The sequence below is a fragment of the Aulonocara sp. 'chitande type north' Nkhata Bay genome, linkage group LG2 (genome assembly GCF_057382095.1).
Source record: "Aulonocara sp. 'chitande type north' Nkhata Bay isolate Kocher_YH1m ecotype deep benthic linkage group LG2, A_spYH_male_GT1.1, whole genome shotgun sequence".
NCBI classification, from domain to species: domain Eukaryota; kingdom Metazoa; phylum Chordata; class Actinopteri; order Cichliformes; family Cichlidae; genus Aulonocara; species Aulonocara sp. 'chitande type north' Nkhata Bay.
This window is the reverse complement of record NC_141345.1, coordinates 21,389,990-21,451,417: the sequence shown is the minus strand read 5'-3', so window position 1 is coordinate 21,451,417 and position 61,428 is coordinate 21,389,990. Positions and strand designations below refer to the sequence as shown.

The following is a 61,428-nucleotide window of genomic DNA, read 5'->3' as shown; positions in this document are numbered from 1 at the left end:
ATTAAAGTGTAATTGGGGCATTGTGCATCGTACTAAATGACACATATAAATTAAACAGTAGAAAACCTTTTGCTATAGCTCACGAGAGAACTCCTGAAGATGTTTTTTTTATTTTTAATCCAGTTTTAAATGGCATGTTGATTCTTTTATTTTTAAAACATTTTTAAATAAATAAATAAATATATATATATATATATATATATATATATATATATATATATTTTTTTTTTTTTTTTTTTTTTTTTTTTCCTTTTTGGCGGGGGGGTTCTAAAAGTTGCACTTTAATTCTCCCAGTCACAAAATCAGATTCTGGCCGGTTACTGTCTGACTTCTTGTAACTTAGTAGCACATTTGGTCATTTTAATTGCAATTTAGGGAACATTTACCAGACAAGCATGACACTGGCACTAATAGAAACTATGGTAATTAACCTAAACCATGGTCATTCTATTCTGCTGAAGGATTGTAGGGCTTTTACCACATGTTTTATCACTGCTCTGTGACATTCATTAACACGGTCATGACTCATTTTTCCTCTTGCTTTGAGGGAAACGGAGTTTGCTCCTCACTGGGGAGCTACACTGCAGCAGCAGAAGCTAAAATAAAAATAACATCTTCCTTCACAGCCTGTGAATGGGGAAAAAAAAAGCTTCTATCTTCACATCTACTGTAAAATTACACTAAAGCTTGTTGACCTGGCAGGTCACTGAATATAGTGTAACATGGGTGATACTTGACTAAAACCTTTATTTCTTCTTTTCCCTGTGTTGTCTAACACAGGCCAACATGAATTAAAGCCTAAAAACGAATTGGACTGGAAATGAAACTTTAACTACCCTTGCTCAGTCTTAGGATATTTTTTTATGTTAAGTTATCTTAAAAATATTTAATCAACTGTGAGTTTTGAGAAATGAACTTTCCTACTTTTCCTACTTCTGCCTTATTACGACATTTTAATTGTAAGCCCATTACAATGAATGTGAAAGTTCATTTGTGTTGCCAAAAGTATTGAAAAACATACCATACTTGTGCAAATCTCCAAAGTGTTTTCTGAATATTTAATACTTTTGGATACAGCTTCTTTAGAAAATAGCTTTCATTTTTTTCCGTTTGTTCACCAAGTTGTCTGTCCTTTCTTTAAAATCTGTTATTTCTCTTTTGTTTGACTACTTAAGAGAAGAAATATAATCAAAAATGACATTCATCTCTAATAGATTAAGGCATCTGTGTGTGCGTGTGTTTGTGTGTTATCTACATGGATACCACACAAACACACCCCTGCAATGGTCCACAGTAAGTACCATATTGAGTTTGAGGTCATGCAAATGGTCACATTTTGAGTTTCTCTTTACGAGACAGTTGAAGATGAATGGAATCTATATTAAATTATATATTATACACCTGTGTGACTGATTATTAACACAAATATCTGATTAGCTAATCATTTCAGTGCATTTAGGCATATAAACATGGTCAAGTAAACCTGCTGAAGTTCAAATTGAGCATCAGAATGGGGAAGATGATTTAAGAATGTGGCATGGTTGTTGGTGCCAGATCTGGTATGGAAGTATTTCTGCTGGCATTTTCCCTCAAAAAACTCTCTACAGAGAGTGGCCTAAAAAATGAAAAACATCCAATGAGCGGCATTTCTCTGAAAACACCCTGCTGATGTCACAGGACAATGGGTCAACTGCTTCTAGCTGATAGGAAGGCAACAGTGACTCAAATACCTACTTGTTACAACCAAAGTGTGCAGAAGAGCATCTCTGAAAGCGTGGAGCCATCTTGCTTAATATCAGCTGTACAGGCTGCTGCTGGTGGAGTAATGGGGGATATTTTGGATCTTTTTTTGGCACACTTTGAGCCCTTTACTACTACTTGAGCATCATTTAGACACCGTAGCCTACCTGAGTATTGTTGTTGAACACTTCCATCCCTTTAAGACCACAGTGTACCCATCTTCTGATGGCTGCTTCCAGCAGGATAGCTCACCATGTCGAATCAAAGTAGTTTCTTGAACATGACAATGACAACTCAAATGTCATCCACAGTCACCAAATCTCAATCCAATAGCACACCTCTGGGATGTGGGGGAACACGAAATTCACAACATGGATGTGCAACAGACAAATTTGCAGCAAGTGCGTGACGCTATCATGTCAGTATGGACCAAAATCTCTGAGAAAAGTTTGCAGCACCTTGTTGAATCTGTGGCAAGAAGAATTAAGGCAGTAGTGTGTACCTAACAAAGCGAACGGTGGATGTATATCATCATCACAAGTAGTAGTTTTGTAGGCTCTTACCCTTGATGCGTTGCTTAACAGATGATGGCCCTGTAATGCTGTCACATAGTTTACTAATTAACTCACCCTGGCTGTGTTAGCCACCTTCGCGGATGCTAACGTAGCTGTGACAGCTAGCTAGCTAGCTGTTATCAGATATTAAAAATCTGTATTGGTCTCAAACATCTAATATTTATGAAAAGCTGGAGAAACAGTGCAGTTTGATTGCTTTAACGTTTCCAAATGTTTACACTCAGATTTTGCTTTATTACACTTATGATCATTTTCACGATGAAGGGGAGCTGCTGTGTTTGCAGCAGGATTGGGAGTGCTTCCAGCCACAACATAGAAGTTACAGGAAAATGTAAGTTTTGCTCTGATACAAATGGACCTGACAGACAAATGGTATGACTCTCACAACCAGCATTTTTAATATACAAGATTAAAATACAGGAATTCTGCCAGTGCACAAAAAAATATCAAAGAGAGAAAAGAAAGACAGAGGAGAGGATGTATTAGCCGCAGGACAAATTGTGCTTAATAGTGTAAAAACCTTTAAAATTAATTGAGCAGCCAAATGTTACTTCATCCCTCTCATGCATGCTCGCAGCCATGGAGAATCCTACCGCAAAGGGAAATGGCTTTGTTCTCTGTCTCACAGCCAAGCATGCGTGTGGACGCCATATTCATCCCATTATTCTTTTTTATTAAGGCCTGTGATATTAATGTTACAAAATGCACTTCCCTTGCATGTGTTCAGAGGTGCTTGTGGTGGAAAATAAATAGAATGCTTTAGTGTTTTACTGCCATCATGTTAAACACCAACAATCAGTAATAGCACAGCAATCAGAAGCTATTAACTGGATGAGGATTTGCATAAAGAGCATACTATTTACATGATCAGACTACGCCACAGTTCATCACTGAAGGCAGGAGGTCTTGCCCTTTCATATCATGAGATATTTAAGCAATGCAAAGACATGCACCACCGATCTTTTTTTATTTTTAGTTGAAGTGCAGCTTCCTGTTCAAAAACATGTTTGCAAAATGAAATGCGAACGAATGAGAAAACAGTGTGGGAGTCCGTTTTTAGGAGCAGTTCTGAGTCACAAAAGGCTTCAGTTCAGTGTTTTCAATTACAGCGTATCTCATCTCAGTTTGCCGGACAGTAGGCGTGTACCAATATGAAACTCAGGCCACTGTATCCCCGTGGTCTCAGATTGTTAGCTGACCTAGTATTCAGCCAGGGCTTCATGCTTCACAGAGCCGCTCCCGCAATCTATACTCCACTGTAGCACCCAAGAAATTAGGGATGGGAGGGAGATGGAGTACCATTGATACATTTCATCTTTGCTAGAGGGCTGTCTCTCTCATGCAATCAAAAGCTGGGCCCTAGGAGCCACAGTGCCCAGACAGAAGTAGGGGGGGAAGCTGTGAATCCCTGCAAAGCCACTGTGGGTTTTATAAGCTGTTCCCTGGAAACCAACAATTATTTCATTGTAATGAATGCATGCACAACTGCGTATCACATGACCATCATCCAGACTGTGAACACATCTGATGCCATTGGTGAGTATTTCAATGTCTCTAAAAAATTATGCACAGTGCTTTCATTACGGCTCTGCTGCAGTCATCACCTCATCTTGGAAAAAAAAAAAAGCAAAGTGTCGGACCCGAAAGCCACAATTTACCTGGAATTACTCTGATAAAAACATCAACATGGATAATGCATCTCACAGCCGCAGACTCATAAAGACGTGTATTTGTCAAAGACAAGACAGAAATTACAGTGCTTGTGCAGCAGCTACGACCACATCAAATCTGCATGCCTCCGTCCCCAGAGGCTCCCCGGTTTGTCCTCTTCCATCTTAACTCAATGAGAGGCTAACGTAAACCTAGTAATAAATCATATCCCTTTAAACTGAGCAATGATCTAATTTTTGAAGTGCTGAGGGATGAGCGAGAAGGGGAAAACACGGATCTCACAAAATGAAATTTTATGACTCCCCCTGTCACATCTAGTTGCTTTGTCAATTTGGGGCTAACACTGCTGCCTTAGGCCCCCCGGCACAAAGATGTGGAGTGTGGATGTACCAGCCGTGGTCGCCTCAATCACTGGAGCATGCACGAGTTCACTTTACATCTCTTTGGCAATATACAGTCAGTCAAAAAGTCACACCTGAGTAAACAATGAATTCAAACAATTGAGCAGCCGTTTAATTAATAAATGAAGATTCTCAGAGTGATGTTATCAAAAGTTCTGCATTCTAGGGAAGGTCTTCATTGCACTTGAAGATGAATACCACTGTTGCCAAAAAAAGTGTCTAATTGTGGTCACACAGTCTCGCACTGAGGGACAATTGCACAGTTGGCAGTGTGCAAGACTACTGAGAGGAGTGTGTGAACCATCTTCCACGCTGTGCTTGACTTTTACTTTCTTCTGTGTGTGGTCATTTTAACGCACCGTTGCCGATTGTTCACCTGTTCAGGCAGGTGAGGTGCAGGTGTAAAAGCCAGGCTAACTAACCAGTCGCATGCAGCCAGTACAGACTAATGATCACTCTGATCACGAAGCATGCTGTAGCAGACTCTTTGTACAACTGGTGTCAGCACTTGGACTGAATTTGCATTTCTCTTTGAATGTGTGCTGACAAGCGCTACTGTCTCACGCAGTTATTCGCAAAAGAAACGGAGATGATGATTGTAAGTAGAAAGAGAACAACACAAATATATATAAAATAGGTAGCTGACTGGGTTAGGCAGCTTTAAAAGCATCTCTGGAAAAGAATTTGCATTCATTGCAGCATTATGTTATACAAATATCTTGCTTCGTGGCCTCTCACAGGGAAAATCTATACGCTTATCTGTTTGCCCAGCAAACAAGCAAGAGGGTTTTGACTGAAAGATTGTATTCCCGTGTGCAAAAAGCTACGCCTTTCCTTTTTTTTTCTAACAAAAAGATAGGAGCCATCCCTGCAGGTCTTATGCTGTTCCTGCTTAATATGTGAAGTGAATAGAGGGTGCTGCTCTTCATGGGCATAGCCGATTAACGCGATAAAGAAGGTTACTGCGATAGCCCAAACGCGAGGCAGTGTGATAACGCCAGGGTCTCGGCAAGATCAGGCTTAATGTCCCAAAGTGCCTCCACAGGATTCAGCCGCGGTCGCAGAACAGGTTTCCATTTAATACAGACTGTGGCATTTTAACCTTTTGGATGAATTTAACATGACTTTCTATTTGCGCTCGTGTATAGGTGGGGGCTCGGCAAGCGAGCAGGAAGCGTTCAATAAAGAGGAGAAGTAATCTGCTTAGAAATGGCGGGAGAGAAGCATCAGCCTTCATCTTCTCTGTGCTCTGAGGAGGTGTCTGTGGCCTTGACAACAACATTACATGCTCACCAGGCAAGGTGCACCCCCCACCCCCACCACCGCTGCCGCCGCCCCCTCCTCCTCCTATCCCAAACAAACACACAGAACATATCCCACGATGCACTGGATTAGCGTCACAAGTGTTATCTTTGTCGAAGCCCTTAGAGAATCTAATCACGAGGGCTCGGCGTGGAACGCTGAGTGCAGTTTATTCTGCTGAGCTGTGCCGTTAGATAGCACTCCACAACCCTCCTCTGCTCGCAGGCCACATGGCGCACACGTCGACATTAAGTTCTCGCTTCAAAACAGGTGAACCACGTCTAGTGGAGAAACACGACAAGCTGCTACGGGAATGCACAGATAGCATCGGATTGTCAAACTTTTAGTGGGGTTTTTTTTATTGTAAAAGAATCATTGCTCGTGTGCGCTTTGACTGTAAATGGGCCATGGGCTGATTGCTGCAGAGCAGAGCAGAGATTCTCCAGTGGATGTGTATTTGTACAGCAGCAGGAGGGGCCCTTGTATACCCAGAGGAGAGGCTAAGCCTACACATGGCAGCCCTCTGGGATGCAGAGAGGCTGGGGAGCCTCTCAGGGGAGGGGATGTACAGGGGGTCACATCCCCCTCCAGAAACTGTTTTTGTCTGCGATTGTTTCTGTCTACATTGCTCAGGATGATACTCGAATATCATCTCTCCCTCTCGTTCCGCCTCTGTCCCAAGGCTGAGACATGATGTCGGCATGCTAAATTGGTTGCTCCTTGGTGACGGTGACATTTGAGCTACTAATTATTATGTTCTCTCATGCACTGTTTCTCTGCTGGCTCTAAATCTTTCTTAGAACATCTCAGGTCAGGAGTGAGCCTTTTCTCACAGCGAAGGGGGTGAAAAAGTGAGTCTATTATAAATCACAATGTAGTTTAGTAATCCTGAACATGTCATTAAATGGCTATTGTATCGGCAGACATGTAATTTGGAAACTTGAATCTTTCATTTTCACTTTAGACTTTCTTTTTCTATCCGAGTCGAAAAGTGTTACCTTTTAATTTAGATATGGCATTTTTATACCGGAAATTAGGTTTTCGTTATCTTTGAAGCTGACAGAGCTCAACTCTACAGCCGTGCAAAGCTCGTAAGGGGTAATTTGGCAGCACCCAAAAAAAACCAAACAACCCTTGTTCGCTTTCTTCTTGAGTTTCTCATCTCACAAGCAAAGCAAACACACGGAGAGAAGTACACATAAAATGACCCCTTTTCCTCCAGAGAGCTCTTTACCTTCTGAAGCATCTACACTCGTGGCTGAGGAGAAGGAAAAAAGGGTCTATGCCCAGCTGTAAAACTCTATCAGCGCTTTAATCTTGTTTTCATTTGGAGCATACTGCATCTGAAACTAGCTCCATTAGACAAGAGTGCAATCAGATCAAGAAGTCTTCAGCCTCCCAGTCACATGATAACGCCGGGATCTTCAATCTCCGGCATTCATCACTTCAATTGGCGCGCATCATAACATGCCCTTTCACAACACTGCAATTATTATCCACTTTTACAGCTTATTATAAGTGTACCTGTTTGACCCAGTGTTGCTGTCTGACCAGGAAATAGCTCTGCTGCACCACACAGTCCCCACTGGGACATATCTAGTTTTTCTTTCAAACATAAGAGGATTTTTTTCTCCCATCTTCAAAGGATGCTATTTTGAAATTCAAATTTTGCAGACATGTTTCCCTGCGTGCAATAAAGAGCTTGCTTCAAACTACTACTGAAACAATGTTTACTGAATATCATCAGACGTGTCATTTAGTGAGAGGAGAGAGGTGTGTAGGACGCGTTCGGTACATTTTTAGCATTTGTCGCCTATATAATTGGTGTCCATTATTGCAGAGCATTAGCAGGGATTCTTTCAGATCTTCAGGATCACGATAAACTAGCACAATAAGAAGAAAGAGAGACAGTGTGCTGCTTTTATATATGGGTTCACTGATTTTCCTCTGCTTTCAAAGGCCATATGGAAAAAAAGCTGATTTGTTTTTCAAATACTCCCTCATACTGATTAATTCGTAAAACCAGAATTAACAGGAGTACTTTTACTTGCACAGTAAGTTCATTTTACACATTAAAAAAAGAAAAAGGGAGACAGAAACTCACTTCACACCAGTATTCCATAATTTAAATAGCATTATTTTTGAATGAAATTGGTACGGATGGCTGTCTCCAGCCCTTTGATGGATACCTGGTGCCTACAGGATTTGTCCCAGAAGTGCTTCACCTCCTTGATGTATGTCAGCACTGCAGGTGTAAGCTTCTTGGCCACAGGTTCGAAGTGAGAGAAAATTTTTTCCCCCAAAGTCTCATTTCTACCCGCGCCAGCCACTTCCAGTGAATTCCCAGCTTATTTGCTGCCAGTTTTTCTCAGGAATTTATGTATCTGGGGTTGGATAGGGTCCTTGCACTGTGTGTGTGTGGGGGGGTGGGGGGTGGAGTTGGGGATCATTATGTCATCAAAGTCTCTTTGTTTCACGCCAAACAATCTTCTCAACGGGCATGGGGCTGTAGCGCTGTAGGCCTCTACCTTTATGTGTTTTCGAAATTAAATCAAGGTTGAATGAATTAATAACGATACAAATAGTGGCTCTTCTGTTTAAAGCACTTGGTCATGTGGCAGTGTTGGTATTGGCTTCGGGCATCATGAATGAGCTCTTTTGGAAGATAGAAAGTTTTATTGCCTATCAATCCCTTCACCAGAGGCAGAAAATCAACAGCTTTCTTGTCATCATTCCTCTCATTGTCTGACCTATATTTCTTTTTACCCACGGGCCAGTTTTAATTGCATAGTTTGCATGTTATCTACTCCCATGAATATAAAAAGATAGTGAGCCACAATAGCTAATATACTTCTTATACACTTAACTTTTATTTTATTTTGTTCTTAACTGTTAATTTCACACTGAGTACCCCATTGTTCCAATTTACAGAGTCTATGCAGACTATGCAGCTCTTACTATGCGCTTTAATTCAAATCCTGCAAGTCCAGGGATCCAGCTATTTCTTTGAAATAATAACTGAGATGGGACATCTGTTTAATCATGTATTTATTACTTTATACTCAATAGGATATTTGTTAGTCAGTGTTAAAGCTCACTGGGGTGCTGTAAAGTGTAATGTGGTTTTAAATTAAACATCTAATGACACACTCTTTACACTGAAAAGTGATTTAGATGGGTCACAAGTCACAGAGGGGTTAGGCGAGACAGGAAGAAGTAACTTGAGCAGCAGGTATTCCTAAACACAGTGAAATTAAAGCTATTGTGCGACAGAGTAAACAGCTAACAAGAGGCCCACCGAGGCATTTCAGTGGCCCTCGCTGCATTTGGATGATAGATTAGGATTATTACGTGTGCGTGTTTTATTTATGTGTTTTGCCTGGTCAGTTCACACTTAAAGAATAAAACATAACACAATGTAAAGGTATGATACGAAACCAGATCCATATCAGCTAGAAGACTAGACAAAATTACTTTTTAATCTTTAAAATTTATAGCTTTTTATATGCTTGGTTGGACACCTGATGCACGCAATGTTTTTCCTTTTCCACGGAGGCACAAATGCAAACAATTTAATTTATTTTCGAATGATTGAACTCCATTTAGCTCCTCCGGTTTCAGTTTACCACTATTGCCGATGCTGGCTCACTGTGATGCTGTCAAGGCCTTACTATGGGACACATAGCAATGTGTTATAGTAAACTATTAGTAAACTGCACTTTTCTTACTTTGGCAGAATGTCTCTGCTGAAAAAAAAAAAGCCTTCAAGGGTTCACTTTGTAAAAGATTACACAGCTGCCAATATTGATGCAAAACATTTTGCTCGTAATTCAAAGCTCCGATTGCACAGAAATTTGCACTTCCATCAATTCCACATGACATATGTTCCGCTGCCATCAAGCAACAGCTGGGTCATAAAATGAAAACAAAACAGAAGTGCAATTTTCTAGGACTGCTCTGCGTGCAGCCTCTTAAAGACTGTGGTTCGGGAACTGATCCGTGTTTTCTGAGGGAATTTTTTTTTCCCCTCCCACCACACTCTGTACTTTGTGAGGACAGTTAAGATATTTAGCGGCAAAGTAGCACCTTGTAACAGGTCCTACATTTATAATTTCAATTGGAATTTAATTAGAGCTGCTAGAGTATTGGCAGCAAAGAGTGCTACATTTGTTAAACATAGACATATCCACGGAGGTGACAAGGTCATGCTTTTATAAAGGTGCCCCTTTTTAAGAGTGTAATAATAGAGGATAATTATTTTTAGTCGTGCATTAATGTGCCAGCAGAATTTTAATGGTTTGGTTATTTGAGCTTGGTGTAATGATAGGTTGTTTTTTTATTTATTTAGATGTTTAATGATGGAATTTGTTGAGTTTAATGTATCTTCACGTTCTTAAATATCAGGAACTTTGCTGGAAAATAACTGTCGCTCTAGTAATCAATGTAATCAAAAGTAGCTGATGAGGCCAGCTGAGGCATGGATGACCTCTGATTCCCTGCTTCCAAATTTAAACAACACCTGTGGGTGTATCTAAAATGTTAGAAACATGGTGTCTGTCTTTCAGTGGCCTTTGAAGAATCTTGAAGTTATTTTTTTTATCAGGATATGTCCTTCTACATCGACGTTAAACAAATATTTAGGACTTACTTTGCACAATGTTGCTACATTAGAAACATCCTCTGTCAAAGTGACAAACTAGTTCATGCAATTCGTTATTATCAGGATGTCATAAAATCTCCCTGAAAAGCCTTCAGTTGATCCAAAATACTGCAGCAAGAGTGCTGACCGGGACTAGAAAAAGAAAGCATATTTTTCCCATATTGGCTTCCCTTTATTGGCTCCCTGTTAAATTAAATTTAAACTTTAAATCCTTATTCTCACATTCAAGGTATTGGATATAATATAACTTCTTTCTCTGAAGGTTTACTTGTGGCTCTTAGGAAATTTAAAAGTAGAATCGGAGGCCGAGACTTCAGCATTCAGGCTCACTTTGCTTCCCCTTCTTGTGTTTAGATGTTGCGCCGTCACGTGACGTGACTTAGACGTGACTTAGACGTGACTTAGACGTGACTTAGACGTGACTTAGACGTGACTTAGACGCTTTGGGGGTTGTTAAGTTGTTTACATATTATTTATATTTTCACCAGTTGTTCTTTCTGTTGATGAGAAATTTAATTGCAATTTTCGTATTATAGTTTCTCAACAGTACTTGTTTGTTTTCATTTGTTTACTGGTTTGAATGCACCTTTTATTTAAGAATTTTCTAAAAAAAAGAAGAAGATAATATTCATTTTCTATAAGCATTTTAATTAATAAAAATTTATTATTAATTAATTAATTATTTCCTGGGCTTTAACTATTTAATAATAAAAAAGGAAACATCATAAAAAACACTTAAGGTCATAAAAATTAATTGAGATTTAGCAATTCAATAATGCATCCATCTTATTTATTGAAAAGTATCGGTATCAGTGATACTGGCCCGTATTTACTTGATATCGGATCGATACCAAAATATGCAGTATCACACACCACTAGTCGTGGCAGATGGACACCCCTCCCTGAGCTTGGTTTTGCCAGAGGTTTCTTCCAGTTAAAAGAGAGTTTTTCCTTTCCACTGTCATAGAGTGCATTCTCATAGGATACCATCTGATTGTTGAAGTTTTCGCTTTAATATTGTAGGGTTTTTACCTTACAATATGTAACCTTGAGGCACCTTGAGGCAACTGTAGCTGTGCTTTGGTGCTATATAAATAGAATCGGATTAAATTGAAGAGTAATGAACTAAAACTGTTAATCAGCACTCAATAGAAAGCGATGTGCCTGAATAGTTTGAAGTAAATGTACATAGAATCATGTAAAGTGGAAGGCTGTTGCATAATTTTCTTTCAAGGTTATGTAAAGCTGAATTTATAGTCATGCATTTGTGTCCATTTGCATAACTCTTTGGCTACATAGAAAGGATTATGGGAATTCAACCAACCTGGAGGCTATAGACACACTTGCATATGGCACATCACACGAAGCAATGACCCTACGTGTACGTACTATGCTGACTAGTAGAAAAGTCGCTTACACAGTAAAGGGATTGACAGCGGATTTCATCATGAAGAGGTTATCTTTGATGCACAGAAAACGGGTAAAAAAAATACAAGCATGAGTAGAAAAGATGGCTGCAGTGGCATTCTGAGTTGTTAACACTTGGCTAGCTTCTCTACAATTTTTTTTTTCTATTATGACTTTTTTCTTTTCCGGTGGGGGCTAAAAACAACACAAACAGAAACAAAATTAGCCCACATTACCAGTTGCTGCTGTACAATGAAGCAATAATTTATTCTAAAGTCTTGACTTGAGAACAATTTCTCAAAAGGAGCACATATCCCAAGTTTCAAGATCTTTTCTTGATTTGCAGCCAAGCCCAACACCTGAAGTACTAAAGTTCCCAAGTGTAGATGGAAATACAGTAATGGATCAGTTATTTGAGAGTTTTCAATAATGATTTATGTGGATATTTTTCATTTCTACCTCAGTATGGGCTTTCTTTAGCTGCCTTGGTCACACAAAATATGGCTTTTATACTTTTTTACTTGTATACTTTTTGTGTGTGTGTGTGCCTGTGATGTAGCACTTCTCTTTCTGTGAAAAGACCCTGATGATGATGCTACAGCTGCACATTCACATGTAGTGAATACTCCTCCGCCTAACTCTTACACGACCTTGCAGGTTTCAACACTGAACTGGCGCATACAGCTGGCTCTGCATCAATCACTGAAGACAATATTGCTTCTGCCATCCTTACAGACATTTTCAGTAACCACTCAATTTTATTCACTCAGTGCCAAAACACAGTAGTCATCTAAAGGCACTTTACATTGTAAGGTAAAGAGCCCAACATTAAGGGTGGAAAGCCAATCATTCAAATATCCTCTACAAGCAAATGGGGAGGAAAAAACCCTTTAAACAGGCACAAACCTCTGACAGAGGGATGGTGGCCATCTGCTGCGACTGGCTGGAGTGAGGGGAAAGAGAAGAGAGCAAAGAGATGTTAAACCCTTTCTTCTACAACTGTGTCCTAAATCTCTCGCTTTAAAGTGAAACAATGAAAAATTCTTCTCTAAATGTAAAGAAACAGCTCAATTTTAAATGACAAAAAAGGTAATAATGGAAGCTAGAGACGCTAATGAGAATGAAGCAACTCCCTGAGATCTCTCTCTCCACGAACCTCCACCTAGACTGTCACCTGAAAATTTGATGACAGAATATGCAATCAGTGTTGCAATTATCAGAATGGAGTCATCCACTCGTGTTGTTGACCCTGTTCCAGCCAAGCTGTTTGACTCCAGTACCTCTTACAGGAAGCAACCATTATAATAAAGTGTTCTCTGAGTTCTCAGGCCTCATTCCCAGAGCTTTCATAAGAGCTGTGGTAATACTTATTCTTACTGTGACTCTTATACACCATCCCTCTAATCCCAATTTTTGGGGAAATTTAAATTAAAATATCTCCATATTCCTTTCATCTGGATGACACGTCAGAAAATTCTAATTATAAACTCCATACAGTCTAAAAAACATGCTTTTAACATTTCAGAAAACTGTAAACTGTCTGAAAAACATAACTGTCTTTTGTACTCTTTTTAGTCATCCTCATAGCTAAAAATAATAATAAGAGATACTAAAGAGCCACATTTCAAATGCAGTAATGCAAAGACACAATTTTAGCACTGACCTTTTTTTTTTTTTTTTTTTTACAAGGAAATCTGAGTCATTGCAGAAAAACAACAAATATGTGGATCCAAAGGATAATAGCAACCCTAAGTGCTCCTTCATTACATGCACCTAAGACTGTGTGATATGGATGTGCCAAACCTCATCTGTTGGCCACAGTCAGCTGACATATCTAAGAGTCTATCCTGGTGAATGACAGGAGACTGTCTTCTGTTTTCCTCAGACAAGAGTAATTGGTTCCTCACCCTACTCAGCTGAGCAGGTGTCTCCTGTCTCCGTGTCAGGGAAGGAAGAATCAAAACCACCAATCAAGCTGGCCAAATGTCTCTGAGCGACTGACTTCACTGGAGCTTCGGTGGAGAGGAAAGCAGGTGAATCTCCCTTTGCATGTGACCTTTTCCACCACACACCTTGTCAAATTCCCTGTGATGCCCCATCACTGATATAGATGCATGACAGAGCCTCTACTGTGATGTACAGATTTGTCTTTTTTTTTTTTTTTTTTTAAATGGGGTTGCTGAACAAGCTGTTATCATAACACAGACACGGTATCTTTGGATAAAATATATGGTAAAAATGCTAATAAATATAGTTAATTTGCGCTCCAGCAGACAAAGCAAAAATAACATATTGGCATTCAGTTCAATTTGTCTTTTTGCTGTGTCAGTTAAAGTCAGCTGACCTTTGTTGGTTGAAAAAGATTTTTGTGGTAAATATTTGATTATCATTTCTTGTACTTACTCTGAAGCTCACAAAAGTCTTGTGTCACCTTTCATTTCTTCATATTTTGCTAGAAAAGGGGGAATTGAGTTATTGAAACGTGCACAAACATACACAGAAATACAGTACAAAAGGCAAAAGCAGAGTTTGTACAATTCTAACAAGGCTGAGTTGTCAGCATTTGGTACAATCATCTTTATTCTTCAGTTTCAAACTGAAGCTTTCCTCTTTGGCAGCTTTTTTTGTCATTTCTTTTAGTAGTTTTAGGAATAGTTCTTAATGTCACAGTACGGCTGTGTGCAGGCAAAAGTAGGACCCAAACGCAAACTCACAGAGACAAAAGGTAAACTCAAAAAACACAGCTTTATTGCTGGCGTGGAGTGGGACACGAAAAACAATACAAAATAAACTAAACTGGGAAAACTAAAGCACAAGGAGCCACAGGGAAAAATCACACAGCTATGATGGAGACTATGACACTGACAAAGAGAAACACAGGGCTTAAATACACAGAGGGATAACGAGGGAATGAGACACAGAAGGAGGGCACAGCTGGGAGAAATCAGGACTGGACGAGACAGAGACGCAAAACTAGAAACACTCACATGAGGCATGGACCTTCAAAGTAAAACAGGAAGTATCACACAGAGACGCGAACTAGACACAGTGGAGACAGCAACTAAGAAACAGAGACAAACCATAAGGCAGAGGTCTAAGAACCAAAATACACAGAGGGAAATACTCAGCTTTGAACACAAGAGACTAGACTAGAGGGAGTAACAAAAGACCAACCATGAGAACATAATGCACAATGCAGGGTGACAGAAAACAAGAAACTCAAACATGCAAAGACACACCATAAACAGAACAGAGGGGGCACAGAGAGACATGAAGGGCAGGGGAGACTTAACATGGGTTGAAACACAAGGGGGAACTAATAAGCAAATCAACATAGGAGGCCTAATGAGCTGAACATACTATAAACATCAAAATGAACTAAAACTCAAAACACTGGGTCCTAAGACCCAGGATCGTGACACTTAAGGCTTCTTGAAGGACATTCAAAGCTCTTCTTTGGATCTTGGCTGCCTTTTGTTCAGTTCTCTGTCAAGATCATCCCACACTGCTTCAATAATGTTGAGGCTCTGAGTCTGGGGAAGCCAGTCCATCACTGATAGTGTTTCATTGTGTGCTTTTCTATCCAGGTAACCACATCTGATTGTACTTTGCTATGTTCATAATTCCATCATTTATGACAAAATCCTACACCACAGGCTGAAATGCAGCCCTAAACCATGTGAAAGCCTCCACTGTGATTGGCTGTAGACACTATAGGCTAAACAGTAGATGAACTTTAGGACCAGATGCGTCTCTCAGGTCCTGTGTCAAGTCTTCGCTGGATTTATTTCCCGCATTAAGCACATACCTTTCACATACGTGACACTTCTTCTTTTGTCCTCCATTTGTCCAGTTTTCCCACATTTTTTGACACACTCAACACCATGCTGACATATGGCAATTATTCAGCTAACAGCTCTCTGAGAATCACCTTGTTATTTTTCCTGTTAAATTGTGTTATTGTTAGCACTTTTCTGTTAAAGAAATATGAATAAATTATGTGTTTTTGTGACAGGCTCCTAGTAGCAAATTGCCTACCATTTAAAATTAGTTCCTTGCCAAGTTGTGAGTGATGTGCCTTTTTATGCTTGAATGAGTCATGGATCAGATTCATAGGTAAGTAACACATAAAATAACATTCCTCTAAAAATGGCCAGGCGCAAGGTTTGGACTGAAAATGAAAAAGCAGACAAACTTTGAAAGGCCTTTAGAAAGTCTGGAGAACAATTGATCAGAACCATTGTAAAACGTTACATAAACATCTGGCTACATGGAAAAAATATATAATGAGGTGAAGTATCTGGTCGTTAAGTGATGACGTGACGAATCCTACTTCCGGGCCTAAAGTAGTCTGCGTTTAATATGGCTTTTGTGTTGTTAACATGTTTTGTATTTTCTTCTATTTAATCTCAAAAAGCTCCTAAAACAGTCAGTAATCACTGTTGAATTCCCTCGTCTTTTATTACTGCTAATCATTTATTTAAGCTCAGTTTTTAAAACCTCATGATGTAACTACAGCCCATGCAGCAGTATATAAATGACTAACCTCGTATTGTGGATGGATTATCTCAGTTGTTCTCCTGGCTGAAGTTTGGTCCTTTTACAGCATCCTGCCATGCGATTACATTTGTTCCTGACCACCGAGAACACTCACGTTAACTTTTATCGAGTGGAAAAAAAGTTAGCTTGTTTATATTATGCTAACATAGCTGTGTCGCTAGCGGTCATGTAGCACATCATTATATACCAGGTAGCCAAACTTCAGTAACCCTACAAACGTCACTGCTGTTTAGTTTTCTGTCTTCATTTATGTTGGAAGTGATAACAGAGCTGTACGTTTTAATATGTTTCCAAAACCCCACAGTCAGGACATGCTATATTGCAGGGGTGCTCAATACGTCGATCGCGATCGACCAGTCGATCGCAAAGGTAGTATTGGTAGATCGCATGGCATTAAAAAAATAGATGCCAGCCTATCATCCATCCCGTCACTTGATTGATACAGGGAAGCCAGTCAGATGACATCGGATTTTTTTCTGACGCTTAGGTCGCTGCGCGTGTGCAAACAGCGGCGCGAAGTGTAGTAAAACTGACAAGCTAGTCAGCGAGTTAACTCCAATTTTTAGCTCTCGGTTTTTTCTAAACCTAAGAAAGGGTTAAAAATGAGTGAGGGAGCTGGACCAAGTAAGAAGACAAAAACGTATCACTTTCATACGGAATGGGAGGAAGACTTTTTTTTTCACGATGTCATTTTCGAAGTGCGTTTGCCTCATCTGCCAGGCTGCCATCGCAATGCCAAAGAAGGGAAATGTGGAGCGGCATTTTCGAACTGTTCACGGAAAATACGACACTACATTCCCGCCGAAAAGCGAGCTAAGAAAGAAAAAGGTGAAGGAACTAAAATCCCAGTTGTCCGGACAGCAGTCATTTTTCACACAACAAACTTCAAAAGCGAAAGCCGCCACCGAAGCATCGTTCCGGGTGAGTCACATCATCGTTAAAAACAAGAAGTCTTTTCAAGATGGAGAGATGGTAAAAGAGGCATTCGTTGAAGCAGCTGACTCATTGTTCCGAGACTTTAAAAATAAGGCAGAAATAACATCTTCGATCAAAGCTCTCCAGCTGTCAAGAAGTACAGTTACACGGCGCTGTGAAGCCATGGCGGAGGATTTAACCCAGCAACTTTGGAAGGACATCGGAGATTGCCAGTGTTTCTCACTGCAGTTGGACGAATCTACGGACGTGAGTGACACAGCCCAGGTGTGCATTTTCATTCGTATGGTGTTTACTGATATCACTGCAAAAGAAGAGCTATTAACAGTCCTGCCCATGAAAGAACAGACGCGAGGAGAGGACATATTTCAGTCGTTCAAAAACTTTATCGAGAAAACCCAGCTCCCAGTGTACAAATTGGTGTCTATTACCACAGATGGAGCACCCGCAATGGTTGGCCGCTTGAATGGATTTATTGCCAAGTGCAGGCAGGACGATGCTTTCCCGGACTTCCTAAATTACCATTGCATAATCCACCAACAAGCGTTATGCGCTAAAATGCTCAACATGAAGGAGATCATGAATGTTGCAACGAAGATCGCCTGTTCTATTCGCGCCAGATCTCTTCAAAGACGGTTATTTCGTGCACATCTGGAGAAGGCTGACTGCGACCACTCTGAGTTGTTGCTACACACTGACGTGAGGTGGCTTAGTCGAGGGAAATTCCTGCAAAGATTTCGAGAGCTCTGTCCGGAGATTAAGGACTTTTTCCGTGTAGCTGGACAAGCAGAATACATGCAACTTAATGACGGTCAGTGGCTGTTAGACTTGGCATTTTTAACCGATCTGACAAACATGTTGAATGACCTTAATCTACAGCTGCAAGGAAAAGACAAAACAGTGATCAACATGATCAGCTCAGTTAATGCTTTCAAACGAAAGATGCAACATCTCTCTTTAAAGCTGCAGCGCCATGATTTGATAAACTTTCAAAACCTGGCGTCAGAGCTGGAGATGCAGGGGATGGCCTGTTTGCAACTTGACAGTGCACGCTACACAGAGCAGATTGACAATTGTCTGTCAGAGTTTGACAAACGCTTTCAAGACTTTTCTTTGCTCGAGCCAGTCGCTACCTTCATGTGCTATCCTTTTGGGGAAGATGCTGATGTCGATTCACTCGCATCAAAAATTGCAAAACTATTTCACCTGAACTCTTCTGGAGTGGAAGATGAGATTTTGACACTACAAGCTGACATTGAGCTGAAGTCCAGAGATCATGGACAGTTCTGGAACTTACTCACAGAAGTAAAGTACCCCAACATGAGGAAATGTGCTGCCTCTTTGACTGCATTATTCGGCTCCACTTATTTATGTGAGTCATCATTTTCCCACATGAACATCATTAAGTCCAAGTACCGTTCCACCATGACTGATGAACATTTGGAAGTGTGTTTGAGGCTGGCCGTCAGCAGCTACTGTCCGGACTATGCATCCCTGGCTGATTCAATTCAGTGCAAGTCATCAGAGTAAACTCAGGTAATGACAAAAAATTTACATTGTTAATTGTGTTGTGAAATATTGGATATTGCGGTTATGCATGTATATACATTGTAGATATAAAGAATCCTCAATATATTTATAAATAAGTATATGTTTTGGATTTTTGTAGTGGGTAGATCATGTTGACTTGGTCATTTTATAAGTAGCTCACATGCGGAAAAAGTGTGAGCACCCCTGATCTAAATAATACTCTAAAAAGCTGAGTGAAAGTGCAGAGCCATGAGTCTGATGGTTTGCCAGCTCTTACACAAGATCCACTGCTGATGTAAAAATATTGATTAGCGCAGATTTAAGATATCGAACTGCATGAATGCAAATTGGTTAACATCTTATTGTATGCATTGTGTGTCAGTAATGGTTTATTAAAAACGTGTGCATCACGTTAGAGAATGTGTTTGATAGACTGAGACATGCAGCACAGGCTCCATCATGCTGTATTAGTTCAGTTTCTTTTGTAAGTCAGAAACTGCTACGCTTTCTAATATGTCCTCATTACTATAGCATCCAATACCTCTTTGGGACTGTTTAGTTTTTTGATTATAAGCTGGCATAAATGCAGCACTCTGTGGTTTGTAAGAATGAAATATCTTTGGCTCCTTCTGGATTTAATCTTTTTATGGAAGCAAAGTCCCTACCAAAATATTTCTCTCTCCCACTGTCTTGGTTTTGTGCTCATGCCAGTGTCTCTAATAGATTAAATTTCTACGCAGACACAACCCATTCCCTAAAATCTGCAATTTGATAGAGGTAGTGTGTAAATAGCAGAGAGACAAATGGTTCATGCACTGGCCCTGGACCCTGATCGTGGAAATAAAAGCAAATTGTTGGGATTGTTAAGTAAATATGAAAACTGGGACTTTTGTTACATATAATGTTCGCAGCTGGATCCGGGTACATTATTTACAATATCTACTAATTAAGCGTGCTTGTGTGCAAACGCGGGAAGATACATTTACCAGCAGCTCAGAAATCCACCCCTCAAAACAACAGACTGATACATGTGTTAATTCTTACCACTCTGCTTCGCATTTCCCCCGAGCTATGTTTTGTTGTGATACTCAGTCAAATTAGCTCTGAATTCCACTGATCATCAGACTCATTAAAATGTGTTTATATTGCTATCAATTTTTCCATGGCTCAGTTAAACGGCTGCTGTACAGTCATAGTTAATGCAGCCAATACTCCATCCCTCTGAAGTTAGTGCAGCCTTCTTATTAGGACGTAGTTCTACACGAACCCTGGTACATGATTTACTTTCACTTGTTACTTGTTGAGTGCTTAATAGTACAGTATTTTATGTAGACCATGTTAGTTTGCCATTGTAATTTAATGACTGAGTCCACTGAAAGTCCTCTGCACTTTAAAAAAAAAACAAAAAAAAAAACTCTTGATAGATTTATTTGCTTAGTGCAAATAATAAATCGAAAGCAGATATATAATTCAATAAATCTGGATTACATTAAGATAAATGCATCTTAGAGATTCAATTTAGGACTTGTGAGGCTTGAATTATGAAAGACGATTACTGTCTGGCTTCTGCCATGACTGTAACAGAACCGGAACTGAAAGAAGAGTTTTATCAAGACAGTTAATAGAAGTCCCTTTTACAAATAAGCGCCGCTTAAGATTATGATTAGGGGTGAGCGTTTCGAGGAGGTGAGAGCTCGCTTTAAAGACTTAAAGCCAATTGAGGTCAGAAACACGGGGTATATATTTTCGTCAGCTTTGCAATTGCCGAACAGTTGCAGCTGCTGTGCAGCGATTAGCTTGACACATCATGTGGTGTGCACAAAGTGCTACCAGGCTAACAGCTGAGTCAAAAGTGGAAGGCCAGACCCTCCTAATGGGGTTTTAGAAGGAACACGTTTTCCCTCCTCGTTCACATTTTCTGCCTCTGTCTTGGTGGGTGCAAGTTAAAAGTAAAATATCCTCCCTTTAAAAGTCTCAGCGGAAAATGATTTGCATTGTATTATTTAAATTGCAGTTAAGTGCATAATACACTCTAATTACACGGTACAGCACTGAGTGTGTTTTGAATTCATGCATTTCATTTTTCAGGCAGACTAATGCAGAATGAATCACACAAAATGAAAAGTGGAAGGGGGCTATTGTACAGATGCAAACCTCTCCCTCTGCTTTTTGCATTTCACAGGGAGACAGGGCGAAAATGTGCATTTGTGTGTGCAAGTAAACATTTGAAATACTGCGTATGTGCGTGCATACGCCTCTGTTTCTGCCTCCTGGTTTGTAGCTACACACAAGGGAATCCGATGTTTGTGTGTGATACCCGCACAAAGAAGCATCTGCAAATTAATTCCAAGCACTGATGGACATTGTTCATCACTGAGATAGGCACTTGATTTTCAACAATCTAGCTCTTACTTGACTACGGTCTCAGTAGCCTTGATATGATAATCCTCACTCATTTGGTATGCAAAACAGGTTCACATAAACCCTAAGTGTTACATTTTAGGCATATTTTGTTTGTGTGTGTATGTGTGTGAGAGGCAGGGGGTCTGTGAAGCTGAAATAGCTACAGTTAAAGGTGCAGTGAATAAAATCTTTACTGACACATTGCAAATAACAATGTACATCTATGTGATTTAAGTTTAATGGGAATGCTGCTAACAATCAGTGAGTCAGTTTTTACGTACTGGGTGTTTGGGCTGAAAACAGCCTTTGGTTAGAAGCACAGGGGGGACTCGCATTGGAGGGGGTGTGTAGCATCATTTTGATGATGAAATATAGCCCAGGAAAGCTGGTTTGAGTACCAGATATGAGATAGTCTGGAGGCTGATCAGATGCTATAACCACAGTGCACAGTGCTCTGTATCGCCAGCTGGGAGGATTTTACAACTCTGGAAAGTTCTCAGAGCAAAAATCAATTTTATCAGGTATTTGATTTCCTCTCTTTAAACACTCACCGTGTAAACAGTATAATTAAGTCATTGCAGATGACCCTGCATTTTCCCCTTCTTCTTTCTTTGTCTTTGAGCACTGCTAACAAAGCAGGAAATCTTTAATGGTCCACATGAACTGATACCTACCCACTCTGCGGTGTATTATTCATCAGTCTTTTATTCGGGCATCATGTTTTAAATACAACTGGATGTCACAGAACTGCACAGAGCATTTGTTTTTATCTGTGCCTAGCTGTAGTGGGAGTTGGGTTATTGCCGCTCAATGCTCACATGAGGATGCGGCGATTAGGCTAAAAAAACAAACAAAAAAACATGCCTACTCTGGATTTACAAGCACAAAAAGTCAGGCAGTGCACACAGCTTCCTACACAGTTAGCTGAGGTGACACCACGGCTAAGTGGCATTAGGATGACTACAAAATTTGGACAGAATGATGCTTTAATAGGTCTTTATTAGAGCAGACGTTTTGACTGTGTTACAGTGTCACATGTCATAGTAATAACTGTAAAAACAGCCTATTTTTGAAACCATATTCATTAGAAATTATGTTAACGGTAAAATATTTCAACCTGCAGCTCTGACTGTACAAATATTCAGGTAAAAAAGGAGTTATTTACAATTCAGATTTATGTAGACTGTGTTGGTGGTGTTGCCATTAACTCATAGGAAGTCAATAACAATGGCTTGCACAGGATGATTGACAAGTTCATTAATTAGGTGGCTTTACTTGAGAGAGTGGTGATTTGCTTTCTGTGTTACACGCACCTCTGTGCAGGTACATTCTTTCTCCAATCACTCTATTTCCTTCGATCGTTATTAACATCATTCATCATTAACCTAGCTTTTGCATCTCCTTTAATTCTGATTGGATAAGGAGGTTCACCTGGATGAATGTGACATCAGAGGGGTCTTCACCACCAGTGTCTACCTTATTGCTATGCCATCCATCCATCCATCCAATTTCTGTCACTTACCTGGGTTCAGGTTGGGGGGTGACACAGACTTGTTCCTAAGCTAGAGATATAATCTCTCCAGCAAATCTTAGGTCTGCCCCAGGGCCTCCTCCCGGTAGGTCATGCCTGGAATACCTCAGCCAGAAGGCATCCAGGAGGCATTCTAGTCAGATGCTCTAACCACCTTTCGAGGTGGAGGAGCAGCGGCTCTATTTTGAGTCCCTCTCAAACTCTTCACCTTATCACTAAGGGAGAGGCCAGCCACAGATCTAAGGGTACTCATTTTTCTCCGCTTGTATCCACGGCCTCATTCTTTCAGTCACTACCGAGAGCTCGTGACCATAGGTGCCGGTAGGAACATAGATTGCCCAGTGAATTGACAGCTTCGCTTTTAAGCTCAGCAGATCAGTACAGCATTCGCATCATCGTGGACGCCACCTCAATCCATCTGTCAATCTCGTGCTCCACACTCCCCTCACCTGTGAACAAGACCCTGAGATATTTCTCCACCTGGTAGTAACTTGTTCCTGACCTGGAGTGGACACTGAACCCTTTTTAAGCTTCTCAAGGCTTTGGCTCTCTTTTGTATGACGTGTCATGTATTAGAGAACATAACACTCAGTAAAAGAAGAGATGCTAGTAACATACGTCAGCCTGTAAACAGTGACTGGAGCAATGAAACGCAAACTGCAAGAGTCATGTTACAGCAAAGATACGTTTTGCTCTTTAAAAATTAAGTTTAAGAATCCTTCACTGGGACACATGTTGTTCTAAGGCCCAACTCCAGGCCTTGAGGGCCGGTGTCCTGCAGTTTTTAGATGTGTCCGTGATCCAACACAGCTGATTCAAATGGCTAAATTACCTCCTCAACATGTCTTGCAGTTCTCCAGAGGCCTTGTAATGAACTAATCATTTGATTCAGGTGTGTAGACCCAGGGTGAGATCAAAAACCTGCAGGACACCGGCCCTCGAGGCCTGGAGTTGGGGACCGCTGTTCTAAGGGGTTAAGCTTAGCCGTAAAGCCACTAAAGCTACAGTGTTGTACTAAAGCTATTAAACGCACAACAACACGTGTGTTTGTGTAACATGTTCAGCTGGCTTTCTGTGTGACCTTCTTGGTTTATTTTCCATATGAAAAGAATCTCCACTGTAAGCTCCTTGCTGCTGCAGAGAATGGCAACATTCAAAAAGTTATACATTGCAGCTTTAAGCCCACAAAGACAGCCTCTCTACTGCACTCAGATGTTGCCAAGAAAATGAGAGTCATTTGGAGTAATGGCTTCCTAGAACTCCCCTTACATCAGCATGAGTGTAAAGGAGGATGAGTGACAAGCCACCAGGATGTTTTCACAGCTCAACAGGAATCACCACCTATTCAACAGGATTGCAACCCACACGCAAATAGAAATGGAGATTATCACCGCACACATCCACAGGACCTCAAAGTGCACACGCACACCTACGCACGCGCACTTAACTCTTAATTATCATGGATGCTGGAGTCATCAATTATTAAGCACACTCTAGGCGTTGCTAATGGTATTTTTGGAGTGGAAGCTTTATCTACTGTAAGAAGGTAGATGTCTAGTTTGGGAGCCTGTGTAATAATTTATTGTGGCCCCAGAGGCAGTTTAAATGCTGTCTGTATTTAAATCAACTCCAATGTCTCAGCAAGTTTAAGGTTTTTTTTTTCCTGTCCCTAATTTTGCATCCATTTAGATTGCAATTACTTTCTTGCTACCAAGCAAAGCCCATCGATGCTATCAGACAAACATTTAAGCCAGATGCTCCTGTATCACTGTAGTGCAGGAACTAATCTGCACCATCTACTGTATTACACATTGATTTCATCAGTACTTTTATCATATTCTTTCTTTTTTTGTTTACCAAAGGAACATTGGGATATTCTGATTCATGGGTTACATAAATTACTTAACAAGCAGACAGAATATTTTAGCATTTAGATTCATACTGTGTCACTTGCTATAATGAAGGCGGTTTGACTGACAGAATATGATATCAGAGCAGATGGCTGCAGAGTTTGAGGCCAGCGGGGGACATTTCGGGGGAAAGAGACTATCTGTTAGGATGCACTGTATGACATTGCATCCAGTGGTTTAAAACAAAATAAAACACCTTAATATCAAGGCGCCATGACAAGGCTTGAAATTCACCTCTTGGCTTTAAAACAAATGCTTTCAATTTGGGACAATCCAAGCATCACCAAAGTGAGACATTGCACTGTGCGAAGAATGGATACTGTATCTCAGAGGGAGAAAAGAGAAACAGTGAAAGGCTTTCGTAGTGAAATCAGCAGTGTTGCCTGTCAGCTCCTCTGTAATGGAAAATGTATTTAAAATGGGGTCTACTGGATCTCATTTTACGAATCATTAATAATAAATTGGTGCCATCAATCCTAATGATGACGGGTCCCCTATTATCAGGCCAGCATTTGGGAAACTTCTCCTGGCTTGGATCAATTAATTCCCCCTTTCCCTCAGCATAAAACATCTGTTTGGTTTCAGGAAAGACAGTGTTGCATAAAACAAAAGACCTTGGGCTTTGTAGCCTCACTGGTTGTATGTCTGACCTACTTAACCTCTTGCTGTTAGCTTTGACTGCTGATACCAAGGGACGGCAAAGACAGAGATCACGCTCAAGGCAATGGTCACATACACTATAGGAGATTGAAGAAAGCTACACCACTATAGCAAAGTTAAAGAGCCGTGACTGTACACGCTCCAGCTATGACCACACTAATAGAAGAGATTATTTGGAGTACTGAGGGCATTATGGTTAGATGATCATGGATATGTCCTTGAATAACATCCATCAGTCACATTTTTCCCTTCGCTTCATGCCATGTTTATGACCAGGCTTTAATATGCAGTCGTTATAAGGATTTACCTTCACATACACTTCATACAGGTAGGTCAATGCACCTAGTCACAGGTTATCACAGAAAAATAAATAGGGTGCCATTTATTAAACTGTAAACAGCGCTGTTTTCCTCTCTCATCAAAGCTACAGGCCGGCTTCCAGCATTGGGAATGTTTAAAATGTGCATGTCAGGACATTTATATAGCAGGATACTTCTTAGGAACATTTATGGGCCTCTGTGGCTTCAGTGATGTATTGCCACACTCTAACTCTGAAAAGAAAGCAGCTGAAAGAGTGTTGATTTAATTAAATTAAAGCTGCAATTAAATAGCAACCCTGTCCACAGCCAAAACATTTTGGGTGTGTTGAACAGTTGTTTTACATTAGGATTAGACAGAAGAATACAAATGATGTTAACTGAATCATGATATCTATTTGTTCGTTTAATCAACGGTAGCACTGTGCATTTTTAATTCCCCATTACTTCTGTGCAATGTCAACAGTAAGGAATTTGTTTAATTTTAACCAGGAGAAGTATACTATTATGCTAATAGCGGCTCGCTTTAGCTAAGGGGCAGAGCACCAAACTCGCTCTTGTATCGCCTGCATGGCTTGCATCAGCACTGCGGTCTGCGAAATGCACAGAGGTATCATAAAAATGAGTGTGGGAGTGCACATGTTGCTTTCAATTTATGCATACTAACTATGTGTGCACTGTAACCTTACCAGCAGCAGTACTGCTAACATTAGCAGCTTATGTTTACTGCCCTGGCCTTAAATTCATGGCCATTGGAAGGCAATAAGCAAAGCTGTGAGCTGTCTGACTTTATACAGTTACCTACGTATTGCTGAAATTGCCAAATGCAGATCAGTGGCACTCGTCCTGTAACCAGAGAAGTAATACTCCTTAGTTGGACCTGGCTAAAAAGGTACCGCATGTATGGTTTCATTACCTGTGTTTACTATGTTGGTACAGAATAGTTAGATTTCATAACAAATTCATATTCATCCTTCTCAAAGGAAATTATTAAATTCATGAACTAAGTCCTATTTAACGTCTTGCTTAAATCAATTTATTAACTAAATGCAGCCGGCATTGCACTGACTCTCAAGCATAAGCACAAATCCCAGTGGGTTGTTGTGTTGATGGGCCAGTGGACCATCAAAAATGCCATAAAGTTTTTACCAGCACAGCAGTCTGTGTCTTAGCAGCCCTCTCAATCTGCTGCATGTTGTACTAATATCTTTGAAAGCTTAAGAAAACCCCACAGTTTTTCTCCCTAATCTAATTGAACAAGCATTGTATGAGCTTTTGCAATGAAAGCCTATTTCTGCCTCAGACTAAAATACTATCTTTGATTTTAAAGGCGTTCGAGTGGGGAGCCATTTGTCCAGCTGTGCTCTTTCTCATTTGATCATTTTATTGACTATACTGACGATATATTCCAATGATAATGTTTTAGCAAAGCATCCTATTTGCTGAGTTCAGCAAGCACTGTCCTTTACATGATAAAACACCGTGCCCTTGTCTCTTTTCTTAGGGTGCACTTATTCACAGGACAGAAAACTTTGAAGTTTATATTGCTATTCTTGTTGAAAGATTATATTTTATGGCTTTACGGCCAGGTTATCGAAACTCAAGAGGTGGTGAAAGGGTCCTGTCAAGATACGGTATGTCACACACCTAACTGTGCAGCACAAAACTTGCCTTACATTGTTCATGGTGTCACAGATATACAAATGTGGAAACCTGCAGACATTAACTAGCTTGGCCAAACTAGCCCTGGACATTTGACCAGGTCATAATTGTGGTTTCTGGGAAATTTTATAGGAATAGTGATGATCAATGTCTGATCAATGGAAAATGACAAAGGAGCAGATTTAATTAAATGTAGAATGTCTACACACCACAGAAATTAGTTTCTGCTTTGGATTTGTATCTGATGCTGAATTTATTGCTTAATGTGCAGTGAACACTTTATTCCATGATAGTAATGTTTGTATCTATTATAAATACTTACAGTTTAATAAACAAATGTGTTTCATTGGCAGTTACTGTTTTTTTTTACCAGTAACTTAGCTCTTGACTCTGTGTTAATCCAGTAGTAAGCGACAAAATTAACTACTATATTCTGTCAATTAACGGTCACCACGGATTTATGGAGATCCCCTCAGCTTTCCTCTTGTGCCACCATGAAGATGGTAAAATGGTAAATGGCCTGTCTTTGTATAGCGCTTTGCTTAGTCCCTATGGACCCCAAAGCGCTTTACACTACATTCAGTCATTCACAAACTGGTGATGGCAAGCTACATTGTAGCCACAGCTGCCCTGGGGCGCACTGACAGAGGTGAGGCTGCCGGACACTGGCGCCACCGGGCCCTCTGACCACCACCAGTAGGCAACGGGTGAAGTGTCTTGCCCAAGGACACGACGACGAGACTTTTTTACTCTTATTTTCTAGCCACTCAGTCTCTGAATTTTAATATCATTTAATTTCAATTTCCGTTCAACTCTAAATATATGGGTTTCACTTGATTGCATTCGAATGCACAGTGATTAATTTCGTGGCACTTCTTTTTGAAACAAGGAACCACTTCAGACTATCAAGGTTTTGTTATGTGTGGTTGACGACTGATACTAATTGCCTGCCAGGTAAACTGACTTACTGAGGGAGTCACAGCAGAATCAAAATGAGCCACTTCACATATTTATTCATTCAGTTAGACTGGGCTGCAGAAATCCTAAGGTGAGGCAGCGTCTGAAACGATTCTCAGAAAAAGAACAAAAAAACCCGTGTTTGCCTCTATTCATCTGTTCCCCATTGTAAATTAATGTTTTCTGGCATGAAATAGGTTCTCAAGAATTAATACGAGTGTCCGTTAAGCCCCTAAAGGACGTGCTGCTAACCGTACTGCGGTGATGCATACTGAACAGACACATAATAACAGGAAATAGATGCTTAAATTCTTGTTAGAAATGTTCTGAAAGAGTCTTTCATTCTTGGGAGCATCCTTAGCCCGAGTCTGCCGTTTGTTAAGGCACCGACTGGGTGTAGCTTCTCTCTGTCCCTGACTCGTCATGCTGCTGCTCAAACTCATATGCCAAATCCACTGCCTGAAGCCACAAATGAGTCATGTCTGCTTGCATGCAACCAGGTCTCACAACCAGGTCTCACTGAAACAGCGCTGGCCCAGTTGGCTTCAGGCAATCTGTGAACATTCCCGTAACATTCATCTATCAATACTGACAAGAGCCATACCATAGACATTAAGATCAATGTTGCCAAAGTATTCCAGTTGCCTCAGGTTGGGCTGAGCTTTGATTCTGTTACTGTCTGCACCTCCTTTACACCACACAGCCAAACACGGTGTCTGGGATTTAATTAAAAACCTGACCTTTGACCCTCCTCTACCCCCTTCCCTCCAATGAACAGTTGCATCCGTCTTTGACAGGCCATTGATTCGAGAGAATGTAATTACGAACCGATAGCTATTACGATCCGCTAAGCAAACGATAAACGTCATAGCACGTTTAAAGCTGGTGTTGAAATATATTTCGCTTGTCGTAACATCCACTCGTCATCACAGATACAGCATGCAGCACAAAAGCAGCATCGATGCAATCTGATTTGAAATGTCTTTTGGCATGTCAGATATATTTGCAGCGGCGTCTCATTGTGGGCTTGCATTAACCTGTCAGCCTGTGGTGTATCGGTTCATAAGAAATACGTCACCAAAAAAAAAAAAGTCGAGCTGTTATTTACAAACATTAGCCTCTCGGGCAGAGTTTTCTTATCTGAATTATGTCAAGGCTTCCCAGTGATGTGGTGCAGTCGGCTCGGAGAAGCCGTGCTGTTATCTGAGGAAGCATGCAAAAATAGGTCTTTATTGTCTGATGCGGTTGTGTTCATGCCACGTCTTACCCTGACAAACAAACAAAGCACAGACAGCTGCACAGATTGCACTTAGCGAGCAGCCACTCAGGCTAAGGGGACAGGAGTCATCCTGAAATGAAGGGCGTTTCAGGTAAGAGGGGATGTCCAAGGCAGTTCCTCAGCTGGATTGGCTTAGAGTAAGACAAACAAGGCCGTTTCACTCACATCTACAAGCCCAGTTGTGACATTTGCTTCCATTTAGATGATTATAAGTGACAGCTACCATGTTCCGGCCTTTACTTAGCAGGACGCTGCGGCTCCTTCTGTTTTAATTATTCAGGTCTTTGTTGGACAGAGTATTGCACCTCTCTCCCAGGCTTTTAAACAACATGTGATTTGTTACAAGTAACTCTCATCAAGGCAAAGATGCCTGCATAACACTTGAGTGGTTAATTCTGAAGTTAAGAACAATCTGGAGCCTTACTGGTTCTCTACGGCACAACTGCCTGAACTTAATGTTAAAATTTTGAAACATATCCTGAGCCCCACAGTGATTGAATTACATATTATGCTTTCTAATACTACCATACAGTCTGCTAAATTACAAAAAACTACTTTTTATTAGTTTTTATGTTTTGTTCGTACAATTTTTAAAAAAATTGAGTTTACTTTAATTAGTTTGTAGATTTTCATGTTTCAATGAAGTTTTTAGAGTTTTCAAGGGCAAGATTTCAGAAGCAGAGAACAGGTTTTGCAATACAAACACTTTGCGGAGGCAGTAGACTCAAGCAGTATAATAAAATTCCAATCTCGATAAAAATGAAAGCCAAAGCTGCCCCATATTAGTTCTTTTAAAAAATTATTTGACCAAACACCAAAACCAAAGACATGCAACATGTTTCGGGTAGCTTTAGTGTTTTTTCTGAAGTTTGTTTTTTCATTTCTTTTAAGAAAAATATTCTTAACAACCAGTTTTAGATAATTCAGTCTTTGAAGCTCATTAAATGTTGTTCTTTAAATGAAAGGCAAATGATCATAGTATGTCTTCAGTAAGAAGAAGTCCTGCAGAAGATTATATGATCTCAACATCACACGGTCACTGTGGACAGAACCCCCTGAGGCTTAAATTCACTAAACAACTACAATTTTCTAAGGTTCTAGGAAGAACCGACAAATAATTTAAGCATATAATTTGATAAGAAAACTGCACAGTAAATATCCACTGTAATTAGTGGATATAGCATTCACAGTATATGAAGTTAATGATGAATAAAATCTATTCATGGCATTATTTTTCAAAGCATGCTTGTTAAAAAACATTATTTTTACAGCCTTAAATGTTTTCACTGGAACAGCATTTCAGAATTAAATACATAGTGAAGATGCTGCTTTTTCTAGTGTTCTGAGATGTGCTTCTGAAACTGAATTGGTCTGGTGACCTTTGCATTATTTTACATCTGTGTTCAAAGCTGAATATACAGAATGTAAAGATACAGTGCATCAGACATTGCTGTTACAAACTGCAGGTCAATTTGGCTAAAAGCATATAAATTAATCCTAAAAGGTTTCTTCGTTACTACACTTCCACACCAGTATGGTGAGCTCTTCAAACAGGTTTCAAGTTAGTGGGCACAACATCAAAGATGGAAATGAAATTTTTCTTTTTGATGAAAGATTCTGCAGCAGCAGATTCCTGGGAATGTTCAGTGTGCGTTTTCTAGCTTGTCTATGCAATCACTTTTAGGGAGTTAGGCTTCAAAATAAGACACCTTTGGGTAAAGTTCCCACTCGCTCAAGCTTCTTTAACAAAATCCAATTTTAAACATGTTTATTCCAAACCACACACATTCAAACATCCAACATGGAAAACATGTTTTTCTGCTATTTTTCATCCACTCGCAAGAGATGCGTGAACATCATGCGTCCTCCTGCTATTGTTGTCTACCAAATCATTGCAGACGCTTCAGTCCAATTTGTATTTTCAATTGCATCATAATGGAAAGATGCCAAAAATGGCACTTTCTTCTCAAGGATTTTGTGTACAATTCATACAGACATACTTGAGTGTGAAGTGGCTAATTTAGGAACATCACTTATGATACAATGGTTTCTCTCTCTCTCTTTTTTTCCTTTGGTGTTGGACAAAGGTTGTTTAAAATGGACAAAGCTGATGGGGATGAAGTTAGAACAAAAGAACTAATTTGCAAGTTAATAGCGCTTAATCAGTTTGTCGCATTAGCGCCTGTTATAACAAAGGGATATGGACAGAGGGATTTAGACAAAGAGGGTTTAGAGCTGGTGAAAAGGCCAGGGCCCACATGTGATAACATTACAGCGAGTTTAACATTGTGCTGGCTGAAGGTGAACAACTGTAGACTTCGTAGCCAATAATGTGGATGACTGTGCTCAAATATGCAGCAGTTAAATAATCAAACAGCTGCACGGAGGTAGGCCTACAAGCACCTGATCGGCCACCCTGTGAACGGTACCCCTCCCGCGCCCCGTGTGTTCAGACTGCAGTGTATTATAATGCTTATGTAGTCATTTATGAGAGGATTATTTAAATAAAGCCCTTTTCCACCTCAGAGCCTAAGAGTTTCCAAAAATCTGGAATCTGGGGAGAGAGAGCGATTTACAACCTGTAGCTCATATCTGAATGAGTGCCCAACTTCTCTGGGATACAGGCTAGACTCTTGACTCATTAAGGTGATGAATATTCAATTTACCAAGATATGATCTTATTCTGCAAAAGAGCAATATTAATGGGGCTGGGATACATGGCCTTATCCAAACACATATAAATTAATCAGCACTCCCAGGTGTAGGCAGAGTATTCTGCAGCAAACATCTGTGGCATAAATTGCTCTATTGCTATCACATCATGTCTACCCACAGACAAACAGGAGATTTAATGATTTTTATGTTTACATGTTTACCCCAGAAAACGTGTCTGTTGGCCCTGAACCCGTGTAAAGAAAAAAACAACTGAAAACTTAACTGCAGCTTTTGAAAATTGCAGAGGCCTCCATAACATTTTATTGGAGTTGTTACTTTGTAATAGGATTGTTATTTCCCAGATGTAATGTGATATAGATTGGGCTTTCATTTATCTAGAGGCTTTAATTGCCTCCACCTAGCCTGTTTAGAAAATTTGCATATGTTAATGGGATACCAGATTCACCCCAATAAAGCAAGGTGATCTCATACTGTAGAGCTTCCTAGCAACAGCCGGTTGTGAAAAGGGACACAATGGTAAGTTTTTAGATGATTTACCTTCACCTTTAACTCGGGTTATACGATCACAATCTGGTGATGGTGTCGTATATTTTACAGGTCTAACTCTTGAGTGAGCCTCCACCTTCCATTACAGCTCAGCGAGCAGTGGCAACGGGCAGGCTATAGTGTTGGTTCAAAACAGAAGCATCGAGCAGATGGCGTTTTGCAGAACTTGCAATGATTTTTCTTTATGGCGCTTAAGAACCAACGCAACTTGGATTGCAACCACAACGGCGCCACTAATGGCAAGTGCAGATGGCGTTTTTGACTGTTTATTGATAATGACCCAGAAACCAGGTGAGGCTGCTTTGGCATTTCTTGGTTGATTGGGTGTTGACTAACAAGTATCAGTCATAATTGCTCACTGAATTAGGTTATAATAGAGTCATAATTTCCTTCAATTATCTGGTAATAGTTTTTCAGATAGAATGTACCTTATTATTGTCAGATAAAGATATAGATGTATTTTACTTTTTGACATCCTTCATCCCAGGCCTGCAGAATCAAAGCAGGGCACTTCTCTACACTGCAGAAGCTGTCAAAAAGAGATCTGACCTTTGGTGCCTGTGAATTATCCTGTGAGCACGCATCATAGCTTCAGGTTTCTGCCGAGGTGATTAGGTATCTAGAGCAATACGCCCGTGCTTTATCAAAGCCATACAGATGAATCTCGTGTGATAAATATTCTATCAGATGCCAGTCTTTCTCGATGAGATCCTGCGTGTGCTTCTTAGAGCGTGAGCCCAGTCTTTCATGCATTACAGTAACAGGGAATTTTATTTTATCCCAATTTCTTTTTCTTTTTTTCATCAGTTACTTACAGCAACTGTCAGGACATGATTGCAATATATTTAGAAATGTGACAACACAAAGATGCTTTCTTACACGTACGTAGGCTGCATATATATTTTTATATATAAATATATGGTTTTCCAACCCTTTTTCATCCTGGGTTGTCAAATTCTGATGTTTCTTCAAAGCAGCTAGCATGTCACGGATAAACAACAGACTCCTTTGGTATTTGTGCCATGATGAACCTAATGGCTAGACAGCATGTCTCTTCCAAGCGATCACATGTTCACGACCCCTCGCCGTCACATTCCGCTTCATGTTTTTAAGACTTAATGTTAAGAAGTGGCATATTTAACCCACACCTTTTAGTAAACGTAACCAGGCAGTTTTGATGCCTAAATTTCAGAATCAGAATCAGAATCTGCCAAATGTTGTGCAGGTTTACAACATTAGGAAATTGCTGCGGTGCTTCAGTGCAAACATACTGTCATAATTGCGATTAAATAGACATGAAAAAAAATAAAAGTAGGAATAAGAATTAAAAGTGCTATGTAGAAAGATATGTGCATGAGATATACATGAGATATATACATAAGAATAAGAATTAAAAGTGCTGCGTAGAAAGATATATACATGAGTGCAGGTGGTGATCAGTGCAAACATGGAATGATGCAGTGACACAGCGTAGGGTCATGTGTTTGTGGCGGGGACAGTCATACGGTTATTGTTCATGTGTCCAACAGCAGAGGGGAAGAAACTGTTCTTATGGCGAGAGGTTCTGGTGCGAATGGACCGGAGCCTCCTGCCTGAGGGGAGCAGGTCAAACAGACTGTGTCCAGGGTGAGAAGGGTCAGCTGAGATCCGAGCTGCACGCCGCAATGTCCTGGAGGTGTACAGGTCCTGCAAAGATGGGAGTCTGCAGCCAATCACCTTCTCAGCAGAGCGCACAACACGCTGCAGTCTCTGTTTGTCCCTGATAGTGGCTCCAGCGTACCACACGGTACGTTTAACCAAGAAGTGAGCTAAAGTACAAAACAAGTTACGACAAAACAAAAGAAGCTAAACAAAACACAAAAGTCGTCGTCTTCTCTGTGCTCAGATCAATGTGGCTCCGTGCATGTCTCTGTGACGGCAGCAGCTTCTGACAAAAGTGCACCATTTGATGCCCTGGGATGAAAACTGCTGTGATTTCTTACAGAGAGCGCTATTGCTTACAAAGATAAGTGAGCCAGACCTCTGTTTGAGTCCAAAAAAGTATTTTCTCGGCTCTGCGGTTCGCTTGCTGTTAAGTTGCATGTGGAATATGGAAGATTGAAAGAAATGCTCAGAATCAATATGGTTTTCTTTTAACAAAGTGTTATCAGTTATCGTGCAAAAGTGCTTCTGAAAAGAATAAATGACCTTAGGTTTTTTTTTGCTTATGATCAGCTTATATCAAGAGCTCTTTCCCACCTAATTTTGCTGCCATCGTGCTTTTTTTTTGTCCTCTCAAGAAGGACTGTTTTGCACACATGTGCCAAAGAGTCCATCTGAAATCCTGCCTGCTCAGTGCTGTTGTGAACTATCATATTGTAAATTGGTCAGAGACCTCCCAAATAATAGGCATATCAAGAGATTTTTACACAACACTCTGACTCACTGCACATAGCCTGCCATTCTAGGCACACCATCGCTTCAGATGTTTGAGTCTTCATTTGCCATGACAACAGTGCAGAGGATAGAGCATGACACATCTTTGACAGACTGGGGAGTAAAATAGGCCTGTATGTGTTGTTTTCCTGTCACTCTCCACTTTATGTAACAAACATCTATTAAAGCCAGTGCTTCTCCTTGCACAATCCAAATTGCTTTGCAGAGTTGATAATGGCATTTTATCATGCGTCTGCAGACATCCAGAGACCATTAATGATGCACTAAGCCAACTGGTCAAGTCACAGGCTGGGAATTAAACCCTTTCGGAAAATGAGGTGAAGGGGATAAATGCATCCCCCCCTGTTGTGCTCGAAAACATTTGCTGTGCTGTTGGAGTTGTTATGCCCAACACACTCAGTTGGCCTAATTATGGGAGATCAACACAAGTTGTCTGTTGTTAAAAACCTGCAATTATTCATGAAAGTGTGGTCTTTGAATTCTCTGATCACAGCCTGAAATAAAAAAGAAAGATAGAGAGACACTTGAGCTGCTTACTGTTCTGCCGTAATCACAGCCACATATTAAACATAACCAGTTATGATAACGAGGACATTCATTAAGCTAATTAATGCATTAATTGGAAAATGTTCTGTGTCAACAGCCGCGGTTTTACATAACCCAAGTGGTATTGATATGATCTCTGTACTGTAAAGCACAGTAGTTACATAAAGTTTAAAACAAACAATCCATTGTTTGTAATGAGCATGCAAATGTGTGCAAAAAGGTGCTCCCACTGGTATCCTGTGGCTTAAGTATGAAGGTCTTGAGTGATTGTATTCCTTTGAATGCATCAACAGGCGTGCCACACCCAGGATGTTATCTTCCATCGTGGTTGCAGAGCAAGAGACAGAGAATTATGGAGGCATAAGGTTAGAAAATAGAGCCGCTGGTCAAACAACCTGATGCTAAAGCATGCAGCAACAGCGATGGCCGACGGCCATGCCTCAGCTTGGCCAGGCTCGGTATTTACACAGCTGTGTCTGGCCTGGAGAACATCAATGCAGGTCGTCACCTCGCCGACCGCAGTGGGTCACGACGGTACGCAGAGACCATAAACAAATTAGCACAATCTGCCTCGACTCAGGAACTTGTGGGCTGACCCTCAAGAACACTGCTAACAGTAAAAACAGTATTTATTTCTGAGATGTAAATATCATCTGAGTGTGAGCGTTTATTTACAGGAGGCTGATTTTTATTTCCACTCACTGCAGTCAGTCTTCCTACAGAGTTAAGCCATTTCTCTGAGCTAGTTTCTGTTATTAATGGCATTTTAATTGGATTACTGGTAATTGTATCTAATCATGATGAGAAAAAGAGAGAAAGTACTGTGCATACCTTAGAGTCACTATCAGAGATACTGTGAGCAGAAGGGGCTAGCTTTGATCAGCATTTTTCTCCAACATGTAGCTGTCCAATATGATGCTTCTATTAGCATTGCATAACTTCACCAATGGTTTATTTAGATTCTTTGCCCAAAAATGTGGGCTGACTGTAAACAGCTTGCACTGATGCTTCTGATCTAACGGAACAATGCACCAAATGTTCAGAGTTCTCTTATTGTGGATTCTCCTGCTTGCAGAGAATGCACTCTGTTGAGCTCAAACCAATAAATGAGCACTTATATATACATTTAATCAAAAAGTTTTGATCCTTAAGTTAAATTTAGCCCTCATTCCAAATCGCACTGTCTTCTCTGATATGTATGCCATTAATCTTTCATATAAATCCACCCTGTTACCTAACCCGAAGCAACTAGCAACCTGTGTTCTGCTCTTCTTTCCCTCTTTGCCAAACCGCATAAACTCAGTCACATGTCACGTGTCTAGATTTATTAAAAGGCAACTTGGGTCAAAGGTTTAATAAGCGTTATCGATTTCTGAGTGTTGTTCTGCAGCCATGCATAAAAATGATTGCTTGAGGTTCATTAAGCTTTGTTTAAATTCTGACAGTCTGTCTGAATTAGGTAATGGAGTTCAGAAATATCTTTGATTTTTCACTGGAAAAAAATGTCATTCTGTCAACACTGCTCAATATGAAGTTTTATTCTTTCTTTTTTTTTCTTTCTTTTCTTATACATAAATTTCCTATTGAACATAAATAATGTGGCATTAATGCAGGTTTGAAGAGTGAGAGAAGGATGTTTCGAACCCCCACAGTTAATGCTTTGTGAGAAATGTTAAATTTAATGTCAGAAGAAATATACTGCATGGTAGGAATTCGTGGATTTACAGGAGACTGAGAAAGTGCTTAATATTTAAAGAGCATAAAGAAAATTGCCCTTTCCATGATGGATCAACAACTTCAGCTGGGTAAACACGGTAAAGTATGGAGCACTCCGGGGCTGAGGAGCAAAGCAGCAGCGATCATTTTCACCTTTTCAATGGCTCCTGTCACGCCTGGACGTCCAAACCTCACACACTCGTTTCTAGCATGAAATTTTACATCTTGAAAAGTGAGTTCATTGCGTCTCTGCAAGTAATTCACAAACTTTTTTTTCCAATCTTTTTTCAGTGCTGGCTGTGCTGCTGAAATACATTTCCATCAAACACTTGACTGTTTTAGGCACTGTGGGATGAATACTTATGCCAGAGAGTCTGCATATAGGTTTGGATGTGTAAGTGTTGTGATAAAGGGTGGCAGACAATGACTTTCATATTGGTCCTCAGCCTATGCTGAGCTTTTACACAATAACTGCTGTGGATAGTCAGGATTTCTCCAACTTCTTGATATGTGTTATTGTGCGCTGTGAGCTGAGATGTGCACCGCGCTGCCCAAAGAATACCTTTGCAGTCTAAACAATGGAGCCCATAAATTTTGACATCATTATGAGCTATTCAGATGTTCCTCGCTTGATGTGCATATTTAAGAAGCCAGAGGGCTTTCAAAGTTAAACATGAAATACAAATGAGGTCTCCATGAAACCAAAGCCTTTACAGTCTGCTGCTGTGTTCTGCTTAATTTTCTCTATCTCCCTCTCTATCTCAATCATGCTTCTCCAATCTGTTACTGTTAGCTTTACATTACACAGAACAAAATAAACAATGGCATTGATCAGATCGTTAGTCGGTGATGCTTTGGTCTGTGAATACGTTTAAAATGCATATTTTCCCCCCAGTTATCCCAAGGGGTGGATCGTTACAATAATAATTTCTTTAAAAAATGAAAAATCTGAACTGAAAAATACTCCAACTCTAACAACTCCCCCTGGGAGTGGCCACTAAAGTAGCAGCCTCTGGCATGATCAGAAGTTTTTGACCAGTCATTATTTTCCAGATAAAGCCTCAGCAACAGGCATAACTCACACACACCTCAATTCACCTGCCAAGGGCAAGTGCACAAGGTCACATTTCGCCTCAGGTTACCACAGTGTAGTCCAGCAGTGCTATGAGCTACTGCTGTTACTTATTAAAGTTTTTAAAGTTACCTTTCACTATACTGACTTTTAAATAGAATATAAATATGCATGACAATTTAGCTTTAAGATTTTCCCCCTAAAAAGGGCTCCTTCTTCCTCAGTATTTGTTTAACATGCTGTAATTTGATTGCAGTGGAGTGGGTTTTAAAAAGAGCTTCTGTCAGATACTGTGTCGCATTAAATTTTTATGAATTTTGATAACCTTTCCAGGATGGTAAAAAGTTTCAGAACTTCAAAAGACTCTTTGTGGTGCTTCCTAGAAATATAAAGCTGAGTATATGTATGTGTGTATATGTGTGTGTGTATATATATATATAATATACACACACACACCAAGGATGAGAATAACCCTCACCAAAATAATGTATTTATCTTCCTAACTCTGGAAAAAGGAATTATTTAAACTATGCACTATGTGCATTGCAGAGAAGGAAAAAAAATCCTTTTAATATTCCTGTTTCATTGTCACACTGCCATGATGGACACATGGCTTTGCTGATTAAAAGAACCTGGGAGCAAAATGCATAACAAATAGAGGCAGGTTTCAGTGCGATAAACCTCCAAATAGATAATGTGTGTTCATTTTTTCCTCAATAATTGCTGTTGCAGCTGGAAAGAAGAAACAAGTTGGAAGAAATGCTGTTTACTAACTACAAAACAGTGAGTCTGCATTATAATAAAGACAAGAGGAACATGATAAAAATGTGTGAAGGTTTAAGTATGCTTGTATGGTGCACTATATCAGTCACAAATCTATATTCATGGGATTGCAGCGGTAGTTCCACTGTTACATCACGTTATTGAATTGCACTGTATTGCACTGCACTTGGTGAGTAAAGCTGACTTGTATCAATTTATTGTCTTCATAAAAAATGTATCGGAATGAATCTCGCTCGTTGTGCGCGTTGTTGTGTGTTCAGATGTAAATCAAATGCTCTCAACGGGTGAGCTCGACATTGCTGTTGGGCAAACATACCATGCAAGCTGGTTACACAGTCATAATTTTCTATCCAAACAAATCTACTGTCAGCATCTGTTTTGTGTTTTCGTTGTCCATGTCAGCTTTCCTGTACTCGTGTGCTGCCAACACAACGAAAGGTATGATGAATGTCGTGCTTTGTGATATAAACGGGTATTAGAGTAACATGCAGCATCTCTGCAGTGAAGAGGCTTTCTCTTTTTTACTCTCGTGTCTCGAAGACATGCTGATGATCACAAATCCACACTGACCTTGTTCAATGTCAGAGGATGCGCATGTTGCTGTCTGAAATCTGCTGTAGTTTACTGGGTGTACAGCAACCCAATATTGCTCAATAACTGTTTGTGGTGATAGGGGGATGTTACTAGGTACAAGGGACAGTGGAATTGCTTCTGCAACAGAACAGAGATGAAAATAAATGAGCGAATAGGGATGTGGGAATTATTCTCTGAGGTACTGCACAGTGCATGGCTTCTTGCAGAGTAAGGGTAGCGGAGAGCCACAATCAAAGGAAAAGCTGTTTATCTTTGATTTCCTTCAATCAGTAATCAGGCCCCTGTTTTTTGTCAATTATTTGTCCCTCGTTGACAGCTCGTAAGCCCATAAGATCCAACACAATGCTGAGCCTCATAAAGAAAAGCAAATCCAGAGTTTATAGGATTACCGACTCCCTCATAAACTAGGAACTCAACACCCTCCTGAGTGAATATTCCATTTATAGGATTTATTTTGCAGATCCCAAACAGAGTTCACCGCTTTGCTGAACCTAAGGAGATCAAATGGTAGAGCCTTGATGTCAACAGTGTGCTAGGCTTTTCAATATGCATCACCTCAGCTGACATGGTGAGAGGTAAATCTGAATGGGACATCAATACTGCGAGGGAGCAAATTGAACATGATCCAGAATACATCAGCTGAGAGACCTCAGAGATATCCTGTAAGGATACAGAACATATGCAAATAATTCATCCAGGGGTAGTTCTGCCCCAGGGGTTACGCAAAAAGAATGTGGGATAATAGAAATTTAAAAACTGGCAGTAAATTGATCTCAAGTAACTCTATTGTCCCCTTAACCCATATGCTACAAGTTAAAAGAAATTGCATGCTTCACATGTGATATGAGAGTGAGTCAATTTTATCATGCTGAAGCCAGATGCAGGCGCTGGAAAATTTACTTAGCAAGCAAGAAAAAGAGGCCATGCAAGATAGCTGTCTAAAATTAATTGTTATATAGTGTTCCTCTGTGTACATCTTTTTTATTTTCCAAATTATAATAACCTGAAGAAAAATATTAATTCCAGAAGTAGGTTTTAAGGTTTAAAATGTATAGACACTGATTAAACAGCCTGCTGAAAAAATGGGCAAAACTAGGGGCAATTCTCTAAATCTTTGAATTCAGCTTTCAGTCCCACTGGTATATAAAATAAAGTGCCATACAATCTCCATTTACAAACATCTATGGAAGAATCGGTCATTAAGGGCTCACTGAATTCAAGTGTGGTATTGTAATAGGATGTAAGTTCATGAGATTTCTTCCCTCATAGGTATTACACAATCAACTCTAAGTAGTGTAATTGCAAATTTGAAGCATTTAGGAACCTCAGGCTCGAAGTAGCAGGCAGTTACAGAGTGCTGAGGGACATAGTGTTTAAATGTTGTCCCTGATGTGCTGCACATTTCCAAACCTCTTCTGCCATTAACATCAGCACAAAAACTGTGCGCCTGGAGCTTCACTACATAAGTTTCTATCGTCAAGCAGCTCCTGTAGCTATAATGTGTAGCTGTGTAGCTGGCCCAGTACCACTCCCACATTTAGAACAATGCTTACTTTATTTTACTGCATTTTCAAAAGGGCAGTGATAATCAATTATTGTTGTTGAAAATGTATATTAATGAAGCTTATGCGTAAGTTTGATCTGATGTCACACATCTGTCTGCTTCCCAGGCGTTGGCGACTAATTTAAGCCATAGATCACTGCCACTTCCCCAAGTTCATTGTGACATCACTGGTCTAGTCCAATCATCTTTCTGCTGGCCTTCTTTAGGCCAATCAGCCTTCACTCAGCGTACTTTAAATCTCTCTGCGTGTCTGTCATTCGTCCTTGCAGACGCCTTCGAACCACCCACCTCCTCCCCATTACCGCCTTTCCCTCGTCACTCAGGCTCCATTCAAGCCTCCATATTCATCTCTACCACCAGCGTTTAGACTCCGGGGGTCCTGCCCTAATCCCTGTCAATGCTGGGATTCAGTTCTGCTGTGATGGGACATCAGCATCTATCCGCTAAATGCCTCAAACTGAATTCTGTACATCAATAACTCATGTTCAATTCCTTCTAATCTCCTTATTGAAATATAGTACTGCAGTTGGGTACACTCTGTGACAGTATAGCGAGTTACTGCTTGCTCTCCTTTTGTCATTTTATGGTACATGGAAAGTGTTGAGGTCAAATACTATTGCTCAAATACTGGTAGTACTGGCACTGGTTTAATTGTAACAAGATGATGTGTGTTTTTTTTAGTATAATATTGGTATTTCCATCCATTCATCCATTCCCTTATCAGGACCCCAGAGAACCAGCTAGGTCGAGAGGTGGGATACATCCTGGACAGACTGCATTATACTCTGTCACACTGTTGCAGAGCTAACACAGAGTGACAGACAACCAATCACACTCACATTTACACCTATGGCCAATTTAGAATCCCAAATAAACCTAACCCCACTTACTGCATGTCTTTGGACTGTGGGTGAGTATCCAGAAAAAAACCCACACAGATAGAACATGCTCCACACAGACCGTGGATTCGAATGTAGGACCTTATTGCTGTGAGGCTAACCACCACTCCACCATGCTCCCCTACATTTCATTTTTTCAAATATCACAGTGGGTTTTAAAAAGACCATCTGCCAGATACTGTGTCACATTAAATTTTTATGAGATTTTATAACCTTTCCAGGATGGTAAAAGTTTTAAAACATCAAAATATTCTTCACAGTGCTTCCTAGAAATATAAAGCTGTAAAAAGAACACTGAAATGTTAAAAAATATATAAATATTAATACCTTAACCTACATCAATACTGGTATTGACACAACATTTACACAATCACTCAGTAATGTAGATAATAATCACAACTGCAAAGTAAACCAATGAAACAGATGCAAAAACAAAAAAACTCAGAGATGACAGCTCGATGTAGTCTAATTGTGCAAAATTTTTGCTTAACGATGGAAATGTTGTAGTGGAATCTTAAACAAATGAATTTCAAACTTCAAATTAAATCGACTTGTGTGAAGAAAGTGTAATTTGTAATACAATGTACGCAACATTTCTATGGTAACAACAATCTTTGTAAAATCCCTCATTATTCACATTCTGTGAAAATTAAAGCTCAAAACATTTTGATTGACATTCTGCTCATTACTACACAAAGCCCACACACTTCACAAAGTCTGCGGTTTGTGAAGTGAGTAGAAAGAAAAACAAATATCTTTCTTTCTAGTCACACACAAACACACACACGCACAGATACTCAAGTGTATAACAATAACATTTAGCAATTAAATTTTTATGGTAAAATCATTTTTGCAAAAAAAAAGATATAAAATCCAGTTTAGCCCTGATTTTTTACTAAAGCATCAACTTCAGAGATGAGCCACACAAAACCCAAACAAAAACAAACCTCTTTGACGCTCCCATTTTCTTCTCTGTATTTCAAAGTTGAAATGAGCCCATGTAACAGGCTCGCACTGTTTCTTCCCTCTCTACAAATTCATCTTTTCATCTCAAATCAGATCATACGAGAACTCGCAATGCAGCTTGAAGACATTTCGGCTGATTTGTTTCCATGCTCGTTTTCATCTAAGCATGCTGTTTACATTCGATAGTGTATTAATTTATAAGAAATGATGCACGTGGCGTTGTTTATTTATGAGATTGTGGAGCCGCATCTAAGAACAGTTTGTTCTTCCCAGGAGTGGAGATTATTACCACAAACTACATTTTTTTCCCCGTCTTATTTACTTTTGCGTGATTTTCAACACATGTGAAAATATGAACAATGTCTTGGAATGACACATATTAGGGGACTGGCTTTGTGCCTTAGAATGACATGTGTGGGCTTTGCTACAGCAGAATAGTTCCAAGTGTATGAATAATTTTGAGCTCAGAATGATAACATTTAATTGAATGAGTCAGTGGGAAGGCTGCGTTTAATGCCAGAGCCTATTATTCCTCACTAACAGGGCATTTTCCTCTACTCTGATGATATCACTCACAATAAGGTACACTATGAAGCACATATGTGCTAACTGTATGGCCTTTTTCAGTCGGATACATAAGTGTATTCTATATAGGCCACAGCACAACCTGTTACAGATGACACGAGTAGAAGAGGGCATTATATCAAATGTTGGAATATGCATCAACATCTTTGCCACGAGTTCCTCTGTCTTTGTTTCTTAGTAGATAACATTCTTACTGCATTGAAGAAAAATCAATGTGTGCGAGGCATGATGGTATTGTGAATTCTAGACACACCAAGCTCCTCTGCAGAAATGTCTCCTGATGACTGAGGACGGTTGTTGTGCGTGAAAATTGCTCATCATCGAGCAGTCGGAGAGAGAACGATGCAAAGGAAATAAGTCAAGGTAAAAATCTAGCTTTTTCAACACCTTCTTGTGTGACAGAAATGCGCCTCCTCTCTCCCTCGGCTTGAGAAGTGCACACGGTAAACATGAAACAGCCAGGAGATGGGGGAAAAAAAGAAAAAACATATCAAATATTCTGTGCTTTCTCTACAGTTATGTCAATATCGGGGTAAGTGAATACTCAATATTCTCCACCGACCTCCAAAATGACGAGAGGGGGAGGGGGGGGGATGTAAGACTTACAACTGCTGCAGTGTATTAGAAAGACTTGGCATAGGGAAGGGGCAGGGGCGGAGCAAAATAGTAAAATGAGGGAAAGACAAACTTAAGATTCAGAGACAAAGAGAAAGACAAAATGTTCAGTTAGCCTTGGAGGCTAATGTTTACATGACTTTTGTACTTTAATATGCTTCTAATACACTCCCATCTACAGCCTGATCAATTATTTACACAATATTTTCCTTTTATACTTAAGTCATGCTTTTAGCAGAATGAAAAAAGAAAGTTAAATGGTTTAATTCAAGCTCTTCAGCTGTCTTTATAATATATTCAGACTTATCAGACATGCTCAGCCTACACTGGTTGTATTGAGTGTCAGATCACAATCCACAGTCAGTGGCTTTAGCCTATAACACATAGCTACATGTTCTCGAGGGAAAACTCCTCCGCACAGAGGAACATGTAAAGGCATGTGCTGGCTGAGGTCACTGTTTGATGAAGTGATGCTCTTGTAAAAAACTCATTAAGAGAACGTGATGTTGTTGTGTAGGAGGACATTTGGATTGCATTGTAAATAGTGAGATTTGCAGAATACTGTAACAGGTTGGCGTGGGCTCAAACTGAGTATTTTCTCTTTTCCTTTTGCCCTGTTTAAATTAGGACATTGGTTTCATGGAGTTAGAGAGTGGGTGACACTGTAATATGTTTGCTCCCTCAGTGTCAACATGATTCAAACAATAACGAATCAGAAATGATGTTCCAATTATTATTTGTAAAATTATTTTTATATGGGCCAGTCTGCATTGTGACTGATTTTACCACTAAAATGAATTTTATGTTGATGCTGTGACTTTTGTACTTTTATTCAATTAGGATTTTAAATCTAAAACTATTATGGGGTAAGATCTGAAATTAGCACGATTCTACCCATGAAAAAAATCCAAACCCTTGTCTAATTTAAATGTGCTGTTTTATTTTTAAGGTCATATCCTTGTGCACCTCTGGATGACTTCCAGGATGGTGGAAGTCCTGTTCTATTTGTACTTGCATTGTCACGGTCTGGGGGGCAGACCGTGGGGGATGTTGGAGAAGGGACCCAAACGCTGGACTTAATGAAATGAACAGTGGGTTTATTTACAGTGAGGTAATTGTACACCACACATTGAATCTCCAAAAGTGCTCCCTCGACTCCCGTGACGTGTCTTCTCCCAAGTGCTGGTATCCCGTGCTCTCTGCCCCTGTGCCTTCACACACCCCGTGTGTCTTGCAGTCCTGTGTTCCACTCTCCTGAGGAAAAAACACAGACACAGCCGTTATGGCACCAACTCCAGCAGGCATACACTGACCAGCACTACAAACACTGACATGGAGTCTAACTCAACGATCCTGCGCCGGAGGAAGCTCCATCGCTCTGTTAAGTAGCTCCCCCGACGATCCTGATCAGAAGCAGGTGTGTGGTAAGCTAGGCGTGACCAGCAGCTGGCAGGGCCACACCCATCAGGCCTGCAGGTGGCTGTCCTTCATCCTCCAGCCTCACACACATACACACACCAGCATTGAACACAAGAACACAGTGCAGCAAACATACATCCAATACACTAATAACAATAAAGGTCCACACTGTTCACGAACCCCGAGTCCCCGGAACCGGGTCCGTGACATGCATTTCTGTAATTTTAGTATGAATCTCAAAGGTGTGCAGAGGGCAAACATCAGGCTCTTTGTTGGACTGAAGAAACGTTTATGCTGAGAATTATCTGGCCATAACCCAAAGACCAAACAGCAGTTCCCACCTGAAAAGTTCACGGTGACCAAACCTTAAAATGGCACGTCAGTTCAAGAGTGAGGCAAAGACGTCAACTGTGGTGCTCAACCATAAGTCAAAACCAGAAGTCCAGTTGTTCAGGACTGAACTTGGGATGAGCAACCTAAAAATAGCAACTATGTTGATGAAGAAGATGTTTTTAAAGCAGTTGATTCACTGCTTTAAAAACATCTACATAGTAGACACACAAAGTCTTAATAAACATGTTCATCAAAGCCTCATCATGCAAGTTGTATCAAATGCTGTTTATCAAATAAGCAAATATTGAAACTAAGGTAATTTCCTCTATATTCTTATTTTAGTTTAGCTAGTTTTTCAAATTCACAAAATCTTTTATTAGTTAATTAAAAATACTTTTTTTGTATCTACTTTCAGTTTTAAATTTAGTTTTACTTAACCAATTATAACCTTGCGTTGGTTTTTACATTGTAGTATAGTTGATTATTCAACAGAGGCATCTAAATACTCCTTTCTCCAACAGTTTTTCACCAAAAAGCGATTTTTTCAGACTGTGTAGCATCACTTTTCATGTAATACTATCGATATTGTGTATGTAATAGTGTATGAGAGCTTGAAAATTGTAAGCAAGCAGGTTTTCAATGCTGTATTTCATTCTGATAGAGTGGCACCATAGTGTAGTGGTTTACACATTCACCTAACAATTCCCAAGTTTGATCCTAGGAGGAGGAATAAATCAGTTTGGGGTTGCATCTGAGCATCTGGTGTAAAAATTCTACCAATTCAAACATGCAGAGACACCAGCTGTGGCGACTCCTTGTGAATAAAGGGGTAACCAAAAGTAGCTTTCTTCCTTTTTTTGTCTTTTGTTTGTTTATTGCTGATATAATTTCTGATGTCCCATAGCTGGCCTTGGTTCTCTTGTTATAACTACCTTTTAAAAACAAAAAAAGTCCTGGAATCAGCTTAAATTATATGGAAACACTACTAAAACACTTTAACCTAAAAGTAAAAAATCAGTACTAATATCTTTGACTCTAGTGAGGATCATCAGCCTCTACGTTGTGAGTTTGCCTTTTCTTTTCTGAAACAATGTTCTAAAAGCTGTTTTTCGTAGCAAAAAGATTAGATTGAATTAGAACGAGATTGAACTCCAGACTGAGTAACGTCTGTGTGGAATAAAGAAACAAAAGGAGAATAAATCAAAATGCCACAATAAATGTTGAATGTTTGTTCTATACTCTCAGAAGTGTAGCTTAGTGGTTACTACAGGTCAGAGTGATACCTCTTCAGGGACCCATAAAAAGATTTGTCAAGTCCCTGTGTCTTGATGTCAAGTGGGCATTTCAACAGATGGAGCTTCCTCTCTGACCTGGTGTAGTTGTTTTGTCAACTTAACCGAATAAGTCTGCAACCATCACACTGAGTCAAGTAAGTTTGACCGATTTTATGCAAAATGTTTGCAATTGTAACTATTCAGCTCTAGTGCTTTTGAAATCACTTTGGGAGAAACTGTCATCTATAGATATTCATTGACCCTTCACTCATCTCCATAGGCATACTTTGCATCTAGCTATATCATTATCCCAATCAAGATCAGTGTAATACTGAGATCAATTATAAGATAATTCTGCTTTTCATCATATTGTATGGCCTTGGATTACTCAGGGTACTGCAGCTTGTATTTCCAGACAACTTGAAACCACTTCAAGCTATCATGCTAAAGTTTGTCTACCACTGAGAAAAACCTTGGATAAATCTAAAAGGATATTAAATACATTGGGAAAGAAGTATAACTCATGCTGGAAAATTTTATAACTGATCGGATGTGATGATGTTTCTTTTAATAGCTATCTTCTTACTATAATGATTTAAACATATGTATGTATGACTGGTACTCTAACTCCTCCTAGATGTGTTGATCAATGTTTTTTAGAGACCATGTAATATTATTTTGTATTAATTTTATTATCTATCTTATTTATATTTTTCCACGCTTCACTGTTATTTGTTATTTTTTTGTTTGATTTATGTTCTTGTATTTTTTTGCTGTCTTTTAACTGGAAAACACTTTGGTCAACTATGTTTTTCTTTTTTTTTTAAGTGATCTATCAATAAATTACTTATCCAAACTTACTATCTAAACTGCCTAAAATTAATTTTATAACACTCAGATTCTTAAAAATTATTTATATTATGTATACTTGAGTGAAGCTACTAAGGACTTAATGCCGGGAGGGGGGGCTTCCTTCTAATGCATAAAAATCCCACCATTATGGTAATAAAACTTTTTTACTTTGTTACTGGGTTGCTGTATTTTCACTTAGCACTGTAAACCAGGGCAAACACTGATGCTAACAAAGCTTTACACTGGAGTAGTCATCAGGGAGCAGCAGTTCCTTTTTGAAGTCCCCAGCATGACCCCCCCATCTAATACAAGTTCACTATTAACCATAGAGTTTTGTTTTGTTTTTTCCAAACTTCAGAAATCACAAGTTCTCTAAAAGAACAGACAAAGTTTGAGCCTCTGTTCTTCTGTCCCTTTTTTAATAATTAACAGTATAATTCACTGGATCCCACTATTATGGAAATAAAACTTTGTTACTGGCCTGCTGTAGTTTCTCTTAAGCCCCTGTAAACTAGGGCATAAACCCAGCATGAACCCAGCATGAGCCTCAGGTCTAATACAAGTTCACTATTTGCAGTAAAGCTTTCTTCAAATTTCAGAAAACCTCAGTTCCTTAAAGAACAGCTAATGGTTGAACTCGGTCTCTTTTTTTCTTTCTTCATTTTAAAATCCCTCCTCTACTGTAACAACAGAGGAGACCAAGTACACCTGTGAAACAGAGGTGCTCTGCCCAAAGAGGTCACTGCAGCAGTGCTGCTGTGTCTCTCACTGTATAATGTCTTGGTGGGCCTTGGGAAGTTAGTCAGTGTGCCTCGCTGTAGGAACACATACCAGAAAAAGAGTGTTAAAGCCCAACAGAAAGATTTTAGGGCAGATATATCAAAAATGATTGACTCATTACATGTATTTGATTCTTGGAAGTGTAAGCGTATACTATACAAGTATACTATTATATATATATATATATATATTTTATTTTATTTTATTTTATTTATTTATTTATTTTTATTTTTTTAAAAGAACAAAAACATGGCAAGAAGTTGTTTATAGTTTGTGATGTCCACATCTGCTTAATTCAATTTCAATTCAATTTTATTTATATAGCGCCAAATCACAACAAAAGTCGCCTCAAGGCGCTTCATAGATACAGAGAAAAACCCAACAATCATATGACCCCCTATGAGCAAGCACTTTGGCGACAGTGGGAAGGAAAAACTCCCTTTTAACAGGAAGAAACCTCCGGCAGAACCAGGCTCAGGGAGGGGCGGCCATCTGCTGCAACCGGTTGGGGCGAGAGAAGAAAAACAGGACAAAGACATGCTGTGGAAGAGAGACAGACAGCTTATCCTATAATTGTCACAAAGAAACTCACTAACAAGTGGTGGGTGTCTGGCAGACACTGATTAGTGGTGTCCCCTTACCATACTGATTTGAATTTTTACAGCTTATAGGATTTTCATTTAGATGCAAAAGTCTCCCCAAGTTTAAAGAACAATGGTCGGCTGCCAGAAATTAAAATTTCAATTTAATTTCCAGGCAGTTAATGTGCTGCCTCAAAATTCTTGTGAACAGCCTTGAACTATAAAATTTACAATTTAATGACAGATTCCCACTTCTCATGCAGTGTTGTGTATTTAAACAAATAATGTTATTAGGCTCAAAGCCTTGTATTGCTCTGGCCAGTTGTTATGATTTTCCTGTTCTATCTAAGTCGCAACCTCCAGGGCTGAAGAAAATGAAGAAAAAACTACAATTCCTCAAATGCCCACTTGAATCTGTCTGTTGACAGTCTATGTACATATTTAAAAGGCCAACTTCAGTGCTGGAAACAATAGTTGTAGTCTAATTCTACAACTCACCATGTCTCATCTCAGCTAATTGGAGTCTCTGAACTCCAACTCTCTGGTGCCTTTTGAGTTATTTTTTTAACACAAGTAGCTGACAAATAGTATAGTAGTGAAGTGTACTAAGAGACCATCTACAGCAGTGATGACAAACTTTACATGGTGGGCCACATACAACCCACTTCCATCTGAAGTGGGCTGAACCAGTGAAACTCACCTTCCTGACAGTGTAAAGAAGTGTTACTACACAATAAATCCACATGATGACAGAAACTTCTAGTGGCTCAAAGTCAAGCTAGACAATAGCTAACTGCAGCCACATGATGACAGAAAGTTGGATGGAAAACAAAGCTTTTCTCTTTTCAGTTTGTTCTGATAGACCAAGAAACAGACAAATAAGAGTGGGTAAGAAGCTTAAAGTCCTTACCCACTATAATTCTTACTGGCATTGCTATATTTTGGAATCGTAATGTCAAATTACACACGCAAGTTTTAATATATTCCTCAAGAAACATTCATTTCTTTCTTTGCAGAAAGTAGCAGATAACTGAATTTAAGCTAAAAGTGACTCTTTTAGCTTAAAAGAAACCTCAACCTGCAGCATATCCCAAAGAAATAATATGACTCATCCCAACTGTTTGAACCTCCTTAATCCTGATAAGACCTCGAGTCAAGTTAATCTCATGGCTAGACCAGAGACACAGGGGAATCTCTCTAACCCTGAGGAAAAACAAAGCAGACCATCGAGATGTATTCAACCTAAATAAACATCTGTGAGCAAATAAACAGAGCAGATTCCTATTAAAGGTCAAGTGCTTAAATCTGAAATAGAAACATGACCAGGCTGTAATCCAGAATCTCAGCCTTCACCAGCAATGTTCTGAACAAATCAAATCAAATCAAATCAAATCAAATCACTTTTTATTGTCACATCACATGTGCAGGCACACTGGCACAGCACATGCGAGTGAAATTCTTGTGTGCGAGCCCCACAAGCAACAGAGATGTGCAAACACAACAACACAAACGAGCAAAATACAAGAATGGCCAACCTGAAACTAATAAATATATGTACAATATATAATAGTGTATGCATTTCTGGATGTGTATACTAAATATTTTCCTACGTGTGTGTGTGTGTGTGTGTGTGTGTGTGTGTGTGTATACACATTTTTACAAATTAAATAGTAAAAAAATAAAATAAAATAATAATAATAATAATAATAATAAAATATATAAAATATACAGAGTTGAATATGTGCAAAACAAGTGGCATTTATATACAGTGTGGAGTGCATAATGTTGAAGTTCCAGTAGTGAAGCTGAGGTGTCTATGACGTGTTCAGCAGTCTGATGGCCTGATGGAAAAAGCTGTCTCTCAGTCTGCTGGTACGGGACCGGATGCTGCAGAACCTCCTTCCTGATGGAAGCAGTCTGAACAGTTTATGGCTGGGGTGACTGGAGTCCTTGATGATCCTCCCCGCTTTCCTCAGGCACCGCTTCCTGTAGATGTCTTGGAGGGAGGGAAGCTCACCTCCAATTATCCGTTCAGAGCACCGCACTACTCGCTGGAGAGCTTTGCAGTTGTAGGCGGTGCTGTTGCCATACCAGGTGGTGATGCATCCAGTGAGGATGCTCTCAATGGCACAGTGATAGAAGGTCCTGAGGATGCGGGGGCTCATGCCGAATCTTTTCAGTCTCCTGAGAAAGAAGAGGCGCTGCTGCGCCTTCTTCACTGTTTTGTTTGTGTGTACTGACCACGTAAGATCCTCAGCCAGGTGTACGCCAAGGAACCGGAAGCTGCTCACTCTCTCCACAGCAGCGCCGTTGATGGTGTGTACTTCTCTGCACCTCCGGAAGTCTCAAACAAACAGAAATGTCAGCGCCAGAAAGAAAGCCATCTCCACAGGAGGCTCTTTTCATCAATGCAACATAGGGGGGAGACTGTTTACATGTTGGCCATGCCAGGAAAATACAGGTAGCGAGCAGGTCCAGACACAGAGTTTGACAATATGTTCTTTAAATCCTGGATATATTATTCTCCAGGGTGTGCTGCTGGATTTTTGTGTTAATGATGTGCAGCAACACATGGCAAGCAAATGGTTTGTGGATGCTCCCCTCATTAAATGGGGTCATTTGCTACAGCAGCAGGACTTAATACAACCTGAGATGAGACCAGCCTTATCAACAGCATGCCTCTCATGCCCCTTTCACACAGCACTCATTTGATTATGTTTGTTGCTCAGAATACTCAAGTGCCCAGATTTCTTTGTGGACTTTCACCGCACAAGGGACGGTGAATCTGTTTTATAGTGTCAACTAGACTGTGAGCAGCGGTGAGTTTTGAGTCCACTCCTGAGTACTTATTTTATCAGTGGTCGTGACTGTGCTGCCCAGTAAAAATATATTTGCCGAGCATATTTTCCTCATCTTGCTCCGCTAACTAAGGACAGATGCCTAGAGCCACCAAGTCTGTCCTGGTTCACTGAGCCTTTCACTTCATCATAATCTTTGTCTCATCAAATCACATCACAGTTATTTCCCTCATGATGTAGCAATTTGTCATTGTAGTTTCAGTTGACTGCATTGTAAATGCCCTAAATCAACCTTGTGTTTACTTTCTTATCGTAGCGTGATCAGTTTACAAAAGGACAAGGCTGAGATTTCTTATAATATCCTGCTCGGTATCAAAGCTTTAACCTAGTTAGTAATGAAGCCTCAATTACAAATCATTTCTTCAATTTGCCGTCGTAAATTTAAGAAACACTTATGAACGTTATGCTCCGTTTGTGTTTAAGACTGTCTTTGAAGCTGAATAAGCTGCCAGAAAAGCACCTAGCCTCAACTGCGACCTCGCAGAAGTTGGTAAGCGTCTTATGCAAAAAGAAATGTACTATTTAACAGTTTACTTTGATCTCTGGCTGTGTCACACGGGCGTGCATGCATGCACACTCACACACACGTGCGCGCATGCACGCACACACATCACACACACTAAGTGTAAGTACCAAATAATAGCAAAGAGAACAAAAAAACCCACACAAAATGACTTCATGAACCCTAAAACTCTGAATTGGGTGTACAAAAACAAAGCAGTCACACATCAGTGCAGTGTTGGGGTATTAAAAATAAAATATTGTTTACTCTCTTAAATTATTTTCAAGTAACTGTACTATTTATCACTAAAACTTATGAAAGGGTTTTGTTTTTTCTTACCTGTCCCGTTTGGATCTTTAGCCATCAGAATTGCTGTCTGAAGGCCAAGAAAGACGCCAAGTGGATTTACTTTACCAAGTGGATCATCATGGCCTTGGCATATTGGTCCATTTGATTGACCTTTATTACAATTATGTATTTATTCGATTTGATTTTCGGTTGTTACAGACGGGACAGACATGACTGGGGGACAGGGAGAAAGAATGAAAGAAAGAGAGGGAGAGAAAGAAAAATAGAGGGGAGAAGAGACGGTGAGAAAGGGGGGAAGAAGAAAGAAAGAAAAACAAAGAAAACACCTGGATCACCTGTGTGGAGATAAAAAAAAAAAAACAGAAGAGAAAACAAATAAAAAAGAGCAACATAATAAATACAACACTATCACAATAAACTAGCTAACAGTAGATAAGAGTAGATACTAAATACTAAATGTTATTGTGCAGCACGCAAGATCGACAGCGCACAATGTGCTTTGAGGTAACAGCCAAGAAACGCAGACACAAACGTGCATTCCCACCCCCATATACACAAACAAATACTCGGACTCACCCAACGTGGAGACAGAGACAAATAGACACTGTACACACATTCACACTCACCAAACATACTCTATATCCCAGGTCCAGGTACCCCTGCCCCCAGAGGGGCAAACCATTCATAGACCCAGGAGATGTTCAGAGGATGGTCTGTGTATTCAAACTCACCTCTGGCGCTGATAGGTTTGTAGCTTAAACCTATTCGCTGGAACGTTCAAGACAATTCAACTACACAGCAAAAAGCATTGAACACCAATAATTATATCATAAGAGTAATAAAGCATTCAGCATCAAAGACAAGTATCATGTGCAGGTTTTCTCAAATGAGTAAACCACAATTATTGCCATAATTCGCCCCAGACATGGATCATCCCATGTATTTAGTCAACATTAATGTAATCCGTGACTTTCCTTAAGCAAAGTCACTCCACTTATTTATCACTACAAGCTCAACAGTGGCCAGCTAATGAGCCCCATATTAAACTATTCCATAAACACTGCATCTCTTATTTGTTTTCTCATGTCGCTTGTCTGCCTCTGCTGAATCCTCTACATGCACTCTTAGAAAAAACAAACATTAGCAACACACATGGACAATACTGGTGGTCAGGCACAAATTGACAGGTTCCAGAGGTGCTATAAAAAGACCATAAAATTAGCCATTCGCAACTGTGAAAAGGAGAGACACTGGTTTCAATACAGGAAATGTCACACACTATATTCACTTCTCCCCTGTAATATTCAACATTTTCCCAAGAACACAGTGTAATAGCATAATCAACATATAGCCTGCAAACAGTTTTCTTCACACATAAACCCAGTAATCCTGTGGTAGAAAAAACATCAACCAGTTGTATCCTGTTATAAATCACATGATCAAATCACATGAAGAACTGTAATGCTGTAGAAAAGAAAATGCAAATGTTAGCGCTGCGCAGGTGTATACACACTTTCTCACAGTGATCTCTGTGAGCAACACAAGGTAGTGAGTAACACACCCCTGGTAGATGCACAGACACAGAAAGTTGCATTTAAAAGGTTAAATCGACACGGCCCAAAGCTCACGCAACCTAGGATGTTGCTGTCATCTTTCTGCTCCTGTGAAAAGAAACACACATGGATTCATCCACCCTTTGTCATGTCCAGAGGTTCAATCTTACATACTGGTCAAGTCAGTCAACTCTTGTGAGCTTTTACCAGTTCAGTCAGTTTCCCATTTTTATTTTCACTCATTTTTCATTCATTTATTCTTTCTTTGCTGATAGTGGAACCTATCGTCGCATTTAGTTTCCACCCTCCACCAAAAAGAAAAAGAAGAATTTTAGATCGGATTACCTCGCTGAATCCTTTTGGGCAGGGACTCATTTTCTAATTGTCCCAGTTAAGTGATTTTCTCCTGAGCCCATTTTAATGTGGAGAAACTCACTTGCAACAATTTTCTTGACGACGTGTCATATAGCGCTTTTGTTCTAATCATGCAGATTTGCTCAAACGACAGATTATCAAACAAAACTTTCAGTGCACTGTGAAAGTAACAAAATAAAAAGGCCTTGTTAAGTCATGACACATGCTCCTAATCTCAGGAGGGTAAATCATACCAAACCTAATTGGTAGGCTGAACCTTGCAACAAAAGAAAAATCATCAGCTAGATTAATTCAAAGCCCTCCATCAGCCGCACAACACACAACATAACCCTAATGTTTTTTTATTAGCTATGAGTTTAATCTCCAGGTCTGTGCTCTTCACTCATTTAGGCCACAGACCCATTTTATTCAGTTTTCCTTTCCCCCATCATCACAAAACATGTGACATGTTGTCATGTACTTCACAAAACAAGTTTGTTCTGACGTATTCAGAGTTGTGTATCTGGGTGCAGGATTCACCCGCACATCAAAACAGGAAACTCAGTGTTTTAGAGTCTCCACTCTAACAAACTCCAACACATCCTATTCACTTGTGCTAGAATTCAGTCACATTTCCTTAATCTAATAGCGATCAACTAATTTGCATATCAGCTATCAACCCACCAAGTTGACAGGACAACAGAAATGCATGTTTAAAATATTATCACAAAAGATAATTCCCTCATACAGTAAATTACTTGTGCTGCATCAATCAAGCAGAAAGCATCTCCCAATTTACTATATTAACAACTAAATTTATTGTCTGATCACTGGTTGGTCAAACCAGAATCTTTTTTCCCACAAAAGTTAAACTGTTGTCCTGTAACCTAGAGAGTTAGTTGTCAGCATTGGATAAATTCAGCATTTGATAACAAGTGCGCTGTAAACAATTCAGCCAGAAACTTGGTCTGAACGTTTCCAATGATGTTAACCTATAACTTTTTTCCCGACCGCTACATGTGGGAAATTGATTCAGGTCTGCTTTTCATCTGAAAGTGACAAACTAAGACATTTTTATTATTATTATCACTGCTTAACCAACACACATCTCTCTCTCTGTTTTTTGTGAACTCTCCTTTCTTAAAAGCAGAAAATGAGATGGTAGTTGTTATTGGCTGATAAACACAAAACCTTTTTCCTATGATTATTTTTCATCTACAATGTCTCTTTTTTTGTTCTTTTTTTCCCCTTTACAATCACTGGTGACCTGCAGAATCACCGCTCTCACAAATGGAGGCAAATACTTTTACACAGTGCACACACACTCTGCGACGTCAGGCACATTCACACTCACTTTTTTCATCTGCATAAATAAATCATATGGCAAATGATATATGCCATGGTGATCCATAAGTATGATCACAACTTTATTTAATTATTTTTCAACCCAACCCAACAAAACAAATAAACAAAAACATGATCCTGATGCTATGAACACTCTACACACATGAGTCATGATGCAGGAAAACTGCTGCACATCTGAAAGAAGAAGCTGAACTCACGGATACGCTGCACACTCGAGCTATCATAGTTCTGTTTCCCTCTCTTAGATGAGTTCTCAGCCAGATCCCGATCTGATAATGTGTAGCTTGCTCATCAGCTCAGAAGAGACCGTAACGTAACCTCACACAGTGGTTGCGTGCTTTGCCACAGTGGCAAAGACTTGCACTTTCATATTCAATTCAGCTTCTTCATCATGTAGTTTTCAGCTGTTTCATACAGGGTTCAGCATATTAGTTGTTTTTATAGGTGTGCTCTATATATAACAATAGCTCATAATAGGATGACAGTCTTTCAAACAGTTCAAGTGCCTCTATGCACGTCATTAGTTAAAATATTTACCTATTTTACTTCAGCTCATATGTCAATGTACTGAATTTGAGCAACCCTGAGCTTAATGCAAATTACTTTTAGCATTTATCCACCTCAATTAAAACTATGGTCTGGAGCACAGGCTGTTGTTGATCAGAGCAAGCTAAAGAATCATCTAAACATTTTGTTTCAGCAAGGGGTGGGGGAAAGCCATTCACCAGAGCATATCTTAACTGCTGCTGATGTGGGCTGGCCTTCTCCACACGCTCTTCAAGGCTGCTGTTTTCTGAAAACTTCTAACATTTAACATTTTCCAGCAACCAGTTCACCCTCAAAATCACATTTTTATTTTGATCAAGGTCTTTTTATTGAACAAAAATTGCTTCCAACAACAATTACGGCAATATTAGCAAACAGTCGTGCCCCCCCATCCAGAACAGTGTAACTAAAACCCAACCAGAGAGGAAGGAAGAGATACAATAAAATAAAATTACAGATACAAAGTAAATAATAAAATAAATGAACAACAGCAAGGGAAAAACAAAAAAACAAAACAAAACAACAACAAAAAACAAAAAAACAAAAACAAAAAACACTCACATGCACATTAAGCAATAGTATCCAGACTTAATCTTACAAAGTAAGTAAGAAAAGGTTGCCATGTGTCATAAAACCTCCGAACCGAACCTTTTACAGTGTAGCGGATCTTTTCCAGCTGAGTATAGTACATGACATCCTTAACCCATTGCCCATATACAGGTGGAAGTGGCTCTTTCCATTTCAATAATATTATTCTACGGGCCAAAAAAGTGCAGAAGGCCAGAAGATCAGAGTGTGATTTGGAAAGACTGGCATCACAAGGCGTCACCCCAAAAATAGCTATAAACGGGCAGGGTGCAATTGGAACACCAAATATGTTGGACATGGTTTCAAATATGCTTTTCCAAAAGCTACCCAGTTTTGGACATGCCCAGAACATGTGAAATAGGGAAGCAGGCTCTCGTTTGGGTCAAACCCATCCTTGATTTTGCTCAGTCTAGTTTTAGACCAATGGAGACGGTGAACCACTTTGAACTGAATCACCACATGTTTAAGGCAAATAGATGACGAAGAAATTCTATTGATCAAAATCACATTTTTTATGAGAATATAAGTACCTCGCGTTGCCGGGAGTGAATTCTTGCATGAATGTGTCGTCTCCCTGTGAGGCAGTCTTACTTGCTCGGGAACCCATAATAACAACAACAACCGTGTCACAGACCACGCCTGCTCCGCAGCATTCACACAAACGCATATGACAACAAAAACACAAATTACGTCTACTTCGAACTCACACCGGTCTGCTCGGGACCCCAACCCAGTTTCCGGGACCCCAACCCAGTTTTGCGACGCAAAGCCCAATTAAGGGACGCTCGGGACCCTAACCCAGTTCTGCGGTTATAGAGTCGCTCTCTCAAGTTACTCGGAGTTGCTTAGCGTGTAATATTAGCCTCGAATCCCGCCGATCGTCATTCATCGAGGAGAGAAAACAGACAGCTAATCCACCGGCCCGATGACAGATTCTCACGTCTCGGGACTTTACTGCAGGAACTTCCTGGCTGACGTCAGTCTTTCAGCGTGTCTCTTCTCCCCTCGGTGAATGTCGACTCCAGGGATCCGGCTCCGAAAGACCAATTAATGATAGGTTTGTAGCTTAAACCTATTCGCTGGAACGTTCAAGACAATTCAACTACACAGCAAAAAGCATTGAACACCAAGCAGAGCTCTTTATGATTCTCGTATACGAGGGAGACCAACCGGACAAAACGCCGTTCCTTCGCTTGACCCCAGTTGCTCTCGTCCGTTCCCCCATAACACTGCTCTTTTATTGAGGTTACATGAATGTACATAGGTTCATTAACATATGACGTATACATACACACAAAGAGTACCTTGCCTGTGCGTGGTGTACGTGTGTGTGTGGGGTCAGAGTGTGACCCCATAACCGACTTCCCTAAACCTGCTGGTCTGGAAGTCCAGCAGTTCATCTAAACAAAAGGCACTTAGACTAAAACAGACATAGATACGTTTATCCTACCATGAAACAATAAGAGAAGGTATGACCTCTCCCATGCTCCCAGGATGTGGGTGTGAATACAAGCACCCTCTGGAATGCACAGAAAGTCTTTGCAGACTACTAAGGATCAGACCCCTATCAATATGACATCGACTATAAACTTTAAGCATGTATGAGTAAATATCTCTAAGCATAAATGACAATCAACAATACAAATCTAACAGGCGCTGGTGGCCTACCCTCAATTTTAAATGCATATAGACACTGAGGGTTTTCGGGAGGAGCCGTGTTGCTCTCTGGCAGGAAGCACCATGCCCTCCTGTGTTTTAAATGCACTTTAGAACAGCACGCAGCAACACTACATATGAGCGGACAGAGGGAGGTTTGGGGTCTTCACTCACCCCCGTTCTGTTAACCGTCAGGACTGGAGATGCTGGCCGTCAGACTGGGGTCTGGGATGTGGGGCCTCCCTGACACTGCAGATAAGGAGGCGGTCTGCTTGCCTCCACCCCATAGAGAAAGGAAAATTATGAAAGGAAGATAACACGATCGTACGTAGCATAATTAATTATGTCTCCCTATAATACAGGGCTTCATTCAGCAACACCTCAGGTTTCAATATTGTCTGAGTGATAATGTAAAATTAATATTACTGTTATTATTATTATTATTATTATTATTATAAACCACAAATGGAACATTTTTTATATAATGACAGTGGTAGAAATAGTGCACCACTGGGTCTCATTTCCAGATCCTTGAAATAAGAGCCAAATTGTAATATATATGCAAAATATATTTTGTAGCTATTTCAATGTGCTATTGTTACAGGTCATAGTTTATTCTGTTATTAATTTGGTGTAGATTTGACTTCTCATCAGTTAGGTATGTTTCAGGGAGACTTGATTGCATGTCATCATCGCGTAGACTTACATACCCAGAATTCACCGCAGCTCAGGTGCAGCATTTGCACTTCTACAAAGTTAGCCAAGCCTTTTATTTCTGATCCTTGCGTCATCAGATGCCACCTTATGTCAGCAGAGATTTGAGAGGTCTCTGCTCTGTGCAGACTTTCTAGTGACTGCTAGAAAACATCATGACAATAAACCCTGAGATTACAGAGGTGCCGTGACAGTTTTTTTTTTTTTTTTTTTTATTGTAGTGTGATGTTCACAAGACCAGGTCACACACCCCACTCCCCACGCTCAGGGTGTCAGATAATGCCATTTTGACAAAGCCGCGGGTGTCTCAGACATTCACACATGGTGTCCTCTGGCATTGGTGTTGGTGATGCACCCCTTGCAGCAGTAGTGAGATGATTGTCACTCACAACTCTAACGGTATGGGTGCTGCACATAAAAACACACAAGGACCAAGCACTACTAAAGTTGGTGATGGCAGGTCTCAATATTTTCTTAAATCTAACCATACGACATTGGCGTACAAATGTAGCCAGCATGAGAAAATGATGCCGCAAACTCTAAGCTCCGAAATGGGAAACAAACTTCAGTTTGTTGCTTGACAAACTTGGCCACTGCCACCCCTCCTGGCTTTTTTATGTGGGCTTTGCTGCTCTGTTAAAAGGAACTGTTTCCATCTAAAAATGCAGAACCCGGGGTGTTGGGTGAGACCTTGTTTCTGAGTAGGGCTGCCACAAACGATTATTTTGATAGTCGACTAGTCACCGATTATTTTTGCGATCATTCGACTAATCAGATCATGCATCCATTCAACGTAAAACGTACAGATTATTGCACCAGCATGCATCTGCTCTTATATAACTATCATTAGCTTTTAGCTTTAAGTGTTTAAGATATGTGCTAACTAAAAATAAAGACAAGATGATAGTTTATTAAATTTAAATGTAGTTTGCAGATTGTTTCAGTGAAGTTTAATAAACTCAGTCGTCTGCTCCTTGCTATCTAAAATATAACGGGACACCGGAGTATATTCTTGAGCATCTCACACTTCTTGAGCATCTCACACATCTCACACTAATCAGTTGTCTGCTTGACGTTTATTCAGCTGTGTAAAAACTATAACTTTAATCTCAGCCAAACTGATTTACTCAGGAACAAATAAAATACAAAAAAAAGCCAAACAATAACATCTTAAGTTATCTAAGTGACTTATATATCATGTTTAGCCTGAGTAGGGGAAGACGGCGGTGGGTTTGAAAACGATTTGCC

The 61,428-nt window shown here is 39.9% G+C and overlaps 1 protein-coding gene across 1 annotated transcript; it reads left to right on the top strand.

Annotated features, from left to right (window-relative positions):
* The first annotated feature begins 17,048 nt into the window (after positions 1–17,048).
* On the top strand, positions 17,049–41,798 carry LOC147337735 (general transcription factor II-I repeat domain-containing protein 2-like). Its single transcript, XM_086309100.1, has 3 exons — positions 17,049–18,621; positions 39,676–39,711; positions 41,701–41,798. The coding sequence occupies exons 1-3, from the start codon at positions 17,049–17,051 to the stop codon at positions 41,796–41,798; spliced, it is 1,707 nt and encodes a 568-aa protein (XP_086165226.1).
* The last annotated feature ends 19,630 nt before the right edge of the window (positions 41,799–61,428 follow it).

Coding starts and splice junctions, on each gene's coding strand:
- LOC147337735 (XM_086309100.1), top strand. CDS start 17,049: ATGCCAAAGAAGGGAAATGTGGAGCGGCATTTTCGAACTGTTCACGGA. Junction 18,622..39,675: donor ATTCGGCTCCACTTATTTAT/GTGAGTCATCAT, acceptor TGTCCATGTCAG/CTTTCCTGTACTCGTGTGCT. Junction 39,712..41,700: donor TGCTGCCAACACAACGAAAG/GTATGATGAATG, acceptor TCGTCCTTGCAG/ACGCCTTCGAACCACCCACC.